The sequence below is a fragment of the Peromyscus eremicus genome, chromosome 3, assembly GCF_949786415.1.
Source record: "Peromyscus eremicus chromosome 3, PerEre_H2_v1, whole genome shotgun sequence".
NCBI lineage: Eukaryota > Metazoa > Chordata > Mammalia > Rodentia > Cricetidae > Peromyscus > Peromyscus eremicus.
In genome coordinates, this window is record NC_081418.1 from 99,244,751 (window position 1) to 99,306,525 (window position 61,775).

Genomic DNA, 61,775 nt, shown 5'->3' on the forward strand with positions numbered 1-61,775 from the left:
CTCATAACTTTCTTTATTAAAAAACAATTTTTCTTCCTCATAAATGACGCTCAGACCTACAGGCTCTTTAAGGGGACCTGAGTGGATGGCTTTCCTCAGAACGGACATGGGAACAGAAAGGCAGATACAGCCAGGCTCAGCCTGAGCCATCCCTCCATGGCCTGTGGAGTTGCAGGCCCTGGCTCTTGTTTCCCAGTACTCTGTGTCCCTGTGGCTCTGCCCTGTACCCAAGGCTCAGCAGCCCACCTGAGGACATGCTCTCCACAGGGTTTGGCCAGGACTAAAATATAAAGAAGAGCCTGTTGAAAAAGGGAAAGTGGGAGGAAGCAGTGGAGTTTCAGGCTGAGGGTGAGTGGGTGCTTGGGACTCTGAATAGCAGCCCTTTAAATAAAGGTGCCCCCCTCCTGGCCGGCCGGCTGGGCCACCTGCGGGAGCTGGCATGTTGACGGAATGCTGAGGAATGTGAGGAGGTGGAGGAAGTGAGAATTACATGGCTCAGCTCTTGCCAGCCAACCAGCTGGGCAAACCAGCCCCCAGGGTGGCAAGTACGATGTCAGGTCACCCTGTGGGGGCCAGCGGCCTGCTCCTCCCTGCTGGATCCATGCCTCAGTTTCTGCAAGGAGCTCAGCTCTAGGAGCTCCTGGCTGGCTGGTGAGCACAGGACACAGACCGGCTATAGACTGGAGGGTGGGGCCTACAGGTCACACAGGAAGCCCGCAGCAGCAGCCCTCCTGTCCTTCAAGGCCAGGTGCCCCTTTCCTGGCTCCCCTGAGCCCCATTCGACCCTGAGAATCAGGTGGCCTCGAATAAATGCAGGGCACAGAACATGATGGCATGGTCATTCCCAAAGTCTCCAGGTGCCTGTCACTCAAGAGGCAGAGTATCCATTGATCTCCCCGCCCAGGGAGAGGCCTGCTCCAGCCTGGAGCACCACACTCAGAAGAAACCGCTTCAGGTCCAGCTTGACCTGGCTTTCCGATTTAGCCTTTTCCCTTCCTTTGGTCTTTCTGTCCTTCCTTCCGCCCTCTCTTTCTTCTGGAGTCAGAGGTGAAGAGCAGGGAAGCTGGTTAACAAGTATCTCCGGTTCCTGGCTTAGGGTGTGCAGGTAAAGCCTGTTTGTTTTGGCTTTTGGTTGGTTTGTTTGTTTGGGGTTTGCTTTTGTCATTCATTCATTCATTCATTCATTCACTCATTCATTCATTCACTCTGTGTGTGAATGTGTGTTTCATATGGAAGTCAGAGGACAACTTGCGGGAGTCAGTTCTCTCCATGTGGGTCCAGGGACTGAACTCAAGTTGTTATTGTTTTTTGTTTGCTTGATCAGGGGTCTTGCTGGGTAGATGAGCTTGGCCTCAAGCCTACTGTCTTCCTGCCCGCTCCCTGAATGCTAGGTCACAGGTATGTGCCACCACACATGCCCCTTTGTGTCTGGTCACCCAATCCCGCCCCTCCTTGCTGAACCGCCTTCACTGTGGCCCCTGGTGACACTCACTTGTGGCAGGGTGGGGCTTTTGGCTGACAGGCACACCAGATACCTGGTAGAATCAAGCTTTTGAATGTTTTGGTTGTTTCTCACAGGGACTCGAATCCAGCCTAGGCTGGAAAATGTCCAGGAGGGTTCTCTGGAAGCCCCACCAGTCGGCTGACCCACCAACCCTGCAATGTCCAGTTCTGGGCAGGGGTGAGGTCTAGAAGTGTCAAGAAAGAGGACAATCCAGTTCCTGCCCAACTGTGTATAGGGCCCAGCCTCACAGCCAGGTCCAAAGGCCAAGGAATGGCTATAGGTTCTGCCCTCCGAGAGCAAGAGTGGGGAAGGAGGAGGCCACTGCTACGCTCTGTCACAGGTTGTGGACTGGGGTACAGTAGCGAGGCCTGGGTGTGGTGCATCGGTCAGTAACCACAGGTTGCTGAAGGACGTGTGTAAGTAAGTACCTCTGGGTGTTATGCAATAACAGTGGACAGAGATTTTGACACATTTAAAGGGGAAGTTAGAGTGGCCACAGCCTGGAGAGATGGCTCAGGGTAAAGAATCTTGCCACCTGAGTTTGATCCCCAGGATTCATACGGTAGACAGCAGAACAGCCAAGCATGATGGTGCACACCTTTCGTCCCAGAACTCAAGATACAGAGGCGGGAGGAGCTCTGTGAGTTCGAGGCCAGCCTGGTCCACATAGCAAGTTCCAGGTCAACCAAAACTACACAGAGAGACCCTGTCTCGGGGGGCAGGGGCTGACTCCCCGTAGTTGTCCTTTGACCTCTATATATGTACCATTACACACACACACACACACACACACACACTAAATAAATGTATTAAAATTTTATGTGTGCCATGCTGTATGTGCTCGTACACATGCGTGTGTGTGTGTGTGTGTATGCATGTGTGTGTGCGCATGTGTGTGTGCATGTGCATGTGTGTGTGCATGTGTGTGTGCATGTGTGTGTGCGTGTGTGCATGTGTGTATGTGTGTGTGTGTGTGTGTGTGTGTGTGTTAGAAGGCACTTTAGAGAAGGAACCAGTCATCCTGGACTCATAGAGGCTGAGATCAAGGGGTCTTCCAGATGTCTGAGTAGAATACAGAAGTCCCCACACCCTGAGAAAGCCATCAAGTAGTCTAATTTGAATCCCAATCGAAGTGCGAGAGTGTGGAAGGCTCTGTCCCCCAGGTGGGCTCATGACTGGACTGCTGCTGACCAGGTCACTCTGCAGGGCCGTGCTGTATGCTACAGGGCTGCTTGGCCACAGAATAAATGGTCCTCCTCAGCGGCCCACTGCCCACAGGTGAGGAGGAGGCACTGTGGTCCCTGTCCCTCTGCAGGAAGTCCCAAGTGGACCTGAGCAGTACCTGTTCCCTGGGGACTGCCACCCAAGGAAGGTCAAAGGTCAGCAGGTCCACGGGGTAGCCACAGCGATCCCCTAAGTTAGGTCTTTCTGACCCCAGCCCAGCTGTGCTGAGTGGGAGACCCGACCCCAGGTCCTCATTCATTCAGAGGGCCATAGTGATGTCCGAGGCTCTGACAGCCGTCACCAGCCCCTCCCCACTGGGGAATCATGCCCTGAAGGTTCAGGCCGTGAGGGCCAGCAGACAATGGAGAGCCAGCCCTCGGTGACTACTGGTGGCTTCTGTGTCTGTCTGGTGTCACTGATCAGGATGTAGATAGAGGCCGCACTTGTGTTCCTCTCTGGGAAGGCTCCAGTCTTGCTCAGAGACAGTGCTGAGAAGGGTCTCCACGAGCACAAGGCCCACCTTTGCTCATGACTGGCTGCTAGCCACACCGGGCTAGTCTTTGTGAAGAAGGGTGAGGTTTGGGAACTTGGTGTCAGGGTTGAGGCCTGCTGAAACTGTGGGTCAGCCTGGGAACTGCGTCTCCACAGTGAGGGAAGAAGGAAGGAAAGGGGACAGAATGCTTGCCAGAGAGGGAGGGCCTATGCAGAGGTACAGAAGTACAGAGCCAAGGCTAGAGAGGTTGAGTGGAGAGGACCAGTGTGCCCTGAGGAATCACAGAGCCTCTGTGCCAGCCTTCCCGGTCTCTCCAGTCACAGACTGAAGCACAGGACACAGAAGAGGAGGGGTGTCCCCCTGCACCTAGTCCTGGGCTCCTCTGGCTCCCTTTCCCCACCAGGTCCAAACAGCCAAACAGTTCACAGAGAACAGGGCAGGTTTTCCCAGCCTCCCAGCTCCCCTGCTCCTGTTCCTCATAGCATGGCAGCTCTTACCTCCTCCTGGATGGTGTAAAAATCATCACACACACACACACTCTCACACACACACTGCCCTCACTCAGGTAAGCCCCTCTTCACCTCAGATGAAGCACACATGTCCATGCTGGTAGTTGTTGTACAGTGAAGGGGTATGAGCGTCCCTCCTTCCCAGAGACCTCTAAGCGGCCTTGTAAGGTGGCAGGCTCCCTGAAGAGAGCATTCTTTACACATCCATTTTAGCAGTAATGTATCCCTCTACGCAGCGACTTGCCCATGCACGTAGATAAATTATCACACTAAAGCAGAGTCCACCCAGGATATGTGTACTTGTCCCCTTGGCATTTGGGAAGCTGGTGAGGTGTCTTAGTGGGTAAAGGTGCTTGCTGTCAAGCCTGGTGACCTGAGTTTGAGCCCCAGAACTTGGGTGGTAGGACAGACCCAACTTCCACAGGTTATCCTCTGACTTCCACATGCTCACACATACACACACGTGCACAATAAATGAATGATAAACAAACAAACAACCAGAGATAGGGCTCAGGAGTAGGATGCTTGGTTGGCATATGCAAGGCCCTGGGTTCGATCCTTAGCACCACATTAACTGGGTGTAATGGCCCATACCTATAATCCTAGCGTTCAGGAGGTAGAGGTAGGAAGATCAGGAGTTCAAGGTCATCTTTGGCTACAAGGTGAGTTGGAGACCAGCCTGGGCTACATGGGACTGTATCTCGTGTGTGTGTGTGTGTGTGTGTGTGTGTGTGTGTGTGTGTGTGTGTGTCTGTCCTCTGTTGTTTTTGCTGTTAGGAAGAATAGCCTCGGGTGTCACAGGTGTTTATAACCATGTCACTTTGTCCATATCTCTCTGAGCCAACTTGTAGAACCATTAGCCAGTAGGCTCTCCCCAGGAAGGTCTGTGGGCAGCTGGGGCTCCCCGGGCAGAACAGGGCTGTCTCAGCCTTCCTGGGCTGTTCTACTCTGGGTGGTCAGCTATCAGATTCCTGGTTCCCTCGAGGGCAGGGCTCTCTCCACTGAGTCACCTGCGTTTACCTGGGGTGGGGCACAGAAATACGCCTGATTTGGGCACTGGAGACCTTGGCTCTAAGTTCTGGCTTCTTATATGACACCTCATGTCTCAGACTGTTTTCTTAGCTGTAAAGTGGGATGGCCCTGACACCATCCATGACTCAGGGCAGGGTGTTTCTCCACCGCCCAGCACAGTGCTGAGCAGAGGGGCCTGTGGGCAGCTTCAGAGCATAGGCCTGAAGCTTGGGGTGGGGGCTGTGGGCCTTAAGCTGTTCGGGACGCCTTGGGATAAGACTGCTTCTGTGGACCTGCCCGTCCAGTCAAGCCTGTCTTAATGCTACTCTGGGGCCTGTTGGGGACACAAGTCCAGCCACCCCCAGAGCATACAGCCTTGAGAGCATTGCAAATGCCTCTGAGCAGTACCATGACTTCAAAGGCTGGATTCCACACTCCATGGCCTTCTCCACAGATGGGTACGTCTTAGGTGATGGTCAGCCCAGGACTGCCCCCAGCTATCCCCACAGGTGTTCTCTGGCTCCCAGGCTGGGTTGTAACATCATAAAAGCAGGGACTGGACCTCCTCTTCTCCACTCCTCTCCCCACACAGAGGCCCCCAGATTGCAGAGTGAATTGGTGGAGCTGGTAACAATCCAGCTGCTGCCCAGCATGCAGTCTTAGCCACAGGAGCGGCAGGGTTCCAAGGGCCTGGATTTAACTTTTTAAACATCAAAAGAGTTGGGGATGCACTCGGCTGGTGGAGTGCTTGCCTAGCATTCCCAAAGCCCCAGGTTCCACCTCAGGCACTGTTTGTGGTGGTGCACATCTGTAAGGCCAGCACTCTGTCTAGAGACCAGCTTCTGCTGAAGCTTCTGGAATTGTGGGTTGTTGCACAGAAGTGAGCTCCTGAAGCAAGAGCAGGATGAGCAGACACACGTCTTTGCAAGGATGGGTGCTGGTAGACTTGGCCCTTCCTAGCTCTCAGCATTTCGTCAGAGACAGGCTAGTGACTCTGTCCATCTATGGACTGTGCCTCCCACAGCCCCCTCCCAGGCCTAGAGATACAAATAATGGCACTTCTCCACCGAGAGCCAAAGAAATTGTCACAATATCCTCCTGCCCACACGATGCCTTTTCCTGCAGGCTCAGCCTGCCTCATCCTCCACCTGCTGACCTCGCCCAGGTCAGCACCCCATGAATCACTGCAGGCTCCTCCCCTCCCTCCCACACTTGGGTGCCACCTTCTGCCCAGCTGGGCCTCCTCCTGTACACCTGTACCTGGGCAGGACTACCTATTGGTGTCCCTGCTTCCTGTCATGGCCACCTCAAGCCCTTGGGTTTTTAATTCTGTGTGAGTAACAGAGTGACCCAGATAGGTGTGTACTCTAGATTCTGACTCAGTGGGTCTGGTCCAGTTGAGCAGGTGGGTTGTGTGAAAACGGCCCAGGTAACTCTGATACCTCTGTCATGGCCTCCTCCTCAGGTCACTGCTAACAACAACAAAATAACAATTAGCATGCTTCATGCACTTACCAGCTCTGCCTCTGGAATCTTCTTGAGAAAGCCTGAGGCAGGAGCAACCATCTGCTCCATTTCACAGTTATGGAAACTGAGGCAAAAACCATTCGGGAAAGCAGGGGTCAACAGGACATCCATGCACCCCACAATACCCTCAGTGACAGCTGTAGGAAAGAATGGCATTGTGGGAGCAAGTCTGTCTCTGAGAGCCACTCAAAGAGGAGATCTTGGGTGAGAGATGGTTACAAAGTGGATGCTTGTATGAAAATTCACTGAGGTTTGCTCAGGATCTGTGACTTCCTGTTCTTTACCTCTCAATAAAAAAAGACCCTTTAGGGGCTGGAGAGATGGCTCAGTGATTAACAACATGTATTATTCCTCCAGAGGACCTGAGTTCGGTTCCAGAACCATGTCAGGTAGCTCACAATAGCTTGTGACCAGCTCCAGGGGATCTGATGCGGTGGTGGCACACGCCTTAATCCCAGCACTCGGGAGGCAGAGGCAGGTGAATCTCTGAGTTTGAGGCCAGATTGGTTTACAGAGTGAGTTCCACAACAGCCAGGGCTACACAGAGAAACCCTGTCTCAAAAAAAAAAAAAAAAAAAGGAAAGAAAGGATGGGCGTACAAGACGGTTGGTTCAGTGGGTAGAGGCACTTGCTACCTGTCAACGCAGGCCTGATGAACGGAGCTTGATCCCTGGAACCCACAGAAAGGTGGAAGGAGAAAACCACTCCCCAGAGCTCCTCACACACACACACACACACACACACACACACACACACACACACGCTAAGAGTGATAATAAATAATAATTTCTAAAACTTTAAAAGTCAAGGACTGGGAATGTGGCTCAGTTGGTAGGGAGCTTGTGTAGCTCGGACACTCTGGGTCCTATCCAGCACATAAACCAGGCATGGTGGCACACACCTTTGATCTCCGTACACAGGAGGAATCTGAGCCCAGCTTGATCCACATAGAAAGTTCTAGGCTTCAGAATTCGCGGTAAAACCTTGTCTCAAAACAGCAAACAAGCATCTTCCAAAGAAACTGAAAGAAAACCATTAAGATTGGCAACTGGGACGGGAGAGCTCTTTCTGCAATAACTAGAGAACTAACTGAGAGAAGACCCCAGATCCCCCTCACAGGAAGTCCTATCAGGAGGCCAAACAGGAGCAGAGTCAGTCACACCCCAACACAGAAAGGCTTGCTCACGTTGGGAGCCACGGGCAAAGATGGCGGTGGCAGTGACTGGGCCTCTGAGCGGCAAGACTGCTCCCCTTTCCCTTCCCCTTCCCCTTCCCCTTTCTCTTCCCCTTCCCTTCCCTCTTCCCTTCCCTTCCCTTCCCTTCCTTCTCTTTCCTTTCCCCTCCCTCCTCTCCCCTCCCTCCCTTCCTTCTTTCCTTTCTCTTTGTCTTTTTTTTCTTCCTTTCTTTCTTTCTGTGGCAGGGTGTTAACTATGTCACGGTGTCTGGCCTAGAACTTACTACTCACTGTGTAGACAGGCTGACCTCAAACTTAAAGAAACTTGCCTGCCTCTGCCCCCCCCCCCAAGTGCTGGGACCATGCCTGGCTTACAGGACTGTCTTCAGGCTGGGGACAAGGGCTGAGTCACCAGGAGGCCAGGGAGGCACAGGAAGGCAGTCCAACCCCTCCAAATCCATTCCCTAATCGGTGCATTTGGAGGTCAGGATTCAAAGGACCCAACTGGGCTCCCCTGTGCTCCCCCAGCCTCTGGGCACTCCAGCTTGGCAAACCGAGCTGAAGTTCATCCCCAAAGAGCAACTGAAATGCTGAAAAAATGTATGATAAGCCCCCCAGTACCTGTCAGCCCTGAAATACACAGAGGGTCCAGCTGTGGGGACAGACAACACAAGGCACCCAGCTAGAGAGACCCAGAAGGAACCCAGGGAGATACGGTGATGTAAGACATGGGACATGGCCAACCAGGGGGGCAGGAAGATGTTTTAACATGGTGAGCCTGCTTCTCACAGTTCATCACACTGCACAAACAGCATCCAGACTCAAGCTCAAATGCACACATGGCCCGTGCCTGCAATCCCAGCACTTGGAGGTAGAGGCAGGAGAAACAGGAGTTCAAGATCACCCTCAGCTACATTATAAGTTCAAGGCCAGCCTGACCTACCTGAAATACTATTAAAAAAACAAACCCACTAAAGTATCAGGATCTAGTTTGGGTCACTATATAATTCAACAACAGAAGACTTTCCTGAGTTTGACAAGAGTCACTGGGTCTTAGAGATCCAGACCTCAGCTAGTTGTCCCTTACTTTATCACACTAATTGTTATATAAATACACACACACACACACACACACACACACACACACATATATATATATAATCCCTCAGCTTGTCTCATCCAGCTCAGAGGGAATTGTCACACCTGTGCAGTTCTGAGGCACCTCCCTGCAGTCCCCAGTATGGCTCCCTGTCCTCCGCCTGCTCAGCCCTTATGCAGATCAGCACCCCTGAGTCACTGCAGGCCCCTCCTCTCCACTCCTACCGAGCCTGATCACCACCCCCAGGGCCGCCTCTCCACCCCTGCCACATCTGCACCCTGGTGCGCCCCACTGGCCTCCCTGCTACCAGCCACTTCCAGCCCTGGGCTTTGAAGACTTTTGAATTTGTTTACAATTAATGAAACTAAATGGCAAATGGTAATCTAGAATGAAATATTTGTGACATGAAAGATGATAAATTAATAATCTGAAAAAGAATTCCAAGCTCTCTTAAGAATGAAAAAGGAGTACTGGGTGGTGGTGGAACAGGCCTTTAATCCCAGCACTGGAGAGGCAGAGGCAGGCGGATCTCTGTGAGTTCAAGTCCAGCCTGGTCTACAAAGAGAGTTCCAGGACAGGCACCAAAACTACACAGAGAAACCCTGTCGAAAGAAAGAAAGAAAGAAAGAAAGAAAGAAAGAAAGAAAGAAAGAAAGAAAGAAAGAAAGAAAAACAGGAAGGAAGGAAGGAAGGAAGGAAGGAAGGAAGGAAGGAAGGAAGGGAGAGAGAGAGTGAAGGAGGAGGAGGAGGTGGAGGAGGGGAAGGAGGGAGGGAGGAAAGGGGGAGGGAGAGCATGTGTGGACTAAGGTGTCAAAGACTTAAGGCATTTGCCCTCAAGCCTGATTATCCAAGTTCAGTTCTCAGGCCCCACATGGTAGAAAAAGAAAATCAACTCCTGGAAGTTGTCCTTTGACTAGGACACACACACCACACACACACACAGACACACATGCACACACACACATCACACACACACACACACATACACACATACACACACACACACACACACACACACACGCACACGCACACGCACACACACACACCACACCACACCACCACCACCAATAATAATAAAACAAATAAATAAATAGATACACGTGTATATGCATAGAGTCACACAGGGGAAAAGATGTAAAAACCCAAATGTTAACAACACAGATTTCTGGCAAGTGTTCTCAGTGTAAGTTTTATTTCCTCTGCTGGGTTTCCTTCCAGGTAACTCTGAACCCTGACTTACCAGCCTTTGGGCGTTCCCTTTGGCTCTGAGCATTGTGTTCTTTCTATGCGGCACATGGGATGTGTCTTCTGCTCCTGTTTAATTTTCTGTTTTGCTTTTCCGTTGCTGGACATCAAACCCAGGGCCTTGAGCATGTTAAGCTAGTGCGCTGCTGACTGAGCTTACCTCCCTGTCCTGCCATGTAACCTCTCAAGCTTAATCTTGTCTCCGATATTCACTAGCATGAGTAAATCTCCACTTCTGTGTGCTCCCCTCAGTGCCTAGAGCAGAGCATACTCTCAGCAAACAGGCCCAGAAAGAATGCATCGCTCTGTGGCCACACCCTTTCTGGCTCACCGCTCTGGCATCCAGCCAGTTCTCGGTCAGGTTTGGGGCTGTGTGTTGCAGCCTCCTGGCAGTCTAGTTTGTGAAGGTGCGTGGTGTTGCTAATTGTCGCTGAGTGACAGGACTAAACAGAGTGACTGTCTGTTTAGAGCACAGGTCGCTGCTCCACTCCCAGGGCATCCATAATTAATGAGCCAGTGTTTCCTCTTATTTCTGATACCCAGTGGGCATCGGTCCAACAGACACACCTGCTCCTGCCTCCCTCACCTCAGCTGTTGGAGGCTTCCTTCCAGAAACACTCCTTCATCTAACCCATGGCCTGCTCACAACAAACCAGCCCCACCAGCTCCTCCTATCCTGAGCAATCAAGTGAGCTTGCGAGGTAAACTAATCTGCTAGACACTCGTTTTCTCTAAGAGACCCTGGAGGAGCCATAGTGCATCTTCTACTCAAATCCAACAAGCAAAGCCTCACATTGCCCTTCGTCCTGGAGATGAGTGCTCCCTCTAGTTCCACTCTCTGTAGGAAAAACAAACAAACAAACAGAGAAGCCACCAGGTTTCTGTTCCCGTGATGCACTGAGCAGGTAGAGACAGTAGAAAAAAGTTCAAGATTCTCCTTGGCTACATAGTGGGCAGCCTGTGGCTTCTTTTTCTTCTTGAATAAACACATTATGGTGTGTACAGGGTCCTAGAAGGAACAGAGAGAGCTCTGGAACATGTCCTGTGATTCCAGCTCCAGGAGATCCAACGCCCTCTTCTGGCGTCTGCTGGCAACTGCACTCACATGCCCAAACCCTCTCCACAGACATACACACAGTTAAAAAGAAATCTTTTAAGTGTTTGTTAATATAGTTTCAAGCCAGCTCCCCTCATACCAGACAGCCACCCATCCCTCAGCTTTTCTGAAACAGATTCTGGAGCCACAGAGTGCAGCCGTGTGCCAGAGACCACTGCCCTCCCATATCTGCCGTCCTACCTCAGCCAGGCAGGGGACAGTGTGGGCAGGAACAGGTCTGTGCTGTGGAGCTGTCTGTGGGTGGAGAGTTTCAGCAGTAGCCCTGGCTCTACCCGGAATATCAGTAAGGGTGTGTGTGTGTGTGTGTGTGTGTGTGTGTGTAGTAAGAATCCCAAGTTATGACAAATAAAAATGTTTCCAGGTGACAAAATATCTCAACAGGTAAAGGAGCTTGCCACCAAACGAGACAACCTGAGTTCAATCCCAGGGCCCCACATGATGGGAAGAGAGAACCAACTTCGCTGGTCCTCAAACCTCTACGCATGCACCATGGCATGCACGTGTCCACGCACATGCACACACTAAATAAACAAATAGAATTTTTAAAATTTAGAAATGTCTCCTAACATTGCCAAATGTTTCCTGCTGGGGGTGGGGACAAAGTCGCCCATAGAGTCTTACGACAGCCACGCAGAAACCACCTCGGACCACTGGCCCGGTCTGATATGGATCATGGTTCCTCAGCAGTGCTCCTAGTGGCTAGATGTGGCATTGCAGGTGGGAAGGCCACCAGCGACCAGCTGTGCTTCTCCAGGCAGCTGCCTTTTTCTCATCCAGGAGGAGAAATAACAAAGCACCCTGGGTAGTGGGAGTGGGGGCGCCATTACCCTTGGGATACCAAAACTGCAGATGAAAGAGGATACCCGGGCAGACTCTGTCAGCAGCCTATTGCCTTGACCTTACAGAAAGGGCACGAGAGATAGGCGGGTCCAGTGGAAGAAGCCCGGATAGAACTCAAAGCCGGGGGCCCCGGGACCAGGGGTGCATTTACTCAGGGTTGTTAGAAAACCACGCTGCTCTTTCAAGAAGTGACACATCCCCGTGCCGCACAGGCGGTGAACCCTGACTGAGCAGCGCAGCGCTAGCCGTGTGCCTCAGGCACAGCCCAAGTGCTGAGATCCATGGAAGGCGTGCTGTGGTCAGTCACCACCAGACATGTGACCTGGGGGGAATTATCGACCTCTTTGTGACTCAGCTCCTTCATTTGGGAAGTGGGTGTGATAAGAGGCCCTAATTGGACTGGGACAAGATGTACGTGACTTGCCAGATGTCAACAGTAATGTGGTCATCTGTGCTCCACAAGTGCTTGCTAGTCACATGTTCATCGTGTCCTTAAAGCTGAAACCTGGGAGCTTAAATGCTGATTGGCTGCATACCTGTGGTATTTCAGTCTATGGAATGCTACACAGCACTGAACAAATGAAGAGAACCATATCTGCTTAGACCTACTTAGTAAGGAATGAGGAAAGTTTCTATTGTGTATAGAAAATGTATGTAGATAAGTACACAGACTTAGAGTTTAGTTAGTATTGGGGGGGAGGGGTTCGAGACAGGGTTTCTCTGTGTAGCTTTGAGCCTTTCCTGGAACTCACTCTGTAGCCCAGGCTGGCCTCGAACTCACAGAGATCCGCCTGCCTCTGCCTCCCAAGTGCTGGCATTAAAGGCGTGCACCACCACCGCCCGGCAGTTAGTTGGTATTTTTATTGAATTTTTATTTATTTTGGTTTTTTTTTTGTGGTTTTGTTTTGTTTTTTGTTTGTTTGTTTGTTTGTTTGTTTTGGTTTTTCGAGACAGGGTTTCTCTGTGTAGCTTTGCGCCTTTCCTGGGGCTCACTTGGTAGTCCAGGCTAGCCTCAGACTCACAGAGATCCACCTGACTCTGCCTCCCGAGTGCTGGGATTAAAGGTGTGCGCCACCACCGCCTGGCAGTTATTTTGTTTTTAAGATGAGGTCTCGTGTAGCCTAGGTTAGCCTCAGAATTGCTGGATAACTAAGTATGATTTGCACTTATCATCCTCCTGCCTCCACCTCCCAAGTGCTGGGATTACAGGAGTGTATCACCATACCCTGGCTGAGGAGTTGTTGGGATTACAGGGGTACACCACCATACCCTGGCTAATGAGATGTTGGGGCTGACATCAAGGTCGCATACATGCTAGGCAAGCACTCTACCAACCCAGCCACATCCCCCTGCTGCCCATTTTTAATATTTTTATTTTACTTTTCAGATTATAATTTCACTACGTCATTTCCCCTTTCCTTTTCCTCCCTCCAACCCTACCATATACCCATCCTTGCTCTTTTTCAAATTCATGGTCCCTGTTTTCATAGATTGTTTTATATATATAATCCTTAAAATAACCTGTTTGGTCTGTCTGATATTGTTTGTACGTATGTGCCACAGTAGCACACATCTGTAATCCCAACATTTAGGGGTTATGGAGGAGGGATTATAAGTTTAAGGCCAGCCTGGGCTACACAACAAGACTCCCATCTCAAACAAAACAACCAAGAAGTTATGTGCATAAATAGATATGGCATTATCTGCATAGAATACTTCTAGAGCCTTCAAGAATCATTATGTCAACAACCTTGACAGTCTAGGGGGAGGGAATGAAGGACCAGAGCACTGATTTCCTCCTTTGTTACTTAAGTCTGAGTCATCACCTGAGCAGATACTTTCTGAAAGCTTGGTAGACCCTGCTGGCCTCGGACTGAGAGAGAACCGCCTCTGCCTCCCTGGTGCTAGGATTAAAGGTGTGCCTACCACATTCTATAGTTTCAAAGCGCTATGAAATTAATGAGGTAAATTGGCCTTAGTCCATCTCTGGCATGGGGAAATTTGAAGAGGAAATACAGTGTTTACTTTTAAGAGCAGGAGATGAATAGTACAAGCTACAGGGATGAATCTTAGGTGGGCGAGAAATCCAGTCAGCCGGAACGATAGCTGAGAGGAAAAGACACTTGCTGCTGAGCCTGACCACATGCGTTTGCTCCCCAAGACTCCCATGATAAAAGGGGAGAGCCTGCTCCCATGAACTGTCCTCTTGTGCATACACATTCATGTGCATGCATTCGAAATCCAATAGCCCCGACTGGTGGTGGTGCACACCTGTAATCCTAATCCTCAGGAGTTCAAGTTCAAAGTTGCTACTACATAGCAAGTTTGAGGCCATCCTGGTCTACTTGAAAACCTATCTAAATAATGAATAAATAAGTAAATAAATAAATAGCCATGCATCTTTTGCCTCCAAGCTGGTTGGAAGGCGATGCAGGCCACACCTTCGTGGCATTCTTGTGGACAGCCCTTGGCAACCTTTTTTGTGGAAAGGGTAGAGAGACCCATGAGGAAAGATCTCTTTCTGGGCACGTGAGCTGACCAGAGCCTCCACCTGCCCAGTGACGATGAGCTGATCAGGCTGAACAACCATTTGAACATTCAGATCTATCCATGGGGCCACCCTGCACGGCCCACAGCACTGCCCTGGTCTGAAGCCAGTAGGAGTGCCAGAGGCTGACTCTCCAGAGGTGTGAGGGGCCTACTGGGCAGGGCAATGGCCAACAGAGCTGAGAGCTGCCTTGCTATGGGAAGGGGCAAAGGGAGGTCACAGACCAAGAGGAAGGGTGCAGTGGTCACTGCCTAGCCTTGTCCACTAACACGTGCAGACATGCTCCCTGGGACACCACATGCTCATGGGGTGAGGGTGTGGGAGCTAGGCAGCGGCTGGGACCACACATGGATGAGCCCTGACCACGTGGAAGTGTGGGAGAATTCAGGTGTGTGTACTGGTGGAGAACACAGCAGAGGGAAAACCACATGGTCTCCATGGGAGGGCCCAGCCATCCCTGAGCTGTGGAGCATGTGTGATCCAGAGCCCTCTGACAGGCAGTAGAAGGAGGTGAGAAGTGGGGGCGGGGGAGCGGGGCAGGAGTACAAAGGCCTGGAGTTGAGAGTGCAGGCTTAGGGAACTGAAAGCAGTTTGGGGAGTGGCAGATGATGCCACGGGCTGGGCTCCACGTGAGGAACGTGGACTCTGTCCCACGGGCGGTGGCAGACCAAGAAGAGGAAATGAGATGATGGCGTTGACCAGGAAGGCCCTGCTCCACCACCTCTCAGCTGACACCCACCCGCCAGGAGTCTCTCCCCTCAGCATCCAGGGGTACCAAGCACTCCCACCACCTTCCCCCTAGTGATGAGACTCAGTGACCTGTGCTGTTCTCTCCTTCACATCCTGAGTGCCAGAGGTCAGGAACAACTTCCGGTGTGTTCTATGCAGCTCCAACACACAGTACCTGTCTTGATAATTCCTCGGTACCCGTTGAAAGAAAAACAGAAGTGTGAGAGGTAGCTCTTGTGGTTTCTGCTGGAGATGTAGAGTCAAGGTTGGAAATGGGCAGCCAGGGGGACCTGAGGCGAAGGCGCTTTACAGACACCTAGGTGAAAGCTGGTGACAGGCTGAGCTGAGGTGGTGCTGCTGGAGAGCAGGGAGGGACTGGGAAAATACTTAGGAGGCGGAAAGAACCAGCCTGAGTTGATAAGGATGCCAGGTTTGGGGAAGAGGGCTTCTGGGCTTCTGGCTTCAGGAGCCAAATGGATGAGTTAACCAGGAAGGGCTATTCTGGAAGAGGAGGCAGCACATTGGAGGTGATGGCATCAGCTTAGGCCTGACAGCAGGACAGAGGTGAGGGGTCCCAGGAGGAACCATGAACTGCACACCTAGAGACAGACGCCCAGAGAGACAGGACTTGGTAGTCGACAGCCTGTGGTGGTCAAAGATCCAGAGGGGGGGTGATGGCCCGGGGAGAGGAGGGGATAAAACAGAGAGGAAGCCCAACCGCAAGGATGAGCTGAGGAAGAGCGATGGAGAGGAAAACCAGAGGTGAGTGAGTGAGGAAGGGAAGACACCCAGGGAAGCACCGGACACTGGAGAAACTTCGGGGACTAACACGTCCTGTGGGTGTGGGAAATAAAGCTGTGTGATTTCCTTTTCTCTTCCCTGTGCCAAAGTACCGGGTAGAAGCAACTGGTGAAGGAAAGGTGCATTGTTTTCGGGCTCACAGGTTGAGGGTGCACGGCATCGGGGTGACGGTGTGGTGGCAGGAGCTGGAGGCAGCTGTCACGTGGCATCCCCGGTCAGGAAGCAGAGGGATGCTGGTGCCACTCAGCCTGCTTCCTCCTCCTTCAGGACCGCAGCCCACGGCGTGGTGCTGCCCACATTCAGCGCAGGTCACCCTTTTTCAGCGGAACCTCTCTGGAAACACCTCCACAGACGCATCTAGAGGTTTCCATGGTGATTCTAGGCCCAGTCAAGTCGGCCATCACAGGGCCATCACAGTCTGCCTGTGTGTGCCTTACAGCGGAGAAAACTTAGGCCCAGGGAGGCTGACCAAAGCAGGACACTGGCAGCTAGGCCCACGGATGTACACACCAGTGGCCCTCAAGTGATGGGCTCTGGGGTCCCCAAGACTCTCCCAAGGGTCCAGGAAACTGAGACCAGCTTCATAACAACACCAAGAAATTTCTTCAGTGTCCACTTAGTAGTGAGTAAAGTGCCTGGGACTCACCACAAGTCAACTGTGGCAGCTACTTGAGGGAAGGGTGGGGAGAATGGGAAGGAAGGAGGGAAGGAGGGATCTCATGAATGGAAAGCTGCTACAGAGCTATCAGAGTCAGAGCATGGGGCGGGCGACACCAGCGCACAGAGTCCCAGACTGATGGAATAGCACAGAACACCCCAGATGGGCCCGTGGTCTCCATTCAGTGATTTGTGACAAAGGACCAAACTGCATGATGGGGAAACGGGGTGTGCAGAGGCAGGGAATGCAGTCAGCCCCGAACCTCATGGTACACAGAAAACACAGACTCACAGTGGGTAAGACAGGGGGTGAGACCTCAGGGCTGGAGGGATGGATCAGTGGTTAGAGCATGTGGGGCTCCTGTAGAGGACCTGAGTTCAGTTCTCAGAACCCACATGGTAGCTCACAACCACCTATTACTCCAGTTCCAAAGGACTCAATTCCCTCTCCCGGCCTCAGGCACGACATGCATGTGGTGGGCATACATACCTGGGGGCAAACACTCATGCACATAAAATAAAACTAAGTAAATCTCTTTTTTTTTTTTTCTCAAGTGAGACCTGAACCTATACAGCAGTGAGAAGTAAACAGCAAGGAAGCTGCTCTGGCCTTGGCAGAGATGCTTTGGATTTGATAGCAAAGGCACAGGGGATCCTGCCAGGCTTATATCCAGACAACACAGGCAATGGTTAGAGTCACCCCACAAAACAGGAGGATGTGGGTGTGAATCATGCTTCAGATAGGAAACTGCTATAGGGCTGGAGAGTTGGCTCAGCAGTTAAGAATACTGTTGCCTCTGCAAAGCATGTCGGTTTGTTTCCCAGCACCTGCGAGATGGTTTGCAAGTGTCTGCAGCTCCAGTCCCAGGGAGTCTGAAGAAGAAACCCTCTTCTGACGTCTCAGACATCAGGCATGCACATGGTACACACACATACATGCAGGGAGATCATTCACACATCTAAAATAATAAATACATCTAAAATAATTTTAAAGAAATTACCTTATAAAACAAACAAAAGCCGGGTGGTGATGGCACACACCTTTAATCCCAGCACTCAGGAGGTAGAGGCAGGCAGGCTATCCTGGTCTACAGAGCAAGTTCTGGAACAGCCAGGGCCAGGGCTATTACACAGAGAAACCCTGTCTGAAAGAGATGGGGAGAAAAGAAAAGAAAGGAAAGGAAAAGGAAAGGAAAGGAAAGGAAAGGAAAGGAAAGGAAAGGAAAGGAAAGGAAAGGAAAGGAAAGGAAAGGAAAGGAAAGGAAAGGAAAGGAAAGGAAAGGAAAGGAAAGGAAAGGAAAGGAAAGGAAGGGGAGAGGAAAGGAAGGGAAAGGAAGGGAAGGGGAGAGGAGGGGAGGGGGGAGGGGAGAGGAGGGGAGGGGAGGGGAGGGGAGGGGAGGGGAAGGGAGGGGAAGGGAAGGGAAGGGAAGGGAAGGGAAGGGAAGGGAAGGGAAGGGAAGGGAAGGGAAGGGAAGGGAAGGGAAGGAGAGAAGAGGAGAGAAGAGAAGAGAAGAGAAGAGAAGAGAAGAGAAGAGAAGAGAAGAGAAGAGAAGAGAAGAGAAGAGAAGAGAAGAGAAGAGAAGAGAAACCAAGAAACTCAGCTGTCAGGAAGACACTCAATGGAAGTGGACTGAGAGCCTGAACAGACATCTCTCAGGAAGATGTGCGGATGACCAGCAGCCCTTGCAAAGGCACCCACCTCCCTAACCACCAGGGAAATAAATATCAAAACAATAAAGCCAGGCTCAGTGCCTACCCATCCTCCCTATCCCCAACTTTCAAAAGGCCAAGATTCATAAACTGAAGGCTAGGCAGGGCTCCACAGCGAGACTGTCCAAGTAAATAAATGACATAATAAAAAAAACCACTTCACACTGGTTGGGATGGCTATTAACAATAACATTAAAAGCATTGTCAGGAAAATGAGGAAAAGGGAGCCTTTATGCACGGTTGATAGGCATGTAAAATAACACAGCCAGTGTTAGGTTCCTCAAAATACTAGTGGAACTACCATGGTCCACCAACCCCAAGCCTAGCTGTATATCTAAAAGAAATGAAATCAGGGGCTGGAGAGACGGCTCAGCAGTTAGTGCTTGCTGCTCCTGCAAAGGACCTGAGTTCAGTTCCCAGCACCCATGTCAGGGAAATTACAGCTGCATCTAATACCAGCTCCAAGGGATCCGGGACCCTCTTCTGGTCTCCACGGGCACTGTGTGTGCATGCACACACACAAGATAAAGTAAAAATGTCTAAAGAAAGGAAACAGTACATTAAAGTGATAGGTCCCTTCCCAAAGTTCACTGCAGCATCATTCACAAAAGCCAAGCTATGGCGTCACTGATCCAGGAACAGATAAAGATATGACGTAATGACTATTACTCAGCCTCAAAAAAAAGGAACCCTATCATTTGAGAAAACATGAACTGACCTAGAGGGCATCATGGTAAGTGACATAAGCTGAGGACAAAGGAGAAATGTCATTCATGTGTTCATGTGGGGTGTGAAACAGTGGGGCTGAGGGTCACACCGCGATCGGAAGAGGGTTCTCCCTGGGACTAGGTGAGGGGATGGAGGTAACAAGACATTTGTCATGCAGTAAAAGTGAGTAGAGGGGGGTTACAGCACCCTCCTTCTTCTTCCTCCCTGCTGCCCCCTCCCCACAATGCCCCTCCCCTCCCTAGTAGCCCACCTTCCGTTCTCAGGTTGCCATTTTCTAGTTATTCCTCTGAGGCAGGGTCTACTATACAGCCCAGGCTGGCCTCAAACTCAGAATCTTCCTGCCTCAGTCTCCCAAGGGCCTGGATTACAGGTCAAACAGCCACATAGTTTTCCTATGAGAGAAAACACATACTGCAGTATTCCTCGCTATCTTTAACATGATAGTGTTACAAACGCAGAGGTCCCTGCCTGTGCCCCAATAAGCCAGGTTCAGCCACTCAGCCTCAGTAAGCCAATGAAAAGAGCCAAATTACTTGTGAAAAGCAGAAAAAAGGAGACTTAGTTAATGTAGCCATGTCGGGAAGACAAAGAGATGGCATTCATCTTCTCGGTCCTGACGAGCGGGCAGGATTTTAAAAGAAAGCAAGAGACATGCATAACTAAACAGGACTGCAAGGTTCGGTCCCCTGCCCACTCCTGCAGCAGCTCCAGATCTTCAGGGAGGTCATGCAACAAGTTCCTCTCCTGGGTGTCCCAGGGTTCAGTCTTTTCCTCTCCGAACAGGAGATTCCTGGGGAAATCCTAACATGTTGAGGTCCACTCTCTCAAGAGTCTGAAAGAACAGCATGTGAGTCTCTTCAGTCAGATTGTCTGGTTACAATAGTCCTCAGTCCCTCCATTTTCCTGCAAACAGCACCGTGTCTTCCTTCCACTCCACTGTATATATCATTCTTTTTTCATAACTTTTATTTATTAGTGTGTGTGTGTGTGTGTGTGTGTGTGTGTGTGTGTGTGTGTGAGTGAGTGAAGGGGTGGTGCTGGCTACATTTTATATCAACTTGATATAAGCTAGAGTCATCAGAGAGGAAGAAACTTCAATTGAGAAAATGCGATTAGGCTGTAGGCAAGCCTTAAGGTCATTTTCTTAATTGGTGATTGATGGGGAGGGTACCCTTTGTGTGTGGTGCCATCCCTGGGCTGGTGGTCCTGGGTGCTGTAAGAAAACAGGATGAAGCCAGGCGGTGGCAGCAGCAGCAGCAGCAGCAGCAGCAGCAGCAGCAGCAGCGGCGGCGCACGCCTTTAATTCCAGCACATGGAGGCAGAGCCAGGTGGATCTCTGTGAGTTTGAGGCCAGCGTGAGATCCAGGACAGGCACCAAAACTACACGGAGAAACCCTGTCTCGAAAAACAAAACAAAAAAAAAAAAAAAAAAAAGAAAGAAAGAAAGAAAGAAAGACAGACAGAAAGACAGAAAGACAGAAAGACAGAAAAGAAAGCAAGCCACGAGGAGCAAGCCAGTAAGCAGCACTCCCCCATGGCCTCTGCATCAGCTCCTGCCTCCAGGATCCTGCCCTGCCTGAGTTCCTGCCCTCACTGCTTTTGTGAGTGAAATCAACCCTTTCCTCCCCAAGCTGCTTTTGGTCGTGGTGTTTATCACAGTAACAGTGACCCTAACCAGGACAGAGGGACGCTGCCATGGCATGTCTATGGATGTCAGAGGACAACTCGGTGGAGCTGGTTTCCTCCTTCCACCTTTACATGGGTCCTGGGAATTGAACTCAAGGCACCAGGCTTGCATGCAAGCACCTTTACCTACTAAGCCATCTCGCCAGCCCATAAGGCATTTTTTTGTATGCTGACTTCATTTCCTTCGGGTATACGGGAGATAAAGAACTTGTGTTCTTCTGTATGCACGGTGAGCGCATTCTAATGATCTGTCACTCAGCAAGCACCCAGGGGTAACAGAACAGTATCTTGCACTTTAAAATACAGAAAGAGGATGCCTATCCTGGGTGACAGTGGCGCATGCCTTTAATTTCAGCACTCGGGAGGCAGAGCTAGGCGGATCTCTGTGAGTTTGAGGCCAGACTGGGTTACAGAGTGAGATCCAGGTCAGGCACCAAAACTACACAGAGAAACCCGGTCTCGAAAAAACAAAAAAAAAAAGAAAAAGAAAAAAAAAAAAAGCCGGGTGGTGGTGCATGCCTTTAATCCCAGCACTTGGGAGGCACAGGCAGGCATATCTCTGTGAGTTCGAGGTCAGCCTGGGCTACCAAGTAAGTTCCAGGAAAGGCGCAAAGCTACACAGAGAAACCCTGTCTTGAAAAACCAAAAAAAAAAAAAAAAAAAAAAAAGAGGATGCCTGTCACCTTAAGTTCCTGACTCACCAAACAGAAAGAACTTGAGGACAGTGTGTGTGTGTGTGTGTGTGTGTGTGTGTGTGTGTGTGTGTGTGTGTGTAGCGGGGGGTGGTGGGGGTGGGGGTGGTTGGTGATGATAGATTTAGTATCTTTAGACAGGCCATGGAGACAGCAGCACATCTGCAGCTCCAAACTGTGGGTGCACATATTAAATGTGTGTTGTTTCCTGTATGTCAATCATACTCCAAAGGCAGTATAAACTGAAGGCAGTGGGAACTAGGAGTATAGAGTGGTATGGCAGTCAGACATTGGACACCCGCTGACGGAGACCTCCCATTCCTGGCTCAGGTTCTTGGGCTGTTTCAGGCACACCTACTGTCCCATTCACCTCTCACAGAATACAGAATCATAAAATCCTAAAAGTAACACAGCTGAGGAAGAGGTGAGGCCGCAGGCACAGAGAGCTGAGAAGACAGGCCAGTGTGCCTACCCCCACCCCTACCCCCGCCAGCTGCCACCTGAGGGGAAGGCAGGGGCCAGACCCTGAGCAGGAGGTCAGGTGTCTTGTCTGTCCTGACAGAACAGTAAGGTGAGGTAAGGCAGGCGAGGTGATTTCGTGGAGCCGTGACTGATGGGGAAACTTTAGTCCACACCTGTACAGAAGAGATAGCGCTGGAGGAGGGCCTTCTAGCTGCACCCTGGGGTCCCTCTGCACTGCTCCAAGCCTCTCTTCTCCACTCAAGCCTAGAGGTTGAGCATTAAAGTTTGCTTACTTGCTAATAACATCTTTTCTTATGTTTATGGGCCATGTTGATTTTTTTTTCTTTCCTGTGTTTCTTTGGCTCTCTTTATAAGAGCCAAGGCTGGAGAGAAGTAAAAAGGGCACTGCCCACTGTGCCTTCCTTCCCTCGTCTCCTCTGTACCTCCCCTCTGTACACAACCCCCCCACCCCCACCTCACCCCCACCCCCACCCCCACCCCCGCTTTCCATTGGAAGACAGAGAAGCTCTAGGTCTAGCCATGGCCTCTCCTGAGTCCTCCCCTCTCCCCACTTGCCCCCTAGCACTTCGGCCAGAGGAACTGCAGCAGCAGTGGAGTCCTGATGCTGACCTGGGACATATCTTCCTCATTCCCCGGACTCGTCTCTCTCAGTGTGGTGGGGGGCTGGTGAAGGACCCCAGGAAGGGTCCAGATATGCAGCAAAGGCGGGCAGTGGTCTAACTCTGAGTTCAGCACTGCTGTGAACCCAGCAGCGCCCCCCATCTGTGTCTTGCTGTTCGCAGCCTGAACAAATACCCTACCTCTACAACCACAGCTGTGTCTCGGTTTCAACAGTGCGAGCGGATGTGAACAGATGGAACACAGAGGGATGGCGCAGTCGGTAACGTGCTTGCCACACAGGCGTGAGGACCTGAGTTCAGATCCCCAGCACCCCTGTGAAGAGCCGGGCACAGCAGTGTGTGCTTGTAATTTCAGCCCTGGGGAGGAAGACAGGAGCACCCTGGGGCTGGCAGCAAGCTGAGCTCTAGGTAAGATAAACATTGGCGCCGGGCGGTGGCGCACGCCTTTAATCCCAGCACTCGGGAGGCAGAGCCAGGCGGATCTCTGTGAGTTCGAGGCCAGCCTGGGCTATCAAGTGAGTTCCAGGAAAGGCGCAAAGCTACACAGAGAAACCCTGTCTCGAAAAATCAAAAAAAAAAAAAAAAAAAGATAAACATTGGCAATAACCAGTTTCCTGGCACCTCATGTAGTCAAGTTCTGGTGTCTCTTCGTGGTCCTGTCACTGGGCAACGGAAAAAAAAGACCTCAGCAGAGCTCAGTTCAGATAGGAAGCATTCCTTTGGGGACTGTGCCAGTGATTAGTCCTGTGCTGGCACTAGCCCTTAGCAGCCCCTGTGGCAGGTGCTTCAGCGATGGACGCCTTACCTTACTTAAAGATTGGAAGATGGGAATGGGGTAAAAGGCAGATACACTGTGATGACTTCCAGCATCTGTTGCTATGGGTGGTCTACAGTAGTCAGCCGGTCCAGATGCAGAAAAACTGATGCAATAAGATTTGCCACACCTGAGTCCATGCTCAACTGGGCATGGTTAGTTGGAAGGATTAAAATTCAATCATAAAGCCAGACGGGGTAACACAGGCCTGGAATCCCAGCATCCAAGAGCTCAAGGCCAGAATCAGATGTTGGAACTCACCTTGTGTTTGCTGGGTCTTCACAGAGTTAGCCTGTGGTGATAGACAGCATGGCTAAAGATCAGGTGTGAGAGAAGGAAATGCCTACAAGGATAACAGAGTCTGCTTCCCAGACCAGGGAAGGGGACTGAAGATCCTAAGCAGGTCCCCAAAGCCATGTGCTCTCAGCATGGTTGTGATGGCGCAGGTGCAGGAGTGGCCAGAACATTCTGTCTCTCTAACTCTAGCAAACCTGTTTGGGGTCTTCTTCAAAATAAGTTCATTCCCAGGGTAGGGAGCTTTCTCTGGGGACTCTAGACAGACTCAAGGACCATAATCATCTAATGAGCTCAACATTTCCCTCCCTGGGGACCACTACTGTGGCACAGCAAGAGGCCTGGGATGTTTGAGATGCTGCGATAATCCCTCCAAAGTCCTCCTTCCAAAAGGATCCGCCCTGTTACATCTACTCGGCACCTAACATGTTCCTCTCGATGAAAACATCAGCACCCCTTAATGTGCAGCGAGAAACAAGGAAGCGAGAAACGGGTGCATTCACACAAGAGCAAACCAGGGGTGGCCCTGGGACTCCTGTGTCAGGGGCTGTGGGTTGGCAGTCCCAAGTGTAGGGGAGTGGAGAGAGGATGAGGGAGGACCAGGGCTGTCTGTCTTGAAGCTGCATTTTCATAGACAGCACCTTTTTAAAAATTACATCAAAGAGTTCTTTGGAGTGTGGGGGTAGCTGAGACAGGACAGGCGGAGATTTGGAGGGCCAAAGACCCCGTCAGCCAACTCTGGACATACCAGCTGACTAAGGACAACGGAAATTCAACACAGAGACCGGGTGCTAACGGGAGGCCTTCCAACTCAAGACAGTCTGCTGGTCAGGGCTAAGGGAGACCCACAGGGGACCACGGGTCCTCAGAAGGAATTCTTGGCAGACGCTGAAGCAGGCAGAAAAGCCAAAATAGAGGCATAGCAATCCTGTCCTGTTAGTCAGTCACGTGACACAATCCACGGCCTTCTGTCACATGATCTCCTCCCCCCCCCCCTTCCCTCCCTTGGCTGTTATGATTTGGTGAAAATAGATGCAAACCTTGGTCTTTTCTATTTTTAACACCCAGCCATTACATAATCTACCCCGTAACTGCTGACTAGAAACAACGGCAGCAGTAGAAAATCCCTGGAGTTCTTGACAGGAAAGGGCTGTCCGGCACAAAGCCGCTGGCAGCTCCCCTGACTGCCAATTGCCAGGGGAGTCACATGGGCCCTGGGAAATCCCCCCCCCCGGGGGGGGGGGCTTGCAGGGAGAGCGGGCTTTGGGGGAAGGGAATCCTGGCGGGGAGGAGGTGGCATTGTGAGATGGGATCAGACTCCAACCAAAGGTGCTGAAGGGTGCCCAGGTCACCGGGCGCCTCTCACTTCTTGAGATTCTTCAGAATGGAGTCTCCAGAGTCCTGGATCTTCTCCATCACCAATGCTTGGCCTCCCAACAGCCTCTGAAACATTCCTGCGAGAGCGGGAGAATGGACACAGAGCCAGGAAGCTGTGTTTGGGGCACAAAGAGCCCCTCTGCAAAACTCTGCAGGCGCTAGTCAGGAACACCATCCAGTTGGTTAAGCGTTTCAGCCCGCTAAAGAGGAAGTGCTCTGTACTACTGGCCGTGCATGTTGGCAGTGTGGTACTGCAGGAGGAGCAGAGGGGACAGCCTCTCTCCCTGAATTTGCCAATCTGGCCCTAGTCCTGACCTCATGAATCAAGGCGGCCAGTCCAATCTGTAACAACTCATTCAATCAACATCTGTGGAGTGCTGGAGTGGACAGAGAATAAATCACTGCCCTGGTAGAATACCATTACCAACACAGGGAAGGGTGGGGGCAGGCAGGGCTGAGGGGTCAGAGGTCGCTCTCAGGCATTCAGGATCCTCCTACCTCCTGCTTTGATTCCTGTACTTGATATTTACTAGGTTTTCACTATGCAGATTGCTAGCTTCTTTAAATGTAGGGTCTCATCTGACTCACTTTAAAGCAAAAGGATCTGCTGAGCAGGCTGCATCATGCTCCAGCCGGGACGCTCCACAACTTATACACTAACATTTCTGGCTGATGAAAATCCAAATCAAACTTTCATAAGAAAAAAAAAAAAAAGCCACAGGGGTGGCCCACGCCTTTCACCCCAGTACTCAGGAGGCAGCAGCACGCGATTCTTGTGAGGCCAGCCTGGTCTACAGAGTGAGTTCCAGGACAGCCAGGGCTACACAGACAAATCCTGTCTTGAAAAACAAAGTTTAGTTACCTGAGTCTCTTTAATAAAAAAGGCTTTAAAACTGAAACTCAGTTACCTGCCAGCCTGAACTCATTTCACAGGTAAAACTCAGGCTTTGTTTTCCTGAAGAAACAGGCCTCCTCTGGAAAAGAAACTCACAGAACAGGCTTAATGTAAAAACAAACTCAAGCTACCATTCTGTTGTCACTGACTCAAGATTTACTTTTTTCTGTTCCTTTATTTAAAAGAACTTGCTTTTCAGTGGCTGCCCTCAGGAACCACGCACCTGCGTCTCATGGAAAATGACTGGATATTTCCAGATGAAAAATAAGTTCAAAATATATGCAAGTTGTAAAAGCCTGAAGAGATGATTTAAGGCATGTGAAAAATGAAACTTCAAGATGATGCATGATGTTAAGACTTTAAAACTTGGCCAGGTGGTGGTGGCACACACCTTTAAACCCAGGCAGAGGTAGACAGATCTCTGTGAGTTCGGGGCCAGCCTGGTCTACAAGGGGAGTTCCAGGACAGCCAGGGCTACACAGAGAAACCCTGTTCAAACACAAACAGATAAAAATGAATTCAAAGCTCAAAGTTGAACATATAATGGAGTTCTGATAAGTTATTAGTCTAGCCTTGGTAACAATTATAATTACCACAGGCTACTAAACCTTTTTTTAAAAATTATAGTCAAGCCTCAAAATTCTAGTCATAGGCTCATTTTTTAAATTTCCTTTGGTTGTTTTCTAAACATAGACTTAAAAGTGTTTCTCACTGTGTTGAAAACATCTCCATTCAGTCTCCATCTCTCCAGCCTGGACAGAAGAAACTGTTCACGCTGCCGCCCCAGACCATCTTTTGGGTCCTCAAACTCCTCTCTCTATCTCTTCCCCGCCAGGGCATTTCTGTCTCACCACAGATGAACGCTCACACCTCCTCAGGCTGATGACTTCTCAGAGGCCTGAGTCTACTCCAGCTGTCCCCAAACACTTGTTAACTGCTTTCTCTGCAAGGAGGATTCAGTGCAGTTACAGACAGTGGCCACGATAATACCTTCTGTCCCTCGTCTAACCCTGTCCCAGCAGATTCCTACTCAGCTGACAGACACCATCCAGGAATCAGCTGGGGCCGTCTGCAACTGCTCCAAACAGGCTCATCTCCCCAGCCTGGCTAGCCCTGCAGAACCAGCAAGCCCTGGCCTTTGCTAAAAGCTAATGTGGCCGGGTGGTGGTGGCGCACGCCTTTAATCCCAGCACTCGGGAAGCAGAGGCAGGAGGATCTCTGTGAGTTCGAGGCCAGCCTGGTCTACAAAGCGAGTTCCAGGAAAGGCGCAAAGCTACACAGAGAAACCCTGTCTCGAAAAACCAAAAAAAAAAAAAGCTAATGTGAACCAGTCCAGCCAAATGAAAGAGAATTGACTTGTCAACTCCAGGCTCCAGGGGCGGACTCCAAGGCGATCCTTTGGTCTCCCTTGGCCCCCAGTTCTACCCCTTCTCAATCTACTGGTCTCCATCATTTCATAATAATAATGTGATTGCTCCCTGTCTCTTCAGGTTCTTTCAGGTGAAATTACCTGATGGTCAACAAACCAGATGCTTCTGATGGAATTTCTACAAGTCTCCTGCCATCAAACACACACACACACACACACACACACACACACACACACACACACACACACACGGTAGTCTCAATATTCTCTCTCTCTTGCTGTTCTTACTTCTCTTGCAGATGTCCCTGGCCACATCCAGTCTGGTTCTTTTTCTCACTGCCCTGGACTCTTCTCTCTCTCTCTCTCTCTCTCTCTCTCTCTCTCTCTCTCTCTCTCTCTCTCTCTGTGTGTTTCTCTCTGTCTCTCTCTCTCTCTCTACCCTACACTAAAAACCTTCTACCTAGCCACGGAGCAGCCTTTTGTGATTTCTTTACTGTACCCTCACCTAGAGCTGGCACTCCTCAAAAGATGACACACCTTTCATCCCTGCACTCAGGAACCATTGACAGGTGGATCTTTGTGAGTTCAAGGCTAGCTTGGTCTATGTAGCAGTTCCAGGCCAGCCAGGGCTACATATCGAGATCCTATCTAAAAAAGAAGGAAAAAGCCAGCTAGGAGGCCTCTCCAGAGGAGAGGGAGGAAGGCAGGGAGAAAGCTCCACCCTCCACCCCCCACCCCCCACAGCAGCTCTGAACCTTGCCTTCCTGAGCAGTCAAGTTTCCCTTTTCTTTCTCCTTTTCTCCTTCCCTTCCCCTTTCCTTCCCCCCCCCTCTTTTTTGTTTTTTTGAGACAGAGTTTCTCAGTGTAGTTTTGATGCCTTTCCTGGAACTCGCTCTGTAGCCTGGGCTGGCCTTGAACTCACAGAGATTCACCTGCCTCTGCCTCCAACGTGCTGGGATTAAAGGTGTGCGCCACCGCCACCCAGCCTAAAATTGTATGAGTTGTTTGTTTGTTTGTTTGGGCTTTTTGTTTGTTTGTTTGTTTTTGTTTTCTCTGTGTAGCTTTTGGAGCCTGTCCTGGAACTCACTCTGTAGACCAGGCTGGCCTTAAAATCACAGAGATTCACCTGCCTCTGCCTCCCGAGTGCTGGGATCAAAGGCGTGCGCCACCACTGCCCACCCCCCATCTCTTTTTAAATAAAAGGACAGTACCTCACAGGCCTCAAACGACTTCACAGTGGTGCCAGGGGCTCGGATTCCCCCAGCTCCCTTCCCTTTCAGACAGGCTGTAGACCACAGACTGTGAACACACCAGAAAGCGCAATGGTCAGCCTCATGGCCAGGCACCCTTCCTCAGCAACCCTTTCCGTTCTGAGAAGAAAGTGTTGGGGAGAGGTCCCAAAGTTCTTCGGAGGTGCTAAATTGTGTAATGCTCAATTAAACCAAAAAAAAAAAAAAAGAGTGTAGGAGTCTCAGGATGGAAGGGAAGTTTGAGGTTGCAAAAGAAGGAGGCAAACTCCAGCCTTAGAGATGTTGTTGGGTTTGTTGGGTTTGAACCAGGTCTCACTATGTAGCTCTAGCTGGGCTGGAACTCAGTAGGTTGACCAGGCTAGCCTCCAATTCACAGTGGTAGCCAGGTGGGATGACACATGCCTATAATCCCAGCTCTCAAGAGGCTGAGGCTAGAATATTATGTATTTTACATCAGCCTAAGATATACAGCAAGTTCTAGCCCAGCCTGGGCCACATGGTGAACTCCTACCTCATGAAGCAAAGGCAGTGTAAGTCTCTCCCCATTGTGAACACACTCCATGTCCCAACCCCCCACGGGGCTGTAGAAGAGCCAGTCTGGCCATGGTGAGATGGGGGTTACCACAGGCTGTCTTCCACGGCACGATGCTCCTGCCCCCACAGTTCCTTGGAAGGAGCTAATCTATAATCCTTACAGAGGCAGTGTTACTGGCTTGGAGGAAGTGTGCCAAGGGTAAAGGGTGGCCGGGAACACATGCCAGAAAAGGCAGGGCGGGGTCAGGTGACAGACAGGCCCCAGTCCCTCTGGAGCCAGAGCCAGCACCTCCCAAGTTCGCTTTACCCTGGTAGAGAGCAGCGTCATTTCCAGCCAACCTAAAGATCATCACTGGCACACATCCAGAAAACAGGGCCAGCCAGGGTCAGCACGAGCCGGGGACAAGGCAGAGGCCTGGCTTAGTACCAAGCAGGCAGGCGGAGGGGAGGTGGAGCCTCCGGCACGGGCTGGGAACCAGCTACCCACCTTGTCTAAAGTCTAGGTTGCCGGTGGGCTGTCTGACTCCCTTGGGCCTCCTCATTTGCTCCTAAGACTCTCAGCACTAGATCTTCCAGGAGGACTGCTCTTCTGCTGAGGGACCAATGGCACCAGTGAGCCAATTTGGAAAAGCCTGAGGAGTCACCGGCTCCCAGAACAGGCACTTCCCCAGGGGTTCTGGGTTTTTTTTTCCCTCCACTGTAAAAGCGGAGAGAGACTTGTCCTGAAACAACCCTCAAGCTGCAGCACGAAGCTCGAAGCTCGGGAAGCTGTCCCCCACCTTTACGTGCCTGGGGGAGGGTGCCGCAGGTGCTCACTGCAGCTCACTCAGTCTTCATTTCTCACTGCCCCGCACTGCAGAGAATGGGCTGCAAGGTTGGTCTAACACAGCAGTGCACACACCAGTGCAGCGCCGGGGAAAACCCCCTGAAAGCTGAGCCTGTGCGCTCAGAACTTGGCGAGGATGGAAGAGCGTCCTCTCTTTGTCATGTGCAGGTGTGATTTAGAACCATAAAGACGGTCACCTGTTGGGAAAGCGAGGTGACTTGAGAGACCTGATCTACCCTTTAGAGGAGATTTATCTTGGCTCTGTACCAGCTTGAGAACATACAAGTCGAGATGGTATGGGATTGTAGAAGTCAACACGCCTCGCGACTTCTCGAATGTTCTCTCCCCTCTAACTCAGACAGATCCTTTCTCCACTGGTCTGAGCCAATACACTTTTACTGTATTATTCTCAAAAACGAAGCCAGATAAACTGAAATCACCTAGTAAGCTGCCCCTAACTGCTGCAATCACACAGGGCAGCCTCACTTCCAAACACCTCGTGGCTATTTAAGGAGAGGTGAGGCCTTTCCCCCAACTTGAATTCAATGGACCGTCCAATATTCTCGGGTTTCGGGAATGTCTGTCAGGGCCAGCGATGAGCGTGCAGCCTCGTCCGCTTACCCTTGACCTCCCTTAGCTCCAGCTGCCACTTTTGCTTTACTCTCTCCCTCTCCTGGCAAAGTCAAAACCAACAAACGGGACAGAAAAATGGAAAATGGAAAGACTGTGTGTCTCAATTTCACTTTTGTCTGTTTTTTGTTTATTTGTTTTGTTTTCTGAGACTAGATCTCACTATGAGGCCTTGAACTCATGGCAACCCTCCTGCCTCGGCCTCCAGAGTGCTGGAATTACATCCTGAGCCCTACCCCTTGCTCCCCAGTTCTGTCCTGAGCTCACAGAAAAGGAAAGGGACGCTGGGAAGCACACAGGCTTCTGTCTGTCCAGGTTGTGCGCACAGTGGGGCTCTTCGGAGGTAAGGCAACTCAGCATGCTGGGGCTGTACTTCTCCCCAGGCTCCCTGCTCAAGGGTTCTGACTGAGGCACGGCTCCCTTCCTCCCCAGCATCCCTTCCTCCCCAGCACCGCTCACCACCTACAGCAGGAAAGGAAAGGAGATGCAGCATCTCCCCTGCCTGCCAAGGCTGCCAGACTCCTAGGAGAGCTGCCTCTGCAGAGAAACTTCTCACAGTGGAAATCTACAGCCACAGAACAGTCCACCTCCTCCGAGAAGGTGGTTCACCTCTCTTGCTGTCATGTGTGGTACTTGTATTTCATGGGGTGGCCCCACATCAGGTTATTTCTATCTTACCCTTTGTCCTTTCTCCTCCATGCAGTCCTTGGACAACCCTCAATCATAATCCCACTGCCCGACCTAACTGATGCCCATCACTTCAGGCCTGTGCCTCTACTGTAGCTCTGTTTCCACCCCATCCATTCACATGGCATACCATGAAGACTTCCGTGGTTCCTGCTTTTGTCTCTGCCATCTGCTCAAGGGCCTATAATGGCTCTTCATTACTTCACCCACCGAGTAAAATCATTTGGTCAGGCCACTCTCAAGTCAGAACCCTATTTTTTTGTTGGTTTGCTTTTTTGAGACGAGTCTCATATAGCCCAGGCTGGCCTTACACTCCTGACCCTCTGGCTCCATCTTCTAAGTACAGGGATTGTAGGCATGCACCGCCACGCCCAGCTAGAATCCCACTTTTTAGTAGCATTTTTTCCAAATCAGAACATTTATGTTATGCAGTTTTTAAATTTTATTCTTTGTTTTGTTTTGGCTGGTTTTGTTGTTGTTGTTTGTTTGTTTGTTTGGGTTTTGTTTTGTTTTGTTTTGTTTTGTTTTGTTGAGATAGGGTTTCTCTGTGTAACCCTGGCTGTCCTGGATCTTGCTCTGTAGACCAGGCTGGCTTCGAACTCACAGAGATCCACCTGCCTCTGCTTCCCAAGTGCTGGGATTAAAGGTGTGCGCCACCACCGCCTGGCTAATTTTTATTCTTACTATTTGTGTGTGTGTGTGTGTGTGTGTGTGTGTGTGTGTGTGTGTGTGTAGGTGGTGCCAGCCACCAAGCACATGTGGAGTCAGAGAACACCCTTCAGAAGTGAGGAGCCAGTGCTCTCCTCCCTCCGCAGGTTCCAGAGACTGAACTTCAGTCAGGCTTGCACAGTGAGTTCTGTTACCCACTGAGTTATGTTGCTGGTTCTGATTTTTAGAATGCATACCCAACTATGGCTATATTTACTTCAAGTAAGAGATTCCTATGCTACATATTTTATGTATAATATTGTAGTGATGCTTCCATGTAAGCATGGCTCTTCTTCACTTATCAGTGCATGGACATACCATGATCTATCTGGTCATTCATGGCCATTTTGGTTGCTTTCCAAACTCTATGTAACAAATATCCACATACACAAATAGACAAAGATCTGCAGATGTGCCCTTGGCAAAAGTTCCCACACATGGTCTAGCTGGTCTAAAGGCATTGCGCTTTAGACTTTGATAGGTATTGTCAAGCTGACCTTCAGAGAGACCGTGCTAATTCACATTCCCAGCCATGTGCACCCCAGCGCCCCAGCTACTCTCCCTGAGATGCATCCCAGAGCTGCTTGCACAGTAAGTGCTTTTACCCACTGAGTTATATTGCTGGCTGTTCTGCACCCCCTGCAGGTGCATCCTCTGAGCTGTACCCCCCAGCTTCACTCTCTCAAGCTCACCCCAGTCCCTCTTCTTTAATGTTTGTTGTTGACCTACACTGAAATCCAACATTTCATTTTGTTTATTTTCTAGATTGAGAGCAAACAGCCTTTTTCTTCACACTTCATTTGTATTTGTTCTGACTTTGGCATAACTTCTTCAGGGGTATTGTTTTTCCCCGTAAGAGCAGTGTTTGTGTTAGAGATATGGTCTTTAAAATCATCAAAATCATCAAAAATATGGTCTCTAATCATCACTGGGTGTGGTGGCACAGGTGGCAGACTCAGGCAGATCTCTGTGAGTTCAAGGCCAGTCTAGTCTACACATCAGGTTCCAGGCTAGCAAGAGATTCACAGTGAGCCCCCATCAAAAACAAACAAAACCCCCTATTTTCTTCTACTATATTCATTACTTTGTTATTTTTGCTCTTGTTTTGAGTCTCAAAACTGAATCCCAGGTTGTCCTGGAACTCATAGGTAGTCCAAGTAGGCCTTGAACTCATGCAATCCTCCTGCCTCAACCTCCTCAGTGTTGCTGGGATTACAAGTGTGACCTCCCATGCCCAGCTTTATAGTCTTGGTGTGAAAGTCTCTCAGTTATCTCATTCCTTTATACAGTAATCAGGTTTTTTCAAAATAGAACCTCAATATGTGACCCAAGCTGGCCTTGTAACCATGATCCTCCTGCCCTAACCTCTCAGTGCTGAGATTTCTGGTGTGTGCCACTGTGCCCAGCTCAATGGTCTCTTTTTAACAGTTAGCCGGCTGCCAGTCCTGTTTCATGTATCCTGACACTGTGCTGGACTTTTTTCTGACCTCTGTTCCCCAACAAGACCCTACTGTCCAGTAGTACTGGTTCACAGGAACACAAGCACCTTTCCTGTTGCTTGATTTCTTTTCTTTTTACTGTTAATTTTTCTACTGAATTCATCTACAGATCTCTAGATGGGGAAGAAGAGGAAAGAAGCAAGTCTTAAAGCTATTCAATTTTGGGGCGGGCTGGAGAGACGGCTCAGTAGGTAAAGGCGCTTCTGAGTTCAATCCTTGGACCCCACGTGGTGGAAGGAGAGAAGCAACTCTGAAAAGCTGTCCTCTGACTGCCACAAGCACACCGAGGTTTATGTGAACACACACGTACACACACACACACACACACACACACACACACACACACACGCGCGCGCACACACAAAGACACAAAGTTCTTTCTAGTTCTGGTGGGAACAGTGGACAATAGCAATGGAAACACAGTTCACAAATGGCCCTGATGATGACATTCCTAAGTCAATGGAAAATGTGGAAGAGAAGGAAGTCTGGAGGAGGAAGATGAGCTGAGAGGAAAAGGAAATGTGGATGGAACATGCTGAGCTTAAGATACCTGAGTGCCATCAAGGTTACCATGCCAACAGTGTGTAACTATTGAGTGACAAACCCAGAAAAGGAATCCAGGCTGGAGACACAGATTCAAAAGCACTTGACAAACCAGATGTGGTGGTGCACACCTGTTAATTCCAGCACTTGGTTGGGAGGCAAAAGCCAGAGACTACCACCACAAGTTCGAGAGCAGCCTGGTCTACATAACGAATTCTAGACCAGCCAGAGACACAGAGCAAGGACACTGTCTCAGAAAAAAAAAATATTAGTGTCAGTTGAAGACATAAGCAGGAGGCATCACTAGAGGCAGTCCAGAGAAGAAACAGGCTCTTAGGACGTGGCCTCACTCAAAGGTTATGACTGGCTTCCTCTGAGTACTAGCTCCCCTGTCTTGCAGATTTACATGGTCCCTGCCCACAGGTCACTGCTTATCTCTAAGGACTGAAGGGAGACTATAGAGGGAGGGAGATTTAACAAGGAAAGTGGGAATTTTATAATGTTATATATGCTCCATAAAAATGTGCTACCTGGTACTGACGCCCTGTGCAGTGAAGTCCTGAGCTGATGTTGAGATAAACAGTCCCCAACAAGATGGCAGGGCTGCTCAGAGTGTAGCCCATAAATCCTAAGAGGTCAGTGGGGAAAGGGTACAGGAGGAGCCTTGGTCCTTAGAGCAGGTAACATCTAGAGACAAGAAGGTGGAGTCCCATCCTCACTTTGTCTCAGATGGGGGGGGGGCTGATTTCTGGAGCTCCACTCTAGCTGGGAGCTGCTACGTGCTCTCTCAGCAGGAAGTCAGGGCATAGTGATCAAATCCTGCCCATCACCTGTTTGTTTTTCTTACCTGAACTGGCATTACTGTTTCTTGATATGACTTCATCCATCTGTCCTTTGGCAATAAACCTTTCCAGAACTACATTCCATTAGTACTGTGTTCCGGTAGGTTTCATAACTATTCTGGGTCTAGCTCAGTGGTAAGAATACTTGCTGCTCTTGCAGAGGACCAGGGTTTGGTTCCCAGAACCCACATGGCAGTCCATAATCATCCATAACTCCAGTTCAGGGCACACAGCATTCATGAGCACCAGGCACCGATGTAGAGCACATATATATGTGTAAGCAAACACTCATACACAGAAAAATAAATAATAAATATAAAAAATAAAAACTTCCTTTAGAAAAACGAATGGCTTAGAAAATGCTTCTCTGCTTCCTTTTTGAAGATTTATGATGCTTCTTGACAACCTCTCCTGAAGCAAGGGCATGGACAGCATGAAATCCAAGACAAGAACCCAGTTAAGCCATAAACCTTCCTCCAAAAGAGCAGACAGAACAACATGACATCCAGTGAGCCCCCAAAGCAACATGCTGTCCAAAGTGGCCAGCAGAGCAGGCAGGACTTTCTCCCCAGTGAGGTGTGGCCGCAGCTCCTGACGAGGAACTCACAACTGGGCTACTGGACAAGAGGAAGGAGTCCAAGAGAGAAGGTGGATGGTGGCCAGGCCTGGCACTATAAAAGTACACTACAGGCAAGATGGAGGAGGCAGAGACAGGAGGAGGCACTGTCATTTAGGGCACAGAACACATGCCAGGGGTCCCCCCCTCCTGGGGCTGCTAGCCCCCGAATCTTCAATCAACAGCAGACACAGCTGACATTTGAGTCTGCATATAAGATTGCAGATGTTGAAAGGATGGTATTCTAGAAACTTCCAGAGTCCTACTACAGTTAAAAGAGGTCCACATCTTGCCAAACTTGGGGGCAGCAAGAGAAGAAGTTAGAATGTTAGAACCTACGAGGCCTGAGTGAAGTCAAAGTCTGGGTCCAAAGGACAATGCTATAGACAGGGGGCCGAGACCTGAGCTGGCCCTGCCAAGATTTCCTAGGGGAAGAAAACCGGGAGAATCCAAACCATCGAGGTAGTTTGAGCACCAGAAACTCTCTGGAGGATGCAGACTAAATCTGGGTTTGACTCTCAGGGCTCTTCTAGAAGCTCAAGGTACGGACAAAGGGGCTGTGTGTAGGTGCCTGAGTTGCTTCTCACAAGTGTGTTTGCCTTCCTGCAAACCCCTCTCTTAGCACAGCTCACTGGGAAAGCCTGAGACAGCGCACGGAGGAAGTGCCCTGCCCTTGCTGTCACTAGAGGCCTCTTTTACGCCATCACTGTGCATCATTTCTGGGAAGCCGAGCCTCCCCTTCCTGAGATCTGTGACAGTCTGTGGACATCACAGCAAACCACAGACCCAAAGGTTTTGCACTCCTGCATGTAATCTGGACATCAGCCACTCTCCAGAGCCCTGCATCCCAGCACCCTGTGGAAACCTCCTGCCCAGCACTCATTCACTCTTGGGTCAAGAACCTTCATCCTCGGCAGTCCTGAAGAACAAAAGTGTTCCTTCAGGGCCCAGCTTCTCTTTGTGGAGCCTTTACTTCAGACTCGTTAGAGTCTCGCTCCCTCTACCACTAAGACACAGCATGCTGCTCCCCTCTCCATAGTCTGGTTCTAAAATCAATCTCATATGTTCATTCCCAAGTGCTCTCTGTCTGTCTGTCTGTCTGTCTGTCTGTCTCCCTCCCTCCCTCCTCCCTTTCTCTCTCCAAACAGTGTTGGGCATTAAACTCAGGGCTCGGAGCATGCTAAGCATTTGTTCAATCACTAAGATACATCCTCAGCTTTCATTTTCAATTGAGTCCCAAAGATTTAAATCAGAAGCCAGGCCTGAAGGCACAGACCTGTATTCCTAACTACTTGAGGAAGGCACAAGTTCAAGGCCAGCCTGAGCAACTTTATGGAACTCTGTATCAAAACAAAAAGTAAAAAGAGGACTGAGCATGTAGCTTAGTAATGGAGTGCTTGACTAGCATGTGTGACCCTAGGTTTAATCTCTAATACTCCTATACACACAGGAACACAAGTGCACATGCACACACACACACACACACACACACACACACACACACACACACACATTAAATCAAGAGAGCTTTCAGCTGTGGAATTCCAAGCACTAGCAAAAGGCCAGGGAGTCTTCAGAAACAGGACATTCTTGGGCCCTCTGAAGTCACACCAGCCCTCTTTTTATCCCATCACCTGGCACCCTCTAGCTGTCTCCTCTGCTGGCACAGGGCCAGGACCCCTTGGACCTGTGCCATCACCCACAGCCATCTGGTCTTCCTCAGAAAGGCAAAAGAGCGCCAGCCTTGTTTACTCAGGAACAATTTACTGTAACAGTCACAGGACAGGTGTGGCTGGCCCCAGCCCAGACAGTGTGGCACACCACACCCTCTCTGCTGCATCATAGCTTACTCACCGGGACACAGCAGACTTCATGTGAGACGTAACAGGGCCCTTAAGCCATAAGGCAGTCAGCCGTTGGATTTCAACACTTGTGGGCTGAGCAGAGGTGAAAGAAGATGCACTGGCTGAACAGGTTGCTACGGGCAAAACTGTGAGGTCGAGAAAGATGGTGTCTTCCCACGGCTCCCCAGCCTCCTTTCCTGAATCTCCCAGAGTCAACGCTCTGAGAAACAGCTTGGGCTTTGGAGCTGGCCAAACCAGAAGAAACCAGTCCTAGCTTAGCCTTTGCTAGCTGCATGACCTTGAGCAAGGCACACAGCTTTTGTTGTTTTCAGCCCACTCAACACAGCGCAACAGTTTAAGGCAGTGGTTCTCAACTTGTGGGTCTAGACCCCTCTGGGGGATCAAACGACCCTTTCACAGGGGTCGCCTAAGTCCATCAGAAAACACAGATACTTACAATTCATAATAGTAGAAAAATTAGTTAGGAAGTAGCAACAAAATCATTTTATGATTGGGGGTCACCACACCATGAGGAACTGTATTAAAGGGTCACAGCATTAGGAAGGTTGAGAACCACTGCTCTATGGCTTGAATTACAACTTAATAGATTATGAAAGGCAATGTGGACACTCTGGGCCAACAGAGTGTGAGCTTCTTCTTCCCATCTGATCTTCCTTGTCCAGAGGGTCCTTGCCTCGGGATAGCAGAGGGGACAGCTTGAGGGTGTCAGATGACAGGATACAAGAGGCCCCAACTACTCTATTCTCTAAGCCAAGTTGTGTATCCTACAAACCTTCTTGTCCTTTTTGCAACCCCTATCAAAGTTTCTTCCTATCCATTGCAGAGTTATCTAATCGCACTGTTCACACAAAAGCAAGTCTGAGGACCCAAGTTCAAGAACACGTGACCACTTCGGTTCCGATATTTTTTTTTTTATTATTATTATTATGTATACAGTATTCTGCCTGCATGTGTCCCTGCAGGCCAGAAGAGGGCACCAGATCTCATTACAAGTGGTTGTGAGCCAACCATGTGGTTGCTGGAAATTGAACTCAGGACCTCTGGAAGAACAGTCGGTGCTCTTAACCACTGAGCCATCTCTCCAGCCCCTTTGAAGCATGGGTCTTTTTTTTTTTTTTTTTTTTTTTTTTTTTGGTTTTTCGAGACAGAGTTTCTCTGTGTAGCTTTGCACCTTTCCTGGAACTCGCTTTGGAGACCAGGCTGGCCTCGAACTCACAGAGATCCGCCTGGCTCTGCCTCCCGAGTGCTGGGATTAAAGGCGTGCGCCACCACCGCCCAGCTCGGTTCCGATATTAATTCCATGAAGAAGTTTCAGTACTTGACAAAGCAAGGAGCTCAGTTGGTAGGCACTTGTCTAACATACACAAAGCCTTGAGTTCCATCTCCAATGCGGCAAAAACAAGGCATGGTGGCACACAGCTGTAATCCCACCATTTGGGAGGCAGAAGTAGAAGGATCAGAAATTCAAGGCCATCTTTATCTACATAGCAAGCTCAAGGCCAGGCTGGGCTATGTAAGATCCTGTCTCAAAAACAGACAAGTAGAAACAGATCTAAAAAGAGTTTGAAACTTTGAACAAAAGAAAGGATGTGTACTGGTGAGGCTCTCCCAGAGGGTGAAGACATCAGTGTCACCTCCTTCCTACAAGCCAGGTTTCCATGACTCTGAGCTGGAAAAGATTCAAAGTCACAGAGCATCAGCTCAGACTGCGAGCTGTTACAACTCAGTCAACAACAGGTCCAGAGTGAACTCAGGAGGCTGTCCCTCCTGCTCTAGCCAGGAGTACTGCAGGGCTGTTTTCTAGTTTTCCAACCCAAAGCTCTAGCAGGACCTGGCTACAGCTAGAGCCTTGCACAAGACCTTGGGAGGCTTGGGCCCCACTTTCAGTATAAACCTTTCTTCATAAAAATGATCTCAGTGTGGCCCAGTATACAGAATGGTCCTCGATCTTGACCATTGAGTGATCAAGGAAGGGCCATCTAGGCTTTCCATTGACAGGATTGCAGAAGCAAATCATTATGGCCAAAATTGGCCTGGACATAATCAACTGGACTATATTATACTGACTACAAACCACAACTCATGTGAGACGCAGTAAGAAGTGTTTTGCAGCCATGCCTGTGTCCTGTATCACCTTGCTGCAATGTCCCCAGAGAGCCAGGGCTATTGGCCCAGCCTGAAGTCTCAGGAGATGATGCATCTTGGAGTGGAAAAGGCCAGCGAACAGTTGAGCAAGTGGTATGAAGAGGAACAAAAAAGCCTAGGCAGCAGAGGGCCAGGGCCAGGTGGGGCTACCTAGCATAAGGTGTTGTTTTTGTTTTCCTATTTTAAAATGTTAGGTGTATGGGTGTTTTGCCTGCATGTATGTCTGTGCACCATGAAGAACCTGTGAGGGTCAGAAGCGGGTGTCCATCTCCAGATGGTTGTGAGCTGCCATGTGGGCACTAGGAACCAAACCTGGGTCCTCTGGAAGAGCAGCCAATGCTCCTAACTGCTGAGCCATTGCTCTAGCTCCTCAATAAACACTTCTAAAGGGTGGTGGTCAAGTGCCAGGCCTTTGCTTAGACCCAGGATATGAGAAGAAACAAAACCAATGTAGCAGTGCAAGAATCCCCACTGTATGAAAGCAGGATCCAAAACCAGCAATCTAGATTGAAGACAGCCTCAATGTCACATGTCACCGCCAGCCATAAGTTCCCAGAAGAGCCCCTAGCAGGTGGGGAGCAGAGCACGAGCTGGCTCCCTTCCTGTGCCCCCACCACTACACACACACACACACACACACACACAAAAAAAAAAATACGTAATCTTAAAATAAAAAAATCTTTAAAATCTACTACTTGCATTCACAGGCTCTGATCAACAGACATGAAGTCTGAGGGGTGCTACTCAACCCAAACAGAGCACTTCAAGGGGGGCTTAAAATATCTGCTGCTCAGGACCTTGCATATACACAGTGTTTCACATGAAGGTGAACTTCTCTTCATTGTTTGTGGCCAGCAGCAGCTGTAATGAGATTACACAATTATACCTGGGTCTTTCTTCCATTTTAAGTCCAGGCAAGAAACTTCCTGGAACTAGAATTCCAGGTGTTAAGGACAGAATTGGAGTCCAGTGGGGTTATTACCATTCAATACCCCTTCACCAATATTCCACAGTATCCACAGGCTGGAGGAAGTATCTGCTATAGTCACCTGGCTGTTTCTGTGATGCTGGGGTCAAGCCCAGGGTCTTGACATGCTAGACTATGTCCCAAGCCTGTCATTTGTTTATGAACAAAAGCAAAATACTGTGTTCACATGAATGGGTGAGCCCTGTAAAGTAGTTCTTTATTGGGTCTGCATGGGAAGTTTACAGAGCCATGCAAAGGCTGCAACCAAGGACAGCAGTCCCCTCAACTCAGTCCACAACACAACTAATTACAAGTCAGCAACTACAACACTCGTGACCACTATCAGACATTACCCCCACTCTCTGAAACAGAGCTGTTTCCTATGAGGATGGACTGTTTAGAGAGAAGGGGGACATGTGCATATGCCTCTAACCCCAGTCCTGGACAGATGGAGGAAGGATACAGAGTGTGGAGCCAGCCAGGGCTTCACAGGAAGGATCCTGCTTTTGCTTCTCCTTCAGCGAAGGTTTGGACCCCTACCTCATGAAAAAAAGTAGAAGGGAGAGGGAGAGCAATAACTCAGCAGGTAAAGGTGTCTGCCACCAAGTCTCATGACAACATGCTAGTGACACAAGTGAGTACAGGCTGAACACAACTGCACACACACACACACACACACACAGAGTAAGTAAAAATAGAAACAATTGTTTTTAATGTCTCTTTTATTTGTGTGTGTGTGTGTGTGTGTGTGTGTGTGTGTGTGTGTAAGCCACATGTGTGTGGGTGCTTGAGGAAGCTAAGAAAAAGGAGTTGAATTCCTTGGAACCACGGGGTATGGATGCTGGGAACTGAATTCTGGTTCTCTGGAAGAGCAGCAAACATTCTTAACATTTCTCCAGCCCTTTAAAAAAAAAAAGAAGAAATTAAAAAAAAAAAATGGATCAAGACTCAAGACTTAACTACTCTCTACCTAACAATAAATTCTAGATGGAAAAGTTATTGAAATTTAAAAATTCAAATTAATAAATTAAGTACACTCAAAAGAACAAGAAGCCATTTTTTATAATTTCAAGATAGGAAAGTATACTTTTTCTAAACACTGGTCTTGTAGCAGAAAAGACTATAAGGGAAAATATCTGAATGCCAAAAAATGTAAACTCTACAGGCAGAAGATAACCGCATAAGCAATACTGAAAGACAAATGCAGTAATTTATAGTTCATGAGTGTTAATAAGCAAAACAATCAGAGGGCTGCTTTGGAGATGGCTCAGTGATAGCATGCTTGCCCAGCATGCATATGTAAAGATGATTAACCTTAAGCCAGAAATGGTGGGGCAGGCCTATAATCCTAGCACTGTGAGATGGATACAAAAGGATCAGTTCAAGGCAGCCTCAGCTATAGACCCTGAAAACCAGACCCTGTCTCTAAGCACTTCCCCAGTACACAGGAAGCTCTGGTCGGTACCAGCACTACAAAAGCAAAGCAGTCCTACTGGACTGACTGTCTCAGTTACTAGTCTAAGATTTTCCTTAGCCCAACTGATGATCCTTCATAAAATCCCTCCAAATAGGTGCCATTATTACCCTCCCTTACCAAGAACTGAGGGGCACAGGACTTACCCAAGGTCAAGCAGGCTAGCTCCACAGTCACAGTCTGAAGCATGGTGTTACCAGACCATGTCTCCCATCCGTCAGCTGGGGAACACATGGAAACACAAGACTCAGTGTTCTTAGAACCACAGAGAAACCACCAGGTGTGGTGGTACCCAAACACCTTTAACCCCATCACTCAAGAGGCAGAAGCAAGTGGATCTCTATGAGTTGGAGGCCAGCCTGGTCTACCTAGTGAGCTCCAGGTTATGCAGTGAGACACTGTTTCACAATCAACAACTTTGAGTGCACATAGTCATCACACATGGTACTGTGTTACACAAGTACACTGTATACTGAGCACTTTCCCCACCACTACCCTCCAACTTCTTACCCTGCTCTCATTAGAGCCTTACATGTCATACATACATACATACACATATGATTTTATATATCTATATAAAACCTTCTAGAAATCACACATAAAAGAAAGCACAGCATGGTTTCTTTTTATGTTTGAGACTGCTTAATTGGAGAAAGATTGACTTAAATTTAACTGTGCAGCCCAGGCTAACCCAGCTTGACCTTCTTCCATTTGTTTGGGATTTTATTTTTTTCTGTTTTAGTTTTTGAGACATCACCTCATGCAGTCTAGAAAGACCTTGAACCCACTATGTGCAGAAGTTAACCTAGAATTATTATTATTATTTTATTTTTTGGTTTTTCAAGACAGGGTTTCTCTGTGTAGTTTTTAGTGCCTGTTCTGGATCTTGCTCTGTAGACCAAGCTGGCCTCGAACTCGCAGAAATTCGCCTGGCTCTGCCTCCAAGTGCTAGAATTAAAGCATGCACCACTGCCGCCCAGCTTAACCTAGAATTCTTGATCTTCCATCTCCACGCCCTGAGTACTAGGATTACAGTTATGTGCCACCTGAAAGTCACATTCTTGAGGGAAGCTGGTTCCGTGAACTAGTGTGGTAAATGTGCATATACTTTAACTCTGCTGTTCCATTTCTTAGAATCTTTCCCAAGGTAATAGTAGACAGAGGTACAGAGAAGTATATATAAGCACACTGGATATAACACCCAGAATATAGCAAATAAAAGTCACATTCAACCACTCAATGCTTAAGCATCGTGTGTATACAAGGAACTGTTCCAAACAGGTGCTGAGAAGTACTGAAAAGGGGAAGAAACACCATTCGCCTGGAGCTTGGATCCTATTGGAAGTAGGTAGGTAATAAACAAATGAGAAAGTATGCAATGAGTCAAACAGTATGAAATGTTACTGATAAAAGCAGGAGGGAAGAGATACAGGGACTTTCAAGATAGTAAGTAAAGGGTCAGATCATGTGCTGTTGACAACATGGATGAATTGATTAAATATTATGAAATAAATGCACTATGATGCAACCACTCAATGAAACAATTCAGTCATCTATTGCTGCATCCCACCAAGCTTGGTCCTAGAACCCTGACCAGGACACTAAGGGAATGAAGAAAGACAGATATCTGTACAGAAAACCTGGGGTCAGGCGAGCTGCATGTTCTCCGATGGAGCTGTACCCTGGAATCCCAGATTCCTTATTTGGTACAGCACAGGAGGCAAGAGGCTGATGTCAGTGGAGGAGTCTGTAAGACTCCGTCTCAGGCTGTAAACATTAGAGAGGAGGAAGCTGCAGTTGCTAGTTTTTGCCCACACTGATCAACGTTAGTGAACACTCACACTTGAACCAGAGGAGGAAAGCTTAGCCAGTGCTCAGCCTGACCCATATGAGGAAAGGCTTTATCAGTTTCCCATGGGTCCAAGGCTTTGGTCCTTGCCCATGTCAACAATACACGCTCACTCGGCTTCTTATGAACTCAGGTTCACTGGCTTCTTATGACCTATTCTGCACTTGTTGACATGAAAAGGTGTCTGGTTTTTTGTTTTACATTTATTCATTATTTGTAAGACAGGTTCTCTCTATGTAGCCCTGACCAGCCTAAAACTGGCTGCTATATAGACCAGGCTGATCTTGAAACTCACAGAGATCCTCTTGCCTCTGCCTCAGGAGTGTTGATATTCAAGGCATGTGCCATGATGCCAGGCATGAAAAGGTGTATTTGTTGTTGTTTTATTTATATATATATATATATATATATATAAAAATGTATGTATTTTGCCTCTGTGCATGTCTGTGTACCATGTGGTACGGTGCACCAGGAGGCCAGAAGGGGATGTCGGATCTTCTGGAGCTGGAGTTGCAGCCAGTTCTGAGCTATCTTACAGGTACTAGGAAATAAACTCAGGTCTTCAGGAAAAGGGCTGAGCCATCTCTCCAGCCCCAAAAGGATCTTTAACTGTCAAGTTAAAGAAAATCAGCCATCAAACCAGATGGGGTCCCAATGCTGAGAAAGGAAAGTGGACAAAGGTTCCCAGTTGTTGTTGTTGTTGTTGTTGTTATGGTGTGGGGGGAGGATCTAGGAGTAGTTGGGGGAGGGGAGATCATGATCAAAATATATTGTATGAAAATTTTTTTAAGATTTATTTTTATTTTATGTATACTGGTATCTCACTTGCATGTGTTTCTGTATGAGGATGTTGGATCCCCTGAAACTGGAGTTATACAGACAGTTGTAAGCTGTCATGTGAGTGCTGGGAATTGAACTCAGGTCTTCTGGAAGAGCAGCCAGTGCTCTTAACCGCTGAGCCATCTCTCCAGCCTTGATTTTTTTTTTTAAAGACAGGGTTTCTCTGTGTAGCCCTGGCTGTCCTCGAACTCAGAGATCCACCTGCCTCTGCCTCCCAAGTGCTAGGATTAAAGGCTGAGCCACCATAGCCTGAGGGAAAAAAATTCAATTAAAAAATTAAAATAGGTAGGCGATGGTAATGCACACCTTTAATCCCACCACTCAGGGGACAAAGGCAGGCAGATCTTTGTGAGTTCTAGGACAGCCTGGTCTACTGAAGGAATTCCAGGACAGCCAGGACTACACAGAGAAACCCTGTCTTGAAAAACAAAAATAAATAAAATAAAATAAAGTCATCCAGATGTGATATTTGCCAGTGATCCTAGCCATCATGTGGCCCAGGCAAGAATATCTCAAGTTTGAGGCCAGCCTGGGATACACAGCAAGACCTGGTCTCAAGACAAGCAAAATCACAGAAGGGTCCATGCTCATAATCTACTAATAGCTGGGAGAGAGAAAGAACCCATAGAAAAGCAGAAATATTAACAGAGATCTAGGCAGAATGCCAAGCCAGTGGCCCTCCCACCCACTCCCTCCACCTCTACTGTGTTCCAGAGGGGACTTAAGGAAGGCGCAGGCAAACCCTTCAAGTCATGTCACAGTCCCCATGCTCCTCCTCTTCCCAGAAACCAGGCTGCTGAAGGGTAAAATAGAGTCCGAGGAAGGTGAAGGCAACCGTCAAGCAATCTGGACAGGATGAGGAAGACAGGTCCCAGGAAGATCCCTAGGGTATGAAGCCAGGCCATTTAACTCCTTATTCTTCCTCTTGAGCTCCAGATGCTTGCAGGAAGCAAGACTGACACATCACACGGAGGAAGCAACAGGCCACGGGGGACCAGATCTTCTCCCCTAGCACACAGTGTCCGACTCTGTGGAGGTGAGCACAGGTATGAGACGTAGCAGAACTGCCCTATCTTCCCCTCCTCCACACAAGCCATGAGCTACTTTGGTAAAGTTAACTCCTGATTGGCCCTATACCCACTGCCTTGCCACAGCTGCCCCAGAGATGCAGGACTTCCTCACCAGGGCCGTCCAGGAAGCAGCTTGGAGCCAAGTGTGGTGACTTACACCACCAGTAGCACTTGAGAGGCTGAGGCAAGAGGATTAACATAAATTTGAGGCTAGCTTAGGTGAGCTCCAGGGCAATTCAAGCTACAGAGAGAGACACTGTTGTAAAAAAAAAAAAATTAAAAAAAAAATAATGGGGGTCAGTAAGACATCATCAAGCCTGCCAACCTGAGCTCAATTTCAGAATTTCAGTCACTGGAACTCACATGATGAAAAGAGAGAACCTGCATAAACAAGTTGTCCTATGACCTCCACATACAAGCTGTGGTACACACACATATGTGTATACACACACACAATAACAATAGTAATAATAATCAATAATAATAGTAATAATTTTTTAATAAAAGAATGAGATTAAGGGTATAGCTCAGTTGGTAGAGTACTTGCCTAGCATACATGAAATCTTGAATTCAATCCCCAGTACCACTTAAAAGTGGGCATGGTAGCAGCCACTTGTTAATTCCAGCAGCTGAAAAATGGAGACAAGAACAGAAGTTCAGAGTCATCCTCAGTCACACAAAGATTTCAAGGCTAGCCTGAACTATCTGAGGCTCTACCAGGAAAAAAATAAAAATAAAAATAAAAAAAAAAAGGAAAGAAAAAGAGAAAGGAAAGAAAGAAGGAAGGAAGGAAGAAGAGAGAAAAAAGGGGAAAAAATTTAAAAAATAATAAAACCTATCGGAGAAAATGACAAAAGTCACTTTTATCGTATTCTATTTTAGGCTACTTTCTGAATTTAGGAGCCTAAGTATCGTTAGGGTCCAGCTGCTCTACTGACCATTCTTTACACAGGCTTGATTTAGGAAGAGAAACCAGATTCTCCTAGGCTGTGACACAGAAGTCTCTTCGTAGTTCCAGACCAGGGCCTCGGGCCCTGTCTGACTTCTGCTCCCTTCTGTGAGCTTTCAGTAGGACAGACAACAGACAACAACAATGCATACACCAGGCCTCCAACACACTCAGCTGGAAGAAAGCATCTACTGAGATAGGACATGAGTCACAAGGGAAGTCAGAGAAAAACCAGGCACACTTCACTTCTCTGGCAGACTGTTTCTCTCCCCCTCTGCTGTCTTTGTTGAACATGTACACACTGAGCAGATATCATGCTCATTACTATGGGATAAAATCATGAGAAGCTTCCTTCCTTCAAGAATTCTCTCCAGTCCATGCTCTCAATCCCAGCACTCCTGAGGCAGAGGCAGACGGATCTCTGTGAGAGTTTGAGGCCAGCCTGGTCTACACAGAGTCCCAGGACAGCCAGGGCTATTCAGAGAGACTGTGTCTCAAAAACAAACAAACAAGAAAACAACAACAACAACAACAAGAACAACAAAAAGATACTTTTTGCTCTGATCCCTCCCAACCTTTGGCTCTTACAATCTTTCCACCCTCCTCTTTTTTTTTTTTTGGTTTTTCGAGACAGGGTTTTTCTGTGTAGCTTTGCGCCTTTCCTGGAACTCACTTGGTAGCCCAGGCTGGCCTCGAACTCACAGAGATCCACCTGGCTCTGCCTCCCAAGTGCTGGGATTAAAGGCATGCGCCACCACCGCCCGGCTCCACCCTCCTCTTATGTGATGGTCCCTGAGTGAGTTGGAACATGCTGTCTGATTTTGTTTTTTTCTTTTTCTTTTATGTATACAGATGTTTTGCTTGCTGTCTGTACATCATGTGTATGCAGTGCCTGAAGAGGCAAAAAAGGGCACTGGATTCCTGGGACTGGAGTTACAGGCAGTTGCAAGCCACTATGTAGGTACTGGAAAATGAATCTAGGTCCTCTGGAAGAGCAGTCAGTACTCTTAACTGCCAAGCCATCTCCCCAGCCCCAGTGCTGAAATACTGGGGTCAGGGGGGTGCACTCTCCCTCCCATCTAGCTCTTCAGCTTGCTATCTGTAAAATGGACAGTACAACTCATCTCTTTCCTAGGTGAAATCAGAACACAGGGTGAAAGGTCTCTGTAAGAGAAGCTAAGCTGTGTATTGTGACATGGGCCTGGAATCTCAATATGAGGATGGCTGAGGCAGAATGATCATAAGAGATCAGCCTGGGTTACACAATGAAAAAGGAAAAGGAGCAAAGCACTGTGCTGCTCGAGCAGATATTAAAAGCCTTATAGGCCATAATTCAGGTGGAACTGTGGAAGACTGCTGATTCTAAACTGAGGCCCTGAACTGAGCTCTTAAAGGAGGAAAATGATATCCAGTTGCTCAGAGGAAGAACTGAAGCAATATGAAAGAGAGCTCTGGGAAGAGAGGGCAGCTAGAGTAGAGGAAGAAGGCTTTCACTAGAGCAGAGGAAACATACACAGACCCTCCAGGCAAGTCTCAAGTATGCTGGGCAGCCACCAGGGCCTGCATTTAAACCTGCTTCCCAATGCCAAAATCTCCTGTAAGTCTCAAAAGCACTGGTTTGCAATGGCAGATGACATTAAGGCCCTCCACGTAAGCAGTTGGGTTCTGCCCCTTCCTATATCTGGTCTGTGAATGTTTCATTTGTTTGTTTTGTTTCAGACAGGGTTTCTCTGTGTAGCCATGGCTATCCTAGAACTCACTCTGTAGACCAGGCTGGCCTCGGACTCATGTAGATCCACCTGCCTCTACCTCCCAAGTGCTGGAGCTAAAGCCATGTGCCACCATGCCCAGAAAAAGTTCAATTTTTTCCCCAAAACTTCAAAATCATTAACCTGACGGCTAACGGAGCAAGCTGGCTGGCAACCTTAGTGTTAGTAAATTGTGCACAAAGAGTCAAGCTGGACATGCAGCTGGTAATCTAGAATACAGGTCTAAGTGGACTATGGAATCTGATCAGAAAAGAGAAGGGGGCAGCTGGAGAGATGGCTCAGAGGTTAAGAGCACTGGCTGCTCTTCCAAAGGACCTGAGTTCAATTCCCAGCACCCACATGGTGGCTCACAACCACTTGTAATGAGATCTGGTGCCCTCTTCTGGCCTGCAGGCAAACACGCAGCCAGAACACTGTATACATAATAAATAAATAAATCTTTAAAAAAAAAAAAAAAAAGAAAGAAAAAAAGCAAAGAGAAGTGGGGACACGAAGGCACAAGCTTAGAGTACAGAACAGTACGCAATGACAGGGCATCCTTGGAAACTGTAGCAGTCACCAGGGCCACTCTCTTCGCTTGGAGAGCAGATGTGCCTCGCACGGGACAGATGACCTGCCTAGACTATCCCATCTGTGTCACACTCTCCAGCCTTCCAGAGAGCATGCTGTCTCGGCAAGTACTGTTTTTACTCTGGTTCCTCTCAGCTTATGTAAAGTCCAAGCTACACAGAAAAGCACACAGCACATCTCCAAGAGGGTTAGTGACAGCTTCTCTCATGTCTCTTTGGCACATCAAAGTCCCTGATCTTGCTATAAACTCAAAGACCAGTCCAGGCAACGGTCTGGAACCCACCACCAAAGGATGGCCAGCCAGTCTTCCACTACTGAGATAGAATCTCGCGATATAGCCCAGACCCTCCTGCTTCAGCTTCTCCAGGCACGTGTTACCAAGGCCTGGCCTCTTTCTTACTTCTTTCTGTGCTTCACTGGTTGATTCCCACCCTAGAGTTAGTACACTCATGTCCCTTCTCAAAATCCAGAGCAACTCCAGATTCAGATTTAATCCAGCCCTTAGGTCCTACAGCTGTGGAGGCCAGCTCCTCCTAAGCCTCGGTCAGAAGGAGGGGAATGCTCCCTCCCTCCAACCACCTCCTCCAAGACTACTGCAGGCATCCACATAGGAAGCATGTTTAAAGATAAACTAGCTGACACATGGCTCAATGAGGTAAAGGCACTGTTAAGCCTGACTATTTGAATATGATCCTCAAGATCCACATGGTCGACAGAGAGCCAACTCCTGCAAGTTGTCCTCTGATGTCCACAAGTGCACTGTGTCACCTGCATGTCACCCCACCCTCTACCCCATGCACACAAAATGGATAAATACAAAGGTAATAATTTCTAAAAGATAAAATAGCTGAATTGACTATGTTTTGAAGAGCTGGAGAGCACTTGCCACCAAGACTGACACCCTGAGTTTATTTCCAGGACCCACATGGTAGGAGAGGACTGATTCCACAAAGCTGTTCTCTGACCACCACACATATGTGCTGTTACACACACCCCTAAAATTTAAAAATTAAAAGTGTAATTAAAAAGATTGTAGAGACTGTAGAGATGGTTCAGTTAAAACTACTTGTTGCTAATCCCAGAACTCAGGAGACAGAGGCAGGCAGATCTCTGAGTTTGAGGCCAGCCTGATCTATATAATGAGTTCCAGGACAAAGCCAGAGTTACATAATGAGACCTTGTCTTTAAAATAGCCTAATAATAATAATTTAAACAACAACAGAAAACAGGCTCCTGGGGAGGGAAAAAGAAGCATGCAGCACATCAAATACACACACACACACACAGCATCAGGCAACCTCCCTGGAGCCCTGCATGTTAACTACCAGATCCTTTCTATATGACAAAAGTTTATTCCTTAAAAAGGCAAGAATGCCTTTAATCCTAGCACTCGGGAGGTGGATCTCTGAGAGTTCAAGGCCAGCCTGGTCTACAGAGCGAGATCCAAGACAGGCACCAAAACTATACAGAGAAACCTGTCTCTTTTTTTTCCCCCTTTTTTTCCTTTTTTTCCGGAGATGAGGATTGAACCCAGGGTCTTGCACTTTCCTAGCAAGTGCTCTACCACTGAGCTAAATGCCCAACCCGAAACCCTGTCTTGAAAAACCAAAAAGCAAGAATGCTGAGAAAGGGCCAATGAAATGGCTCAGTGAGTAAAAGTGCTTCCATCCAAGTCTGATGGACCTGAGTCTGATCCTGTAAACTCACAAGTGAAAAGAGAAAACCAATTCCCAATTGCTGTTCTATGACTCCCACACATGTACGATGGTACTTGTGCACCTCCACATCCATACAAACACAGTAATGCTTTTAAAAGTAAACAAAAAAGGAGGTAGGAAGGGAGGGGAGGGGAGGGGAGGGGAGGGGAGGGACAGGAGGCAGCAGCTGAGACTGTTTCGGTGATCTCTGTGGTTATTAATGACCTGTCCGGAGATGCTTGCCCAGCCCTCCTTACTCTCCATGTACCGCTCTGTTCTCAGGTGACCTCAGGATTCAGCCTTTGGTTTCAACCCTGTTTGTGTCCTCCTGCAGGGCTCTTTTCCTATCTTGCTCACTGCTCCATTCTTTCAGCCTTCAGCAGCCACAGAAGCAGTATCCCATCTTTACCCTCTACCTTCAGCATGCATGTCCCCCAAGGTCAAGTCCCTGCCACCCTTCTCTGGTTTCAGGAAAATATTCAGTGACTCCAGACAAGCAAGTTAGGTGGCTCATCCTGGCCAGAATAATTATCAAAGGTGATCAAATAACAATGACAATAAGCCAAAGCCAATTCTACTTAGAGACTACAAGCAAATATGAAAGTAAGCCAGAAAAATACTAGATAATGACAAGTGCTATGCAAAGAATAGGTAATACAGGGTGGAGAGATGACTCAGCCGTTAAAAGCACTTGCTCTTCTTGGTGAGGACCCAGGTTCGGTTCCCAGCACTCACATGGCAGCTCACTGTAACTCCAGTTCCAGGGGAACAGTCCTTCTTGCCTCAGAGAACACACCGCATGCACATGGTACTTTTACATACATGTAAGCAAAACACTCACACACATAAATAAAAATAAATTTAAAAAAAGAAGAGGAGGAAGAGGAGGAACCAAGAAAATAGCACAGCTGGTAAAGACACTTGCCTCCAAGCAAGATGACCTGAGTTCTATCCCCAGGTCCCACATGGTGGAAGGAGAAGTCCTGAAAGCTGTCCTCTGACCTACACACACACTGCTACAGTGGTGAGTGTACACACACACACACACACACACACACACACACACACACACACGAGATGGATAAATAAATCAAATTTTTAAAAAAGACAAATAAGGTAATGGGACAGACAAGTGTATTGGTAGCTCATGGAATCCTCAGGTAGTCAGGAAGGCCTCTTTAAGGAGATGATTTAAAAGCTGTGCAGCTGTGCTCTTAATGGAAGAAGACAGACCAAAGAGAAATCTTTCTAAGCAAAAAAAACACTGTAAATGGGCGGTGGTGGCGCACACCTTTAATCCCAGCACTCGGGAGGCAGAGCCAGGCGGATCTCTGTGAGTTCGAGGCCAGCCTGGTCTACAAAGCGAGTTCCAGGAAAGGCACAAAGCTACACAGAGAAACCCTGTCTGAAAAACCAAAAAAAAAAATGGGATTGGGGATTTAGCTCAGTGGTAGAGCACTTGCCTAGCAAGCCCAAGGCCCTGGGTTCGATCCTCAGCTCAAAAAAAACCAACCACTGTAAATGTCCAATGGAAATACTGCTGATGTCCTTTTATTTTATTTTAGGTTTTTCAAGACAGGGTTTCTGTGTAGCCCTGGCCATCCTGAAACTCTCTTTGTAGACCAGACCAGCTTCAAATTAACAGAGATCCACCTGCCTCTGCCTCCTGAATGCTGGGATTAAAGATTTGCACCACCACTGCCTGGCCCTTATTTTTTTTTTAATTTATGTGTATGAGTGTTTACAAGGATGTCCTTGCACCATGTGCATGCAGTGGCCAAAGAGGCTAGAAGAGGGCATCAGATCCATCAGATCCCCCAGAACCACCATGTAGGTGCTGGGAACAGAACCCAGGTCCTGTGCAAGACAGTCAGTGCAGGTTTTTGTTGTTGTTGTTGTTGTTGTTTTGAGATAGGGTTTCTCTGTGTAGTTTTGGTACCTGTCCTGGATCTTACTCTATAGACCATGCTGGCCTCAAACTCACAGAGATCCGCCTGACTCTGCCTCCCGAGTGCTGGGATTAAAGGTATGTGCCACCACCGCCCAGTGATCTTTTATTTTCATACTATTTTCTATTTAAGCACTTAATACGAGCTAGTTCAGTCTCCTCCATTCAAGAAGCCCCTTGTGATTAAAATAGTTTTAAATGTGTGCATTAAGTGAACTTGGTATTTTTCAACCATCTACTCCTCTTTAAGAAGAACTGCTTAATTCCTAAGTGATCCTTTGGTTCTGTCTCCCTCCTCTGGACTCCTATAACATTGACATTCTCCACATAGCCCAGACTTGGACAGTGCAGCTTTTCTGTCCTCGGTGGCGGTTCCATGTGCCACTCTGTATGTCTGAGACATATGGTCTTCAATTGATGAACTATGAAGCCATCTATACTGCAACCAAGCTCTGAGAGTCCCTCCTCCCTTTCTGTTCACTAGTAGAATGGATTACAATTTCTAAATGTTTGTTTTCTTTTTAATCTGTGGATGTGTCTGTGTATGCACAAGTTAGTGTGGGAGTCCATGGAAGCCTAGGGCTGGAGTTACAAGTGGTTGTGAGCAGCCAGAGTAGATGCTAGGAACCAAACTCATGTCCTCTGCAAGAACAATCAGCAAGCACTCTTAACTAATTAGCCATGTCTCTAGCTCCTTGGTTACAATTCCAAATACAATATTCTTTTTTTTTCTTTCCTGAGACAGAGTTTCTCTGTGTAGCCTTGGCTCACCTGAACTTGCTCTGTAGACCAGGCTGGCCTCAAAGTCACAGAGATCCACCTGCCTCTGCCTCCTGAGTGCTGAGATTAAAGATGTGCACCACCACCGCCCTGTTTTTAAATACAACATTCTTGTAAGGACACTCAAATGCAAAATAAGTTCAAAAAGTTCGAAAATAAAAGATATACAAAGTAAATTTAGCCTGCACCTGACACAAAGTAAGATCAGCCTGCACCCAAGGTACGGTATTTCCCTCCAGTTCTATCAGACTCTGGGCTCCCATGCCAGGAGGGCCTCCACTCACCAGGACTCAGGGGCAGTCTCAAAACAACAACAGAAAGTCAAGCGTGGAATCAGGTGACTGCATCATCACCACCACACCTCACTCGGTAGCCCCTGACTACTGTAAGCTCTTTACACAGCATTTAACCTGGTAAATGAGAAAACCACAGCATATGGCAGTGGCAACAAAGAAGGCAAAGTCTAGGTCTAGGAATCCCAAGGGCCCATTCTGGTGTTTGATAGTGATCAGACCAGGAATGGGAAGAAGGGATGTCTAGTCGATGCAGGGCTTGGTTATAAGCGGATGGGAGCAGATGTTATAACCAGAGAAGGAGCACAGCATGCTCATCATGAATGCAAGATATCGGGGCTGGTGATGAAGCCCATTTGCCTAGCATATATGAGGCCCTGGGTTCCATCCCCAGCACTGCAGAAACAGAAACACACACACACTCACCATAAGTTCTCCCTGTGAACTGAAGAAGGCTGAGATCAATGCGTAGGAACAGAACATCAACTCTTAAGCCACAGTAAGCATCATCTAGAAACAGAGAAACACCTTCATGTCACTCAACAGGAAAGTGGCTAAATAAAACAAAGCATTATCCATTTTATGAAATACTATATAGCAGCCAAAAATAATGAAATGACTACTTACTAACATGGGATACTGCCAAGGCCCATTCTTTGTTGTTTTATTTTGTTTTTGAGAAAGAGTCTTAACTATGTAGCCTTGCCCTGACCTGGAGCTTGCTATGTAGATCAGACTGGTCTTGAACTCATCCAGATCCAGCTGCCTCTACCTCCCTGAGTGCTTGGATTAAAGATGTGCTCCACCACAGTGGCTGAAGGCCCATTCTTAGACAAAGAAGGAAATATCAGAATAATACATAGCATCTATATCATTTGTGGAGATAAAACTTAAAGATCTAATTTTTTTCCTTGGGTTCACACATTCCAAAGATACATTCTCTCTAGAGAACAGAAATGGGAGAAGGAATCAAAGACTGCTATATTCCACATAAATTACTAAATTCCAAGCATGCTGATGTTTGTGGTGCTGGGAATAAAGTGCTCTACCACTAAGCTGCATTCCAACCCCAAACAGAATGAGCAGGAGAGGAAAGCTACAAAGGACACCTACTTTAAGTACTGCATTTCCTGTCCCTCCCACCCAACACAGCCTTCATGGTCGCATGGCTTCACACTTGCCCACATCTTAACATATTAACATAGCCTCTCAATGCCATGTTCTCTCCTGAACCTCTGGGCCCAGGCTATCTTAGCTACCAATAATCCACTGGGACTACTGAATGTGGAAGACAAGGGAAGACATGCAGTTGGCACTGATCCAGCAGAAATCCCAAAGGAGAGAGATGTTCTATGGACTAAAAGCAGTTCTGGAGTACTACGAAATGATGCAGGGGCATCCCAGTGAGGTCATGTGGTGACCCAGTCTTACTAGAAAGAGTTAAGTGAAGTGCTATGCTCTGGGAGGAGGTTTATGGTGAAGGGCAAGGAAAGAATAGCAGAGAGAGGCCAGAGACTTGGATAGAAAGGAGGCGAGGAGGTCCTACGGATGAGACAAGAAGTTGAGATAAAACCTTTTGGAGCAAGGCAGAGTGGTGTACACCTGTAATCCTAACACTAAAGGCTGAGACAGGAGAATTAGGAGTTCAAAGCTAGTCTCAGCCAGCTACACAGAGAAATCTGGGAAGGGCACTGGGGGTGGGCAATGTTCTCTTCAGGAAAGCAAGGCTGAGGTTGTGCAGCCCTCTGGTGACTGCACTCGTAACTTTCAGCTTCCTGAGCAGTAAACATATGTATTTGGTTGTGTTTTCCCGGTTACCCAAAGAAATGACACTGCCCAGATCTTACCCAACAGCTGATTCATCACCTCTCTCATCACAAGCTCACATACCAGGTGGCTCTAGAAAAAAATAAGCTGCTGTGAGCTGTCAAAGTCCTCTTGGACCTGACCTCACCCTGTAGAGCAGGTTTCATTTCAAAACTGAAAGGACTGAGGGACTGGGGAAATCCAAAGCTCAACAGACCAGGAACAGGTGGTTCCCATCAGAAGAGTCCCAGGCTGGAACTCAAACAGAAACCAGACCGCTGATAAGACAGTTTATGGTGTCTGTCTCCAAGCTTTGGCAGCTGATTAGGTTGTCCAGTATTTACAACAGGGCATGATCACACTTATCAAGCTCCAGGCTACTCAAAACCTCTATTCTCCAAAGTTGAAGCAACTTTCTGATCTTATAGAGTTTGAGAATTATGAGGTAGATCCATTAATGGAACACCAGGGCACAGGGATCGTCAAGTCTTTCACATGGGCCACATTTTGAGTGTAAAGAGTTTTGTTACCTCTTCTTGATTCCTCAGGAACTGCCGGCAGATTCCTGTCTCAGAGAAACTTTCTAATTTACTCCTAATGAGCCTTTGCTGTGGGGTGACTGGAGCACTGGAGCAGCTCAGCAGGAGTTATGTGCCTGATGTTCATGGTGGCTAGCTGTGACTCAAGGCACGTCACTTCACTTTTCTGGGTTCAGTCTCAGTCTCTTCGCCCATAACATAGAGAGACTGGAAAGCACCTGCACCAAGAAAGGCTTAAGTTCTAAAATCAGAGTTACTTTTCAAAAGCACACCTCAGCATTCGATGGTAAAATTCAGGCATAAATAAAATCCACAGACTCCAGTGGTAATCCGTTACTGCTTACAAAGGACTGAGGAAGGACCAGCACAGGCCACTGGCACATGCTGCTGGCACTGGATGCTTCATCTGCATCTCTAGAATCCCAAGATGCCAGAAAGTTGCTGACTGTGATCAAGCAGTCAAGAATCCTGAACGATGTGAAGACACCGTTCACACAGGACCAAGTGTGCTGAGACATGCAGATGATCCCACCACTCAGCAGGCTAAGACAAGATGTCAGCTCTGAGGCCAGACTACATAAGTGTGACCCTGTCTAGAACAAAAGAGCAACAAAAAAAAAGACATCAGGGGCTGTAGAGATGCTCAGAGGTTAAGAGTCCTGGCTGTTCTTCCAGAGGTCCTGAGTTCAATCCCCAGCAACCACATGGTGGCTCACGATCATGTACGATGAGATCTGGTATCCTCTTCTGGCATGCAGGCATATAAGCAGGCAGAATACTGTATACTTAATAAATAAATCTTTAAAAAAAAGCACTACTGACAATAACTACATAATGCAAGCTGGGGCTCTGTTTGGATGCTGACCTACCATCACGAGGACCTGGGTCCCATCCTTAGCTCAAAGAGAAACAAAATTTTAAAAAATTTAAAAAAAAAAAAGGAAGTAGGACAGTGAGAAGGAGGGAAAGGGGAAGAAAATGTAAATCACAATCACACTATAGACTATAGACTGCTATTCAGCCAATAAAAGTTAACTTTTTATAAGTCTGTCATTTGCAACAACATGGACTCAAGCTAGGCACAAAAAGCAAGCACTGTACACTCTCCTCATCCATGGAAATAAGGACGATGATCTCATGACAGCCAGGAATGGAATGGTGGTCAGAGGCTGGAGAGAGAAGGAATGAGGGTGGAGAGGTTACAATTAGGAATATGCAGAGTTTGGCCACGCTAAGTCAAAGAGGAAGACTACAAAAGTGATAATGTGTCATACATTCCAGAAGCTAAAAGATGGAGTTTGAATTTTTTTTGGTTTTTACCACAAAGAAAGGATTAATGTTTAAGGGATAGGTGCTACAGTTTAACCTAATTGAAACACTGCACAATGTACATACATGTGAAAACATCACACTGCCCCCCAAGAAATATACTTGACATCTGTTTTTCAGTTTACAAATGAATTTAAATTTTAAAATGTACTGTTTACTGGAGTGGTGGTATGTCATGTGTATAAAGTTCAAAGGACAGCCTATGGGAGCTGGTTCTCCTGCCACCATGTGAGTCCCAGGGATCCCACTGAGCCACCATGCTGGCCTCCATTTAAACTGTTAAGTCACACATACTCATTCCCCTCTTCTAAGAAAAACACTCCAAGAACTTTTTCACACTAGTATTTAAAACTAGAACAAAGCCAAGAAAGACAAAGCATATGAGGAACACTTTTTTTTCTCAGCACCTAAAATACCTTTCAGTGAGGTAAGCTGTCTTCAGACAGCCACTGACACAGCAGTCCCTGCTCCCAGGTCTGTGAGTCGCTCAACACCTAGTGGCCTAGTAAAGTAAATGCAGCTTGAATAATTTCCAGCCATTTTGTGATTTTCTCAAGATGCCCAGGAGAGCCCTCGATAAAATTCCCCAGCTTCTGTGAAACTGAAGACTCCCCCTCCACCCATTCTCCAAGCTAGGAAAGACTGTACACATCCCTGATTTCTTCTCCACGGTGAAAAAGGCTTTGCACCTTGGAGTAAATAATGACAAGAAGTGATACACATCTGCCGGACTGCATCTGCCAAGTACTTAGAGGTAAGAGGGCTTCTGTGCAGGGTGACCCAAGTGAAAAAAAAAAAAAAAAAAAGGCTATAGGGAGACTACAAGTGTGCCTGGACACAAGCTAAGGCTGTCTGTGGGAGATGGACTAATTCTATGGGGCTCCAGGTTAGCCTAAATTTAATGAGACATCGCAATTAAATTTCAACTCAAAACAAAAAATAAAGCCTGGCATCTCAGCAACCCCATGTACTCAGGAGGCTGTGGGCAAGACTGTAAAGGCTAGACAGCAGGATCAACCATGTCTCAAAAAAAAAAAAAAAAAGAGAGAGAGAAATAATCTTTTGTTAATGACAACTATGCAACAATATTATGGGGAAGTAAGTCAGACATGGATACATGGTGATACATGGTGATACACGACTATATTCCTAGGGAGGCCAAGGTAGGAAGATTAAGAATTTCAGGCCTTGCCGGGCGGTGGTGGCGCACACCTTTAATCCCAGCACTCGGGAGGCAGAGCCAGGTGGATCTCTGTGAGTTTGAGGCCAGCCTGGGCTACCAAGTGAGTTCCAGGAGAGGCGCAAAGCTACACAGAGAAACCCTGTCTCGAAAAACCAAAAAAAAAAAAAAAAGAATGTCAGGCCAGCCTGAGCTACAGAGCAAAAACTGTCTCAAAAAAAAAAAAAAAAAAAAATTAGGGGAAGTAGTAAAGTGAGGCCCTGGAACAGAATAGGGTGGATGTCTGTCAGGGGAGAGAAGAAAGCATGCCTGTAGTAGACAGCAGATCAGGAGACTATGTTAAACACTTCAAAGGTTCTTCGGCTCTAAACGATCATCATCATGAGCTAAAAAGTCACCGACAACACTAAAGACTCTCTCCTGCTTGTTTTTTCAGATCCCCCAAGCTCTATAATCCAGTGGCTGGAGGCACAGACCTGACACTTACCATCTCAACAATGTGAACACACCACTGAACTGTTTTTCTCAGCTTTGTTATCTACACATTTTGTTTAGCAGTCATTATTCGCATAAGATTACTATGAAGATAAGTTACAGGATACGAGGAGTTAAGTTCTTTTTTTTAAAGACTTATTTATTATGTGTACAGTATTCTACCTGCATGTATCCCTGCAGGCCAGAAGAGGGCACCAGATCTCATTATAGATGGTCGTGAGCCACCATGTAGTTGCTGGGATTGAACTCAGGACCTCTGAAGAACAGTCAGTGCTTTAACCATTGAGCCATCTCTCAGCCCCACTAGTTAAGTTCTTAAAACAGTGCTGCACACACGAAAAGGTACAAAACCAACATTTTGAAGAGACAAGGAAAGGAAAGGTGGGGGCGGGGAGTGACCTGCTTGCTTTAGCTAACCTTACCCAAGCCTCAACCAAAGTGTCCCTAGCTGTTGCTGACCAGAGGCTGAGTTCCCTTGGCAATTGGCCTCAAGAAAGAGTAGAGCTACCATGTTCATGGAGTGCTCATCTCTTGGCCTTAAAGCTGGAATCTTCTGAGACAGGCCACCTTTGACTTTACAAGTGCCTCACTCCAAATTCAGTGCTGAGCAGTGCTACCCTCCTTTTTATTATCAGTCAGCATTCAAGAGGACCTCAGAGACCCTCGAGACTGATACTTTGCTCAATACATGAGGGCAAAAAGTCTAAAAGTAAGTGAAGTCCTAGGTATAAACTGGAGCAAAGTCAGGCAGTCATGGGCCATTATTTCTAGTGACCAAAATCTTCCCATTTTTCAGGAAAAGAAAAATGGTGCTTTTGACCTGTTGAGTCATCTCTCCAGCCCCTCATTACCTCTTAAATCACACAATCATATAACATACTTTTTAAATTTTGTATTTTGTATTTTTTTTATTAGGGATGTTTGACTGGTTTTTAAAAAAAAAAAAAAAGTAAAGAAATCTTGCAAATACTGAAAAAAAAAACAACCTAAGAGATTTAAAAAAATGTACTCCTTAGTATTTCACATATGGGGTGTTCAACTGGCATTATACACTTTTCATGGGGGCAGCAGGTGCAGGTATCTGCAGCCAGAACACTGCTCAAATCCCAGCTCTACCATTATTAACAGTATGGCTCTAAGTGAGCCTCCTAACCTTCTTCAAACAATATAAAACAAGCGTGACTATTCACAAGGTTCAAGGATTAAAGGAGCTAATTCCACGTAAAGTCCACACCAGAGTTCTCAGGGTACGCTGATTGCTCTGCTTCTCAGCGTTACTAATTGCTGATAAACAGACTAGGAGCTGGAGAAATGGCTCTCAGTGGTTAAGAACACTTGCTGCTCTTGCAGAGGACCCGAGTCCAGTTTCCAGGTGGCTGCATCAGGTGGCTCACAACTGCCTATAACTCCATCTCCAGAAGGACCCAACACCCTCTTCTGGTCTCCACAAGCACCCACACACATGTGCCTAACAGACACATACATCAAACAACAACAACAACAAATGGTAAACATAACGAGAAACAAGATCTTACTTCTGGTCCAAAGAAGACTAGAACACTAAGGCATACATATTTAGCTCGTATTTCTGGCCCAGGGAATGCCCAGCCCTTCAGCAACCAAGCATTCTTTCATTTCTCTGCATCTGGGGAAAAACCGACTCAGAACAGAGGCACAGGCAGTAAGATGCTTAAAATCACAAAGGAAGGTCAGGAGGAGAGAACCCAAGCACACCCAAAAAACGAAAATTCACCTCAAGTTCAGCAAGACACATCTCTAGTCCAGTCTCTCTCACCATCAAAAGTGATGCAGCAGAATGCTAGCAGCAAAAGCTCTGAAGTTCAACTGCCTGAGACAAACTCTGGTCCACCCCTTACAGGCTGTGCGACATATGCAAATGAATTCACTTTTCTCTGCGCTATCCTTCTTTGTGAGAATTACATTGCAATTATGACATTTGAGAAGTACATTCTATTTGCTTAATATTATGCCAAACACTGTACCTGGCCATGCAATTTACATGTCACAACCTACAGAATGCCATCATTCTACAGAAGTGCTCAAGGCCACACAGTTAGTGGTAAAACTGAAACATCTGTGTAAGAGGCCTGCTTCCAGAGCCTACCTTCCCAGTCTTTAACTCCTCCGCCTCTCCAACTACACACAGAAAGTGGCCATGTGCTGAAACAAAAGCAACTCCCTAAGTGCTCAGCACAGGGTCTGGTCAGCCTTGCTGTGACAGAAGCTGGCATTACCCCTGCAGTTCTGATCACACCTTCACTAAAGGAGAGGCAGAGTTTGATTTTCTGGTGCTGGGATCAAATACTCTGACCAAAACCGTTAAGAGTTTATTCAGCTTCTACTTCCAGGTCACAGCCCACTGAGGGAAGTCAGGGCAGGAACTCACGCAGGAGCTAGAGAACAAACGATGAGGGAATGTGCTTGCTTATTCACTTGCTCATACTCAGCTAGTTTTCTTATACAGCTTAGGCCCACCTGTCTAGGGATAATGCTGCCCACACTGGGCTGGGTCCTCTCCCATCAATCAAGACACTCTTACACTCTCTCACAGACAAAGCACAGGCCAATCTGATTGAGGCAATTCTTCAATTGAGGTTTCCTTCATCCCAGATGATTCCAGTTTGTGTCAAATTGAAAATAAAAACTAACCAGGACACCTACCTAGGTATTTGGGATTTGGTTCCAGTACTTCATTTCTTCATGAACAATATAAGGGCCTTTAGTCCTAGCACTCAGGAGGCAGAGGCAGGTGGATCTCTGTGAGCTGGAGGCCAACCTGGTCTACAGAGTGAGTTCTAGGACAGCCAGGATTACAGAAAGAAACTCTGTCTCAACTCCTCTGCCCCCAGAAAGAAAGAAACAATACAGGGATTGCTTGAACAGAGCAAATCTGTACTCCAGGAGCTG

At 48.0% G+C, this 61,775-nt stretch overlaps 1 long non-coding RNA gene across 1 annotated transcript; it reads right to left on the minus strand.

Annotated features, from left to right (window-relative positions):
- Positions 1–40,985: 40,985 nt before the first annotated feature.
- LOC131907147 (uncharacterized) lies at positions 40,986–56,080 on the minus strand. Its single transcript, XR_009378300.1, has 6 exons — positions 55,835–56,080; positions 55,346–55,397; positions 53,925–54,008; positions 53,197–53,295; positions 41,880–41,954; positions 40,986–41,160 (listed from the first exon to the last, which is right to left on the minus strand). It is a non-coding gene; the product is annotated as an uncharacterized LOC131907147 (long non-coding RNA).
- Between the last annotated feature and the right edge of the window lie 5,695 nt (positions 56,081–61,775).